Source organism: Myotis yumanensis, unplaced genomic scaffold, assembly GCF_028538775.1.
Source record: "Myotis yumanensis isolate MYYU_CA2020_CCGP unplaced genomic scaffold, mMyoYum1.0.hap1 SCAF_16, whole genome shotgun sequence".
Taxonomy (NCBI): domain Eukaryota; kingdom Metazoa; phylum Chordata; class Mammalia; order Chiroptera; family Vespertilionidae; genus Myotis; species Myotis yumanensis.
In genome coordinates, this window is record NW_027223767.1 from 7721074 (window position 1) to 7792892 (window position 71819).

Here is a 71819-nt window from a genome sequence, read left to right on the forward strand (position 1 = left end):
CAGGAAGAGGAATACAGAGAGGACTTTAGGGGGTAATTTACCTGGGTTTTACAGGTACCAGCTCCCTGTAAATCCTCTAAGGTAAGACTCGAGACTGGTGGCCCCATATGCAGAGACCATTGGGCAAGCTTTCAACTGAGTAGTTGCGAATTTTGGAAGCATTTGATCCAAAAGAGATATTTACCCCGATCCCTACGTAATAAGGTGGTTCAGGGTTTAGACATAACCAACAGTCCTTAGTCATATTGGGTGAAGTTTTGTTAAGGAAGTGGAACATAGCCTCTAGAGTACCCAATAAACCCCTATGAGATGTATCCCGCAGTGGTTCAAGTTCCCCGGACGATCCGGCTGGTGTTGGGGCTGGCTCTAGTGTCTCCGTGTTGTTCCAGTCAGGCATTCCCTGAACAGATGGAGGCGGGTTTGGAGCTTGTGTAGGCCTGGGGCCACGGGGGCTCAGGTTGGAATATTGGGCCCAGGGGGCCCACAGGGTTTCGGATCAGGGCAAGGGTGCAACGTTGAATAGTGAAAAGTTCGCCCGGATCCCGGCCTGACACATATAGTTGGATCCCCCATGTTTTTCCCCCTTCCCAATAGTCCGCCCTCCAGTCTAAAGGTTGTAGCATTACTGAATTGCAGTCCTCAACCGAGCAGTTGGCCGTGGGTGCCCCAGGCCTCACTGTCCTGGTAAACCAGAGTAGTGAGTCAGTGGTCTTCCATGGGGCTAAGGTTTCACAGCCCCAAGAGGCACAGTAAAAGTCACCTTCACCCCCACACCCCAGGGGCCCTTCTCGGGGGCAGGCACAGTGCTGGGTTCGCCATAGTTCTTGTTCAAGGTTAAGGCTTCCACACACATATGTCTGTGTAGATACATACCCAGCATTTCCCCCTAATATCCTAGATCCCTTTATGGTGAGGGAGCAGTTCCATTCTTTCCCAAATATTTTGCAAAGATCAGTATGTAGCTTTGGGGGCCCTGAGGTGGTGGCCTTCCCAATGATTTTACCGTCCAGCTTGCGGGTGACCTCCCAGGAGTAAACTGGGGCTTGGTGGGGATTCCCGCTTGACAAAACAAGGAGGCATAAAAGGAGGATGCCTAGACAGGGTGCTTTTTCAGTCTGACCTTGAGTGGGTCTGCTGTGTGCTCTACAGTACATTGTCCCAATGGGTCTTCAGCCTTCTTGATTTGTGTGTAGTGAATCCAGCACTTCTTTCCTCCAACTTTGACAGCAGTAGGGGTGCTTAGGATGACCTGGAAAGGTCCTTCCCACCAAGGCTCAAGAGTACCTGGATCGTGTTGCTTCACCCAGACCAAATCACCAGGGGCACCCACAGGTGGGCTGTTCGGGTTGGGAGCGCAGGCTTCCTGATGAGCTGCCCGGGCAATTTGGTGTACAGCCGCTGAGCTGGTCTGAAGTACCTGTAAAAACTTGAGGAGATTTCAGTTAGATAGCGCAGCCAGCTCTTCCTCCTGCAGCCGAGTGAGGAGAGGTGGTGGTCTGCCGAACATGATTTCAAAAGGAGTCAGCCCTTTTACATATGGGGTGCATCAGGCCCTGAGCAGAGCAAAGGGGAAGAGACTTACCCAGTTTTCGCCAGTCTCTAATTTTAGTTTTGCCAATGTTTCCTTAAGAGTCCGATTCATCCTTTCTACCTGTCCAGAACTTTGAGGTCTATAAATGCAATGTAACTTCCAGGTGACCTTAAGGGCCTCAACTAGGGATTGAGTTACTTTGGCAAATAACGCCGAGCCATTGTTGGACCCCATATATAGTGGTAGGCCAAACCGGGGGAGAATTTCAGAGAGGAGTTTCTTAACTACTACCTGTGCTGTCCACCCTGAGAAGGTGTCTATGAACACTAGGAGGTACTGGTAACCTCCTTGTCCACAGGGTAGGTCAGTGAAGTCCACTTCCCAGTGTTCACCAGGACTCAATCCCCAGAACTGGCTTCCCTGTGGTACCATCACCGGTGGGCTTGAGTTTACCTGGGCACAAATTTGGCACCCTCTGGCTATATCCCGGGTTATTCGATGTAGCCTTGGTATGTAATATTCCCTTTCCAGGAGTTCAGCTAGTTTGGTTCCTCCCAGGTGAGTACTTTGGTTTGTCTTGGAGATGATGATTCGGCCCAAAGCCTCTGGAACTAAAGGCCTTCCATCTGGTAATAGTAGCCATCCCTGGGAAGTCCCTTTTGAGTGTAATTTTGTGACTGTTTCCTTTTCTTCTGAGGTGTAAACAGGGTTTGGCTGTAGATTCCGGGGTGGTACTGCTACCAGTACTTCAAGCGGCCCTACTGGTCTTTTTGCAGTCTCTTTGGCTGTTTTGTCTGCAAACTGGTTTCCCTGGGCCACAGGGGAGTCGTCCTTTTGATACCCTTTGCAATGGATTACTGCCACCTCCTTGGGCCCTCATATGGCAGAGAGGAGGTTTAATATTTCTTGAGCATTTTTAATGTCCTTGCCTCCTGAGGTTAATAACCCTCTTTCTTGGTATAGAGCCCCATGGACATGTACAGTGGCAAAGGCATATCTGCTATCTGTATAAATGTTTACTCTCTTGTCCTTCCCCCACCACAGGGCCTGTGTGAGGGCTATCAATTCAGCCTTCTGAGCAGAAGTGCCATGTCCTAAAGCTTGTGCCCAGATGACTCTATTACTTGTAACCACAGCTGCCCCGGCGTACCGGACACCATTCTCAATGAAGCTCATTCCATCTGTAAATAGTGTCTCCTCAGGGTTGACAAGGGGTTGATCAGTAATATCAGCCCGTAGAGACGTGAGAGCCATCAGGGTGTGGATGAGGGGCTCTGCCCCTTCATCTGGTAAGAGAGTGGCTAGGTTTAGGGCAGCAGTCTTTAGAGAGCTCACCCTAGGAGAGTCTAATAAGAGTACTTGGTATTGAGTAATGCGGGCATTCGATAGCCAGCATTCTGGGGGACTGTGCAACAGAGTCTCTACTGAGTGCGGTGCCACCACCTGTAGATCTTGCCCAAAAGTTAATTTAGAAGCCTCTTTAACCAGTATTGCCATTGCTTCTATTGTCTTTAGGCAGCTTGGCCACCCTGCAGCCACTGGGTCTAGTCTTTTTGACAAGTAGGCAACCAGCCTCTTCCAGGGTCCCAGAGTTTGCGTTAGGACTCCTTTCGCCATGCCTCGGGATTCAACCACATAGAGCTGGAACGGTTTGGTGAAGTCAGGGAGGGCTAAGGCCAGGGCACTTATTAGGGCCTGTTTTAGTTGCTGATAGGCCCTATCTTCTACTTTTGTCCAGTTTAGGTCAGGGTTCTTGCCCCCTGTGGCCATGTACAGAGGCTTTGCAATTTCAGTAAAACCTAGAATCCAAAGCCTACAATACCCTACCACCCCAAGGAATTCTCATACCCGTCACTTCGTCTTGAGGGTTGGGATGGAGAGTATTGCCTGGATTCTACTGTGGGAGAGGGTCCTCTTACCTTCCTCTATGTGATATCCGAGGTAGGTTACCCTGGTGGCACAGAGTTGGGCCTTCTTAGCAGAGACGCGGTATCCAAGGCAGTCCAATGTCAGCAGCAGATCTTGTGTAGCCTGATGGCAGTCTTCTTCTTTCTCAGTGGCCAGTAGGAGGTTGTCAAAACACTGGAGCAGGGTGACACCTGATGGCTGTGGTGATATTCTTTAAGGACTTGGTTAAGGGCCTCATTGAATATAGTGTGGGAGTTCTTGAATCCCTGAGGGAGTCTGGTCCAAGTCAATTGTCCTGACTCTCTCTCCTCTGGGTCTGTCCACTCAAAAGCAAAAATTGGTTGACTCTGGGGTACCAGGGGAAGGGAGAAGAAAGCATTCTTCAAGTCTAGGACAGTATAATACCAGTGGTCCGGCCAAAGTAAGCTTAGGAGAGTATAAGGGTTAGGGATGGTAGGATGGATAGTTTCTACTCTTTTGTTTACCTCCCTAAAATCTTGAACGGGCCTAAAGTCTTCCATTCCTGGGTTCTGGACAGGTAGTAAAGGGGTGTTCCATGCTAACTGGCAAGGTATTAGGATTCCTGCCTTTCTCAGTCTCTTTATGTGTTTGGCTATGCCCAATTTTGCCTTCTGGCTCATCGGGTATTGCCTGACCCGAATCGGAGTGGCAGTGCTGGTGAGCTGGATCACTATGGGAGGCCGGTGTCTCACCAGCCCAGGTGGATTCCCCTCAGCCCAAACTCCGGGTATCTCTTTTTGGAGCTCTCAGAGTTAGGGGTCTTCTGAGGGGGTCTTTGAAATCCCTTCATGTAGCCTGTATTCCTCCTGTAAAGGGCAGGTGAGGAGTAAAACTCTTCCCTCCAGCTCTGTGTGCGGTTGGAGGAGTACCCGAGATCCTACCCCTCCTTCAAAGGAAATAGAGGCTCAGAGTTTGTTGAGTAAGTCTCTTCCCAGAAGCGGGTAGGGGCATTCGGGCATTACAAGAAAAGAGTGGGTAACTGTGCCTGCCCCTAGGTTGGTGATTCATCCCTGAGTCCAGGGGTAGGATTTTACTCTTCCTGTCGCCCCTTGGACGGGGGTTCTGGACTTCGAGACAAGGCCAGCTGGGTGTTGTAGTACTGAAAACGTGGCTCCGGTTTCTACCAGGAAATACACTGGTTTGCCCCCAATGTTAAATGTTACCCTGGGCTCCTGGGGGCCTACAGAGCCCCGACACCCTCAGTCCACCACCTCGACCAGCGCTGGGTTTTCCTTCATCTCCGGTCTTTCGGGGCATTCCCTTTTCCAGTGTCCTTCCTTTTTACAGTAAGCCCATTGGTTCTTCCCCAGCCTGGCCCTTTGGCCTTGTCTCTTTTTCCCGTCTTTCTTCCTGGTGCCTTGCCTTGATCCCTTTCCCCTCGTTCATAGCCAGTAAGATCTTTGCCATTTTGGTATTTAGGTTTGCAGTTTGGTCTTCTCGATTATTGAAAACCTTCTGGGCAACCTCGAACAGTTCTGAGAGTGACTTCCCCTCAAAGTCTTCTATCTTTTGTAACTTTTTTCTAATGTCTGGGGCTGACTGGGACATGAACACAATATTAATGGCCCGCCGATTTTCTGGGGCATCCGGGTCAGTTGGGGTATACACCCAGTATGCCTCACAAAGCCTCTAAAAAAAGGTGGCTGGGCTTTCACTCAGTCCCTGCACAGTCTCCATTACCTTGGAGAGATTAGTGGGCTTCCAAGCAGCAGCTTGGATGGCCCTGAGGGGAGTCTGGTGATACCTGTCAAGAGCCTCCTTCCCTTGGCCCAAATTGTGGTCCCACTGTGGCCTTCCAGCCGGAAAAACCGCCTCTATCCTTCCAGGATCAGTGGCAGGCTGTCCGTCCGGCCCAAGGACCACCTTTCGTCCTTCATTTTTTACTCTCTCCCTCTCCTCTGAGGTGAAGAGAGTCTGAAGTAATTGCTGACAGTCATCCCAGGTTGGCTGGTGAGTGAAGAAAACCGACTCAAGGAGGGAGACCAAACTCTGGGGGTTTTGAGAAAAGGACGGATTCTGATTCTTCCAGTTATACAGATCACTAGTGCAAAAGGGGACATAAATCATAAAAGGTCGACCGTCCAGCCCTAAGTCCAGGGGGGCTGCCTGATGTAATGGCAACAAGGGGGCTGGCCCACTTGGGGAAGCCTCCTCAGTCCCTCTCTGGGGGTCCCCTGGACGTCCATAAGAGGCCCCAGTCCTAGTGTGGGGCGGACTAAAAGGGCTTCTGGCAGACAGAGTTTGTGCAGGTGGCCATGGCAGAGGTTGTGGCGGTGGTGGGGAACTCGACTCCGCAGCCTGTCCCACTCCAGGGAGTGGGTCCTGAGGGATCGGGGCATAAAGGGGAGAAGCCCCCGGGAGACCTGTTCTGGCTTTCACCTCTGGACTTAGACCTGGGCCAGGAATAGTACCTGGGGGAGGCTGGTGAGATGACTCCACAGGAGCCGTGGGCCCGCTTCCCAAGGGTGTCCCAGGTGGGGGGACATAAGGTGGAGGCTGTCATCCTGAGACCTCATCCTCAAGGTCATTGAGCAAGACCTTAGGGTCTGTCTTTTTTCCGCCTTTTGGGGGCTCTGTCAGCCAAAGAGACTGTCTCTGTCCCAATTTTTCTTCAGGGCATTGGCATTTCTTTAACCACCAGGGTTTCTCAGCGAGGATGTCTACCCATATCTGGATGTAGGGAATTTGGTCAGGGTGGCCAGGACGACTGTAAACAATGTGATGAACCCGATTTGCTGTCCCTAGATCAAAGGACCTGGTGGATGGCCACCCAACCCCAAACGTGGGCCACTCTTGTTCACAAAATTTCTGTAAATCAAAATAATTAACGGGGGTGGTGTGGTCCTCTCTGCGTCTCTTGAAGTCCTGAAAATTCTCAAGAAAATATTGTAAGGGGGTCGACAAAGACGATTGACCCTGACCCATTTTGACAAAGACAAAGACAACAAAGACAAAACAAACCAGACAAATGCAACCTAAGGTTGCCCAGACCAGGACCCCCGGACGCCATCACATCTGGGCGGTCCGACTCTGAGGTTTCGCTGCTTCCAGTCCTCTTTTGAGTCCTAAAGGGAACGTTCCACAGACAGATACCAGATTCTTACCTCCCCACTGGAGGTCCAGGTGGCTCGTCGTTTTTGGATTACAGTTTTGGGAGAAAAACACTCCACCTCCCTGGGACCCAGGACGGAGACTGGAGTGTCCTCTCCTGGGGAGTACGGGGTGTCCACCGGCAACTCGGCCAGAGTGGATCTCGCTGGGGCCTCCAAATGTAATGGGGCAACCCGCAGAGATGACCACCAGAGACTCAGATCAAAATTTAGGAGCCTTTATTAAGCTGGACAGCAACTACAGTTACAGCACCCTGATGAAGCAGAGGCTGAACTGCAGTGCCGACTACAGGAGTTACAGCATTTTCATTTGCAAAAACCACAAAGTTAGTTACAAAGCCTTGTTTAAGCAATTTGTTCCCGATACAGTACAGCATCAGTAAAGTGACTACCTTCCTATCTATGTGTTCTAGGATAGCGTGCCCCGCCTGGCCGAAGCGCCAGATATGCAGCCCAGCACCTCCAGCCCTTCTGAGAAAGGAGGCCTGTGTGCTGGGAAGGGGCCACGAGACCACATCCCAAGCCTTGGCCTGGTGTTAGCACTGACAACTCTGTCTGGAGCATAGTTTACAGTCTCTCTGGAATGGGAGTAGTAAGCCAGAATAGCAGGGTTAAAATTTCACACAGCAGTTTTTATATAAGATGGATACTCCATGTCTGTACACGATTCCACCAGCAAAACCTTTTCCAGAGCCCCTGAGCAAACCTGGGTGCACCTAGAACCCCACCTTTGAGGACACAACTGGGTTTATCTCAGGCTCTGCATTCTGACCGCCTGTGATACTGGGCAAGGCATGGACCTCTCGGGTCACTGGTTCCCTCCTCAGTGACTTCCCATGGTCTTCACCTTCCTCGTGTGGTGTGAATGTGTTCCCTCCCCTTAAATGTGGGTGTTTGTAGTGACTCCATAGAAGACGGCAAAGGGATCCAACACAATCTCCATGGTTTGGTTCTAAAAGTCAGTGGCTGGTCCAGACAGAGTGGTTGAGCATCATCCTGTGCACTGAAGGATTGCTGTTCAGTTCCTGGTCAGGGTACATATCTAGGTTGTAGGTTTGATCCCTAGTCGGGGTGCATACAGGAGGCAACCAATTGATACTTCTCTCTCACACTTTTGGTTCTCTCTCTCTCTCTCGTCAATATTTTAGAAAAAAAATTAATTTAACAATTTTAAAGCAAATCCATTTTATTTTTTTTATCTTCATTGTTGAAAGTGTTACATATGTCCCCTTTTTACTCCATTGACCACTTCTAGCCGATCCCTACCCGCCACCCCAGGCCTTCACCACCCTATTGTCTGTGTCCCTGGGTTATGCATATATGCATACAAGTTCTTTGGTTGATTTCTTCCCAACCTGAAAAGTTTTTTAAAAAGTTGGTGCCAAAAAAAAACCAACAAACCCAAGATGGCGGCATAGGTAAACACCGGAGATTGCTGCCTCGCACAACCACTTCAAAAATACAACTAAAAGATGAAACGGACATCATCCAGAACAGGAAGGCTGGCTGAGTGGAAATTCTACAACTAGAAGGAAAGAGAAAAGCATACCGAGACTCAGAGGCGGTGCGGTGTGGAAGTAAAATAAAAAGGTGCAGAGATGCATGCGGAGAGGGCTGGCCGCTGAGGACATGATTGTCTTTTTCAATCAGGAGGGATTCTCAAGCTCTGAGCTCCAGTTCTGGGAGAGTCTCTGGGGACCCAGACTCATACCGGGAGAAACTGGACTGTCTGGCATCAGTCGGAACTCGAGGGCAGCTTTCTCTGGGAGGCGCTCGCAGTGATTGCCCAGGCCTCTGAGGGCAGGACTGAGAGCAGCCATACTGCTCGCTCCGCCCACCCTGTTGATCCCCTGGGACCCTGCCCAGCCCAAGCCATGCACAGAGGCTTTTGCATATGAAAGGCCCGGCCCTTTGTAATCTAAAAATTAGTTAACAAACTGCAGCTGCCCCAAAGCCCCAGGGCAACTTGCATTGCTTTACAGCTGGCTTCTGCTGGATAGCCTCAGGCAGAGGCTAGATTAGCACCTCCTTAGATCCAAGAGCCAGTGTACCCAGTAGTCAGAGTGGGACCATCCAATTACAACTCCTCAGATCCATAAGGGACACACTCAGGGGGCAGACTCAGTGAGCACCAAAGCCCCACTGAAGCAAGTCTTGCCCCAGAAGGGTGTCTTCAGCACAGAAGTTCTCCCACCATAGACACAGCTGATTCTCACAGTCAATTGGCCTGGAGGTCAATTCCTCCCAGTGTTACCTACAACAATCAAGGCTTAACTACAACAAGACTGTACACAAAGCCCACAATGGGGTGCACCAAGAGTGACTACCTCAGGTAATTGGGGAGGCTGAGCCACTGGGCCTTAAAGGACACTTAGCACAGAAAGCCTCTCTATCAACACAGCGAAGCATAAAAAATGCAGAGACAAAGAAACAGGACACACATGACAGAAATGGAGGAAAGCAAACTACTGGATATACAGTTCAAAACCACATTTTAAGGTTTTTCAAGAATTTTCTAGAAACCGCCAATAAACTTAATGAGACCGTCAAGAAATCTAGTGAGACCCTCGATGTTGTGATAAAGAACCAACTAGAAATTAAGCATACACTGACTGAAATAAAGAATATTATACAGACTCCCAACAGCAGACCAGAGGATCGCAAGAATCAAGTCAAAGATTTGAAATACGAAAAAGCAAAAAACACCCAGTTGGAAAAGCAAAATGAAAAAAGAATCCAAAAATACGAAGATAGTGTAAGGAGCCTCTGGGACAGCTTCAAGTGTACCAACATCAGAATTATAGGGGTGCCAGAAGAAGAGAGAGAGCAAGATATTGAAAACCTATTTGAAGAAATAATGACAGAAAACTTCCCCTACCTGGTGAAAGAAATAGACTTATAAGTCCAGGAAGCTCAGAGAACCCCAAACAAAAGGAATCCAAAGAGGACCACACCAAGACACATCATAATTAAAATGCCAAGAGCAAAAGACAAAGAGAGAATCTTAAAAGCAGCAAGAGAAAGAAACTCAGTTACCTACAAGGGAATACCCATACGACTGTCAGCTGATTTCTCAACAGAAACTTTGCAGGCCAGAAGGGAGTGGCAAGAAATATTCAAAGCGATGAATGCCAAGAACCTACAACCAAGATTACTTTACCCATCAAAGCTATCATTCAGAATTGAAGGTCAGATAAAGAGCTTCACAGATAAGGAAAAGCTAAAGGGGTTCATCACCACTAAACCAGTATTATATGAAATGCTGAAAGGTATCTTTTAAGAAGAGGAAGAAGAAGAAAAAGGTAAAGATACAAATTATGAACAACAAATACATATCCATCAACAAGTGAATCTAAAAATCAAGTGAATAAATAATCTGATGATCAGAATAAACTGGTGATTATAATAGAATCAGGGGCATAAAAAGGGAGTGGACTGACTATTCTTGGGGGAGGGGGAAGCGGGGGGGGGGGAAGGGTTGTGGGGGATGCGGGAAGAGACTGGACAAAAATCCTGCAACTATGAATGAAGACAGTGGTGTGGGGTGAGGGCGGAGGGTGGGAGGGGAACAAGGTGGAGGGGAGCTATGGCGGGGAGGGGGGGAAGAGGAACAACTGTAATAATCTGAACAATAAAGATTTAATTAAAAAAAATAAAAATAAAAAGTTGGTGCCTACCCTCTTGCTCACTCTGATCTGTTCTCTCTCTCTCTCTCTCTCTCTCTCTCTCTCTCTCTCCACTGAGAGGAATAAGCCTCTGTGCTGTGAGTGGCTATCTGGAGAGACCCACATGGCCTAGTCCTGAATGAGACCAACAGATAGAAAGTCAAGCCTTCCATCCAAACTGAATCCCAAAGACCCCCAAGTGAGCTCAGACCCTCAGAGACAGAGATCCTGCCTCAGGTGAGACCACAGTAGTCCCAGCTGAGCCATGCAGGATTCCTCGTCACAGACATGTGTGAGCTAATAAGTGTGTTTTGGTTAAGTCTCTAGTGTGGGGTAACTCTCAGCATTAGATCACTAGCACAGTCGTCCCAAACCAGGCCATGAGCCTGCCCGCCTATCTCCCTTGTTTTCTCCTCCCAGTTCCCTCCAGCCCCCGCCCCTCATTTCTAACACCCTCTGCCTCCAGTTTGGAGGATGGCTGTGAAACTTAAGAAAGGACCCTGCAAAGGAGAGCCAAACTGAAAAGTGTAATTTGAAATAAGAAACAGCTTCTGTTGAGAACACAGTTTTGAGCTTCCAAGGTAAGGAGACGCTCCACGAAAGGTAGGGGGCTGCCCCTCCAGGCCCATTGCTAGTGCATGGACCTCTAAGGTAGACCTGCCCCCTGATTTCCAGACCTCCATTTAATTTCACAAGCCTTCATCGGCTGCCATGTGAAATCAAGATGAAGAGGGTAGACAAGTACTTATTGATCTTTCTGGTTTAGAAATCACATCCTAAAGACAGCCTGTGCAATGTCCCCATGATGGGATCACGTTCTCAGTGCTTATGATCCTCAGGGGTCAGTGGTAGGTCTCATCAGACTCCATTCAGATTTCCTTTCTCTCCATGTCAACCAACAGAGCTGATCTCCTTGAGAGCAACGACCCTTGGTGTGGTCCACAGTGAATGCCCATTTGTCCTGAGTCATGTAGCTTGTGCCATGGCGGGGTCCTGTACAAGGCTGCTAGTCCATCCTCACCAGTGTGGTTCAGAGCAGTGAGGAGGGTTGATGTAAAAGGAGAAGCCAGGCTGTCTCCACAACCTTGTTCAGCCTTGGGGCGTGAGAAAGAATGGCTGCTGGGCTCTGGTGAGACAGAAGAGCCTCAGGAAATAGCCCAGCTGAACCAGGGCCTAGGGTCTGAGGGCAGAGAGAGGCTCTGACCCCAGAGATTTGAAGGCGGTGCCGGTGGAGGAGATGAGTGCGGACCCCGGGCCATGGGACCTTCTCTGTACCCTCTTCAGTACTGTGGGCCAACAGAGGAGATGCTCAGAAAACTGTTCAGTGAGCATGGAGCAGGGTGGAGTTTCTTTCCAGGTACAGGTGGCAGTCAGGGTTCGGGAACTGCTTGCTGCTGGTTAAACACTACAGCATTCTGCAACGTGGACGCCAGGGGGCGCTTAAGGCCATGCTTTGTCCATGTGCTGGTGGGAGATGAAGTCAAACAAAATGTGGGTTCCCAGGGGCAGCCATGACATCAATGGTCCCTGCCCCAATGATCATCAGTCAATTTCCCCCAAAGTCCCATTGTCCTGGGCCTCAAGAAGGTCACGTCACATTCTTAGAGCAGATGGCTCCTGAGAGACTAATTATTCCCAACCTATGACTCATAGTAACACGAGGCAGGCCCAGAAGAAACAGACTTGCTCAAGGCTCTGAAGGATTGTAGAGTGAAATTTTATAAAACCTAAATTAAATTTATGTTTGAGTATTTCATTACATTTTCTTTAATTAGACTGTATGTTACTGAATAGTGTGAAAAAATACATAAAGTTATAAACATATATATGGTGAACACAAATATTTTTAAACTTCATATAAAGTAGGGAAGGGAGCCCTCTCTGTTGTGGCAGCTGACAAATGCTGTGGCACAGGAACTAAGACCACAGGTTGCAAAGGATCTGAGGTGAGTTGCTCACAAGCTGCAGGTGGGTCCACATCTGGGAGCTCAGTGACAGCTGTGCCTGGAGTCTGCTCTGGCTCGGGAGAGGGCACCAGAGTTGGTGTTTCCTCTTCAGGTGTTTCTGAATCTTGCTCTGGAGCTGCTTCTGTAGATCCAGGAAGAGAACATGTTACCACCATGACTGCCTTTTGTGTGCCTTCCAAGGAAGAAACCTCCCATCTCCATCATTGATGTCCCAGTTCAAGGCCCCACCCCAGGACAAACTCCAGACTGCAGGCCACTGGGCACTGACCTGAGCAGCTCTGTGCTCCTGCCTAAGCCCAGCCTGTGTGAGCTCTTCTCTTTGTGTGCAGCCACATGCCCTCCCCCCCCAAACCACACCACCCAAATCCGCATGCACAGCTGACTCCCTCCTTTTTTTCTAGCAGAAGGCCTCACACCTCTGCCCTCTTGCAGAAATCTCACAAGGCATGGGATCCAGGCTGTTGCCAGCTTCTCCAAGTCACAATCCCCATACTCCCCTTAAGGCTCTGATCCAAAGCCCATTCATTTATTTGCTGGTCCAGAGATCCACTTTCTGCTTCACAATACGTGTAGATCAGAGATACTTTGAGGAAGAAGTCATATCGTCTGTGCTGTGGATGCTACCTGCCTGTGCAGCATCGTGTGACTGAATCACTCCTGACTAGAAGGAAGCACTGGAGTGCAGTCCTGAGGTCAGGGCCTTTGCTGAATGAATGAGCCCAAACAAGCCCCATCTCAGATAGCTGGGTGAGCCTGGGGTCCCCCTGCTCACCCCTGGAATATCTAATCTGGCTTCACCCAGGACAGGGACCCCTAATGGAATCTCCAACATCTTTATCAAAAGAGAAAATAGCTTAGCCTAAGGCCTGAGGAGAATCACAACTAAGGCAGAAGTTTCTTTAAAAGAAGAGAAAATGGCCAATTGGAACAACCACAGCTCCTCCAGCACACCTCTCCAGAGTCCAAGCTCCCAGCGGGCCTTTTCCCAGGAGGAACCCCCCTCCTGCCACCCCAAGTCCCTACAATAACCCTATGAAGCTGGGCCTAGGCTCTCCCCATGTTCAGAGAAACAAACACTCAGGGAGATGCAGTGATCTGGAGACTCACAGCAAGCAGGTGGCTGAGTGACCATGTGCTGTGGAGGGGCAGGGGCTCACCTGTTACATGGTTGGTCCCACACACGTTGGTTAGTCCCAAAAGTTCGGTATTAACACAGAAGGTTGGGTGCGGACCAAGGTGGGGACGCTGCCCAGGAAGCTGGGCACCAAGTATTTGACCAGTTTTTCCAATAACTGTTGCTGGGAGATCTGCACCTTACATGTCCATTTTTATTTTTAAATTTTTTTCGGCCTGTGAGGGTCAAGCTTATTTGGAAGCCTGAGTGAGTGATGTTGGGGACAACATGGAGGCCCAGGGGTGAGCTGACAGGCCTCCATGTTAGGCTTAGGAGGCCCCCAATGGGAGGTCAGCTCTGTGTCCTGGCACAGGGTGGAGCCAGCTCCCTGGGAAGCAGAGGCCTGGCTTCAGGAAGGGCAGGTGGAGTAGGTGAGGACAGTTCTCCCTGGGTGGGTCAGGGTCCAGAAAAACAGACTTGCTCAAAGCTTTGAGGGTTTTTAGGGTTAAATTTTATAGAATCTAAATTAAGTTTATGTTTACGAGTATTTCAGTATATTTTCTCCCCGGTACACTGTATGTTATTAAATATCATAAAAATATAGTAAAATTATAAACATATGTAACATGAACAGAAAACTTTTAACACTGCATCTAAACGGGGTAGGGGGGTGCCCTCTCTGCCATGGCTGCTGACACGCGCTCTGGCCCGGGATCTGGCACCACAGGCCGCGCAGAAGCTGGGGTAAGTTGCTCAAATGCTGCAGGTGGTTCTTCTGCCTCTTGAAGTTCAGTGAAAGCTGGGTCTGGATCCGGCTCTGGCTCTGGAGAGGCCACTAGGGTGGCGGTGCCTCTTGAGGGTTTTCCTGCTGTTGCTCTGGAGCTGGTTCTGTAGATGCAAGAAGAGGACATGTTACCACCCTCACTGCCTTTTTTGTGTGCCTTCCAAAGGCACACTCACCCACACCACCCCCGGAGGCCTCCTCCTCCTCTTGTCTCGGCCTCAGTGGGCTCAGGTGCTCCCGCTGTGAATGGAGGCACTGGGCCTGGTTTGGCAGGTAGGAGACTGCAAGTTGAGCTCTATGGCAGCCAACAGCATCATCAGGCTGGGAAATTCTGGAGGTGCTGGTCCAGCCAGATGCTCAGCATGCAGGAAATGGCCCTGGGGAGAGAGATAGGGGAGCAGCAGAATGTGAGGCCTGCCTTTCCCTTCCACACGGCCCTCCCATTGCACCACTCAGAGAGCCTGGGGTCCTGTGCCTGCTCCTCCTGCCCATCCAGAAGCCAGGCCTCCTCCTCGTCCACCTTCAGTCTGGCAGTCCTGGCAGAGATGAGCCTGGTCACCCAGGAATGGTTGGCAGAAAGCCCTCCCACCTGACAGCTCTGGATCAATGAGTTAACCACCTGTGCCCTTCTTCAGGGGAACCTGACATGCTCTCTCAGTGTCCCTGTTCCCTCCCATTAGAACTGAGAGGGCTGGTGTCCACCCTGTTCATGTCACTCATTGGCACAGAGTAGGTGCTTCAGGAATCCTGACCAATGAGCAATCAAAGGAACCCCAGGGTCTTCCTATCACCTCAAACTTTGGCTCCTTCACCTACATGCTGCCTATTTCACTAGCTGTCCTGTGTGGTTCTTTGCCTCCCACTGAAACTCAACTCCCACAGGGCGGGGTACACCAAGCTGCCACTGAGGAGGTTCTACCGGATTAGGAAGCAAGGTCCTGGGATAGGGGTGCAGATTGGGCTGGGATTAGGAGCGGGAGGCTATGAATTGTCTGAGGGGCTCTCTGTCCACTGACCTCCCCACTCGCCCACACCACCCATATCCACTTGCACAGCTCTCTGACTCGTGTCCTTTTTTCTAAGAGAAGCCCTCAGATCTCTGCCCTCTTGCAGAATCCCACCATGAGTGGGATCCAGGGTTTTGCCAGCACCTTGAATTCACAGTCCCCATACTCCCCTCATGGATCTGATCAGAAACTGACTCACGTTTTCTGCTGAACAGAGGTCTACTATCCTCTTCACAATACGCAAAGATGCAGTCATAGGTAGTGGAGGCCAGGAGGACGTCACATCAGGTGTCCTGTGGACACTATGAGCCTGTGCAGCCTAGTGTGACTGAATTGCTCCTGACCAGAAGGAAGCTCTGGAGTGCAGGCTTGGTGTCTGCTCTGAGCACTGGCTTATGGTCAGTGCCTAGAAACATTTCTGTACCTGGCAGGGCTTCTAATATATGTGCTGATTGAATGAGCCCAAACCAGCCCCATCTCAGATTGCTGGGTGACCCTGGGCCCCACTGCTCACCCCTGACATCTCTAATCTGGATTCACCTGGGACAGAGACCCCTAATAGTATCTCCAATCTTTTTGTAATATTAGAAAAGAGCTAAACCCAAGGCCCCAAAGAGAGTCACAAATTTGGCAGTGGCTTCTTCAACAGGGAGAGAAAATGACCATTTGGTTCAATCATAGCCCCTCCAGCAAACGTCTCCACTGTCTAGGCTCCCAGAGAACACTTACCAGGGAGGACCCCAGCAAGTTCCTACAATAACCTTATGAGCCTGCTCCTGGGTTCACTAAGGTTTCTGAGGAACAAACACTCAGAGAGTTGGAGTCACCTGAAGGCAAGCAGCCAACAGGTGGCCTGGTGACCATGTGCTCTGGAGGGGGAGGGGCTCACCTGGTAAATAATTGGTCCCACAGCTGTTGGGTGGTAGCAAATGTTCTGTAGTAACAGACAGGAACGAAGGTGGGTTCCCTCCTCAGGTAATCGACCACTTTGTCTAGCCAGTGTGCCAGGGCGATGTGCACCATACAGGTCTTTTTTCTTTCTGCCTGTGAGGCTGACGTTCACTGGTAACCCTGAATAGGTGGTTCTGGACCAGTTGGCTGGTTGCAGCTGTTTCCCAGGGCTGGGCTGACTGGCTTCCATGTTCTGCTCAGAATGCTGCAATCAGAGGCTAGCCCTTGACCCCTGGCTGCTGAGGTTTAGTCTGGGCACGGTTTTGAGATGTCGCCCATGGAAGCAGAGTCCTGGCTTACAGGAAGGGCAGGTCTTCAAGGCCAGAACCCTTCTCACTGAGAATGTTGGGCATCCTGAAGCCAAAACACATCTTCCATGATGCTCCAGCTCAACACTGCCCTCCTTACCCTCAACTGCCAGAGCGTTCTGGTTAATGAACAGAGCATTGCGGAGCTCCCAGTGAGGGGAAACCCCCTTAGGTTCCAGGGTGTAAGGACATTTGAACTCAAAATTGTTTCTCTTTGGGTTTCCAGGGTCTGTGTCTGTAGTAAGCAGACAGCAGCTGGGTCCTACTGGGCTTGGTCAAGAAAGAGTGAAGGGAAGGGGGAGGGGCAGGGCTAGAAGGTGGAATTGTTGTATCCAAAGATGCAGATCGGGAAGTGCTTGACATGGGAGGACCACTGGGCTGCCAACTGGAAAAACGCCACATCATTCCAATGCACGCCATCGATGACCACTGGCAGCATACTCTGCTGGTGCTTGGCCTTGCAAACCAGGCAATTAATGCCCTGGATGAACTGGCTTTTGGATTCCACGTCCTCGTCCTTGGTTTTCTTGGGCACCTTCTTTTTCTTCTCCTTGGTGACCACTTTGATGGCCATGGCAGTTGTTGCTGTGCCCTCACCACTGCGGGGCAGTCTGCTGACCTGGACAGACTGGAAGAAGCACTTGAGTGTGCTTTTGGTGGTAGGCAGGTCTTTCTTCTCCGCAATTCTTTTCATGTCTATTGGCTGGGCTGCTGTCCAGTAATCCACCTGAAGCTCCATCATCTCTGCATGGACACTCTGGCTGGTGGAGGATAGGCCCCCACTCATTGACAGGGGGAGAGTGTGTTGGGTGAGGCCTTCCCGGTAGGGGACAGAAGCTCACTGGAGCATGAGGGGACCACATCATCTGAGTCTTCTAACATGGCTGCAGATGGTTCCACTCTTCCCACCTTCACTGCCCCCACAAAGGGGATGAGCTTCTGTGAGGACTTCTCATTGGGGCGCTGCTGCTTAGGCATGAGCATGGCCTCTGCGATGGGCAGCAGGTAGACACAGTTGGCCCCTGCAATGTACTCAGAGATTCTCGACACAACGTCCTGTGCGTCCTGCAAGGTGTTCTGGGACTCCAGGTTGTTGAACATGCCCCACCAGTACAGGTCCTGGAAGAAGTGGTTGTAGTGGCAATCCATGGAGCCCAGGTAGCTGGCCAAGGGGTGGGAACCCAGCGGGATGACCAGGAAGCGCATGTAGTCTAGCCACTGGGGTGGCTGCTGGGACAGCTACTCCACGAAGACCCGCAGCACAGCGCTGAAGTAGGGCTGTGCCCCTGCCACCGCCATCTTCACAGGGGTCAGGGCCTGGGAATTTCAGTTGCAGTATCTCTGCATCTCCACCTCCCAGGTGGAAAACAAGTTCATGGGCAACTGTGTGTTGAGTGCGTCGGGGATGTGTCCAGGCCTGAGGGCACTGACAAAACTGCAGTTGCAGGCCCCATAGAGGTCTTATTTCTACCCTGTTTTGGGAGAGGGGGCACATTCCATCAGAGGCAGCTCCCTCCAGACTGGGTGGGTTGTGGACAGACAAATACTCACCCAATGCCTGTGAAGGCTGCCAAATGCTCACCCTCTCCCCAATACCATCTTCATGTCTATACACGAGCCCATCAGCACAGTCTTTTCCAGAGCCCCTAGGAAATCTGGGTGCAGCCAGGACCCCACCTTTGAGGAAACACAGCTGGGTTTATCTCAGGCTCTGCATTCTGACCACATCTGATCCTGGGCAAGGCCTGGACCTCTCGGGTCACCAGATATCTCCTCGGTTTCTCCCCATGTTCTTCACCTTCCTCGCGTGGTGTGAATGTGTGCTCTCCCCTTAAGTGTGGGTGTCAGGCATGGTGGGATACAGGGGCTCAAATATATATTATGTAGCAAATACGTATCCAAAAGTCTATGTTCCAAGCACTGACTGGCCTTAGCATATGAGCAAAACCCCTGCCCTTGTGAAGACTCAGATGCATAAAGAATGTGCATTGTCACCCCATCTCTCTGGTTCGAAACCATCAGGAAAGATTAGTCCCCGAAAAAGTCCTTAAAACCCTGATCAGACAGCCAGGGGTCAAGCTTCCACCCCTGAACCAAGAACTGTGACCGGGGAATGGGATGTGGTGGTTGGCTCAGACCTTGGTCTCATGACCTGAAGGGGGAATGGATGGTGGGGAGCAAAGAGCAAATGTCTTCTCGCTTCCCCAGGCCAGGGTCTCCTTGCTGGAGGCTCACTCTTCTCTTGGAATGTAACCAGGCTCCCTGATAAGCTGAGTGGGCTGAGTCATGTTCTTCTTTCTCCCTGTTTTCCTCCCGAAGGTAAAACAATAATAAAAATGTACAGACACACACAGTCTACCAATTACACATTAATTTCACAGGGATGTTGGTGTGTCTTCAGTCCAAGCCCTCAACAATCCCTGTGAAGGGGCAGGTGCTATGGCCTGAATGTTTGTGTTGCCCCAAAATTCATACATTGAAACCCTAATCCTCAAAGTAGTGGTATTTGGAGATGGGACCCTCAGGACATAACTAGGGTTAGATGAGGTCATGAGGGTGGGGCCCAATGATGGGATTCGTTCCCTTTAGAGAAAGAGACAACAGAGTACTTGCTCCCCGCCTCCCCCACCCCACACGCATGCAAAGAGGCATGTGAGGACTCAGTGAGGAGGGGGGGGCCTGTACGCCAGGAAGAATGTCCCCACTGGGGCTTGTCACACTTGGCACCGATCTTGGACTTCCTGCCTCCAGAACCATGAGAAAATGAATGCCTGTTGTTTAAACCACCCAGTCCATGGCATTTGGTTATGACAGGCTGACTCCACTCAGTAGGGCAGGCTTTACCCCTTGTGTCCCAAACCAACCCCACCAGGACCATCTGGAAGGGAAACAGGAGGCACTTTGAGGGAAGGTCTCCTGCACTACGTGCCCTGGAGGAGGAAGGCTGATGGAAGGGGGGAGGCAAGGGCACGGGATAGGGTCGCCCATCCCACATCTCCCCGACACATACTGCCTTGGATCCTGGGTGCAGAAACCGGACCCTCGGACTCAAGAAGAAGTTCTTGCCTCTTCCCAGGCTCAGCGTGAGAATGAGACCAGGTGACAGCTTGGGAGAAAAGGAGCTGACCCGGGAGCCAGGACTCGTGGTCTTAGTCTCCGCTCTGCCCTCTACTTATTGGGGTCACTGCAGGAACCTCGCCTTCTCTGGGCCTCAATCTCCACATCTGTGAAATGAGGGCATTAACAAGGCGGGGAGATTAAAAATGGCTGCGGAGGACTTGGATGCTGCACAGACATGCTCCCAGGAACAAGCTGGAATGGGCAGGGCAGCCCTGAGAACAGTGTGGGGCTTATGCGACTCTCAGACACGGAGCAGGCCCGTGAGGACAAAGCGCGGAGCTGCCATTCCTTAACCACCACCGCAGGACCATGTGTCCCGTCTATCCAGGCCAAGGAAAGGGTGTCCCCTTCCAGCAACCATCTCCAGAGTCCCAGGCTGGCCTCCTCCGGCCCTGGGTAAGTGCCCCTGTGCCCCTCCCTCACTGGCCTCCCCCTCCATATTTCACAGGCCCCGAAAGGCAGGCAGCAGGTGCATGGAGAGAGCAGAGGCGCCCAGTTCCAGGCTGGACTCTTCCCAAGTCTGTTTGCTCAGATAAAAAAGGGACCGCCCTCTTAAGGGTTACATGATGGGGCCATGACATCTGAGGGGCCCAAGGGAGACATTCCCATCATGGTGCCTGCCTGCCCTTCAGCCTTTCTCATTTGTGCAGGTTTCTGTGTAGGAGGCAGGCAGGGGAATCTGGGCACCTTCAAAAGTGGGTCCTGCTCCTCAAGTCAGAGATTGCACCAAATTCTTCCCTCCGCTGCAGGGACCAGGGGGAGAGAGTCCCTGAGAGGGAAACCTCTGCGTGGAGCTGTCCTCCTCACATCAGCGGTGACGGCCCCAGAGGAATGCTCCCGGTGGCTACCTCTGCTGGATGTGAGCTTGATGGGCTGCCTGTGGCTGCCCCTTTGCGGATTTCATCGTGTAATGGTGCTTGACAGTCCTAATTTTCTTCTAAAAGGACACAAACTGTAGCAGAGGAAACAATAACATACATCAGTGACACGCGGCAATTGTCCTGTTACTGAGGACAGAATGCATTTCAGGGCCCGGCTCAAGCGCCTCACTCATGAAGGATTTTTAAAGTCCGGAATCTGGGGAGGAGGTTTGCAAAGAGCTTTTCAACTCAACAGTCATGTTTTCAGGGCTGTTATTAATGGGCAAGGCCATGTGCTGAGCAGTAGGCAGCCCCACCTAGAGAAGCCCGGGCCCTCCCCCTTTTCAGCCCCACAGTAATGAAAGCTGAGTCCTAGAATGACCCTGTCAATTAGGTAACATGAAAAGGAAGCTCAGAGAGGGTAGGAAATTTGGCTCAAGTTACACAGCCCCACATGGAAGACTAGAGCTCAGGTCTTGGCTGTCTGCTGACCCCAGGGAGGTGAGATCCAGCCGATCCCTGCCGTCTCTCAGGGAGGAGGGACAGTGTTAACACAGCTGAGCTTGGCGTTCTCTGTCCTTCCTGACACCCGTTACGCCAGTTGAGCACATTCCCTGGTTTGGTAGCAGGAATGTCCCCGGATTCAGCGAGGCAGGAGGGCAGCTGGTAACATCTCGCATCCTCTCTCCATGGACAAGGCGGAGAAGTGGGGACAAGGTCGTGCTGCAGTTGGTAAGATTCCCACAATCTGCTTCTTACCCGACCCCTCACCGGGAGAACTCCATGCACGGGATGCGGCCACAGGGTGTCGATTAAAGGGGACTTGGGGTCAACATGCAGGAAGGTCTCTATTTATCCACATGGGCTTTCTCTGCTCTTGGTTTTAACCTCATTACCCCTCCTTCCTTCCTTCAGTCTTATATGCACATCAAGCACCTGCTGTGTCCAGACTTACGCCAGGCGGTGGGATATCATGGAGAGCAGAGCACACATGGTCCCTGACTTGATGGTGTTGATAGCTGGTGGGGAAGACAGGCAACTCAGGAAGCAATCGCCATGCAGTGTGGCGAGTGCCATGACTAGAAGGTCAGGTCTCATAGGAGCGCTGGGCTCGGATCCCAGCCTGGGGGGCGGGAGTGGCACCCACACTGAGAGGTTAAGTATCGAGGTAAAGGGTGTGAGACAGGAGCAGATGCATCCAAAGAGAATAATATGCACGGAAGTCCACATTTCAGACAGAACAGCGGATCCTGCAAATAGACCAGTGTGGCTAGAACACGGACATGAGGCTGCCACTGTCACGAATAAGTGAGCACACCATGTCTCCCAGCCAGGAAATCGAAACCAGAAGATCCCCCAGTCTAGGTCTCGGCCAGAACAGATGAAGTCCCTGGCCTTCCCTAGGGTTGGCTGATTCCCTGACGCCAGTTTCATCCCTGGCTTCTGAGGCCAATGCCTGAAAGTGTGTCCCACCTTTGAGGGTCTTAGAGCCAGGAGTGCATGGCTGCTTCCCTCCATGAATGGACTCGGCCAAGCAGCAACCTGGGCATGTCTGCTCTGTGCTCTCTTCTTGAAATTCCTGTTGTGTTATTGCCTCCTGACTTCCTTGGACTTCTTTACAGGGTAGTTTTTTTTCTTTTTCTTTTTTTTTTTCTAAATGCTTTTGTCTCTGACTTCCTTTCACATTAAGGACTGCCTGGAATTGCTGGGTGAGGCAGAGAAACAGAGTCAAGGCTAAGCTTCCAGAAGGAACATCTGAATCCTCATCACAGAGCTGGCCTGACGGGAAACCTGCGGCTGAGTGACAGGCTGTGGAGGAGCCGGCACCAGTGGGAGATGTTTAGGTCAGGAAACAGCCCCCTGGGCTTGAGGGCACTGTGGTCAATGCACCAGCACAGCCCTGCAGCCCTGTGGCTGTGGGTTGGAATCTGGTCCCCACCACTCGTGTCACCTTGTGTAAGTCACTTAGCCTTTCTCATCCTCAGTTTCCTCTTCTGTGAAATGGGAATACTTAAAACCCACTTCATCGGGCTGTTGTGTTGTATAAAGAACCAGGAGCAAAACATGCCCTCAGCACATGTGGCTTTGCTTCCTGTCCCTGGGCCCATAGGCACCGACAAGGGCTGGGGTCCAAGGGCGGGTCACTGCCCCTGAGAAGGGGCAGCCAACAAGGACAAGGGGGGTTCAGCTTGTGGAGGGAAGCGGGGCCCAATATTAACTAAAAGAGGTGAAGCTGGGAAGAGCCCAGCTGGGAGATAGGGATACATATGGCATGTGCAGGGAGGAGTAGGAAGGGCTGGGGCTCCAATGAAGGCTGAGGTCTGGATAGCATAACTCAGCCCGAGCGTCAGGGTCTGATAAGATGATGGCAGGACCAATACTGAGCCCAGAGGGGGAGGCTGGACACCTCCTGCCTCACGTCAGGCTTGATCCTGGCACCTGGGCACCAGACGAGCCTACTGCTGGGTCTGATGGCCCCACTGCAGGGAGGGGGGTCTCCCAGGGTGGCTGACCCAGATGACATGCTGCTGGGGGCTGGGAGGGGAGAGGCACCATGTCCTACCTCCTGGTATCTGCTTCCCATGAAGGATGGGGACACAACTGTTGCCAGACGTGCACACCTACCTTACCACCTAGTCCTCCTCCCCAAGGAGCTCCTTCTGAGCCCTCCCAACTCCAAGAGATGCTCTGGCCGCGGCCAGTGACAGAAGTCAGGTTGCCTTTTGGTTCCAGTGCAGGTGAGCATCCCCACTCCCTCTCGGGGCAGCCACACTCTGGTGGGTCCTCTGGTCACAGAGGCTGGTCTCCCCTGCCACTCAGGGCTGGCAGGTGTGATGGAGGAGATGTCACCAAGTAGAAGCACCAGCCAGCCTGCATCTTCCCCCAAGCCCTGGCTCACCCCATTGGCCAGAGGCTCCTTTCAGAGAAACTCACCAGCATGGCCATGGGGTGGCTGCAAACTCTGAGCCTGTCTGCTCTCCTCAACTCCAGGTTCCTTCCCGGCAAGGGCAGCCTTGCCTCTGGGCCTGGGACTCAGGGACATCACAGCCATAGTTCCTGCATAGACACTGAACAGGCCTATGAGCTTACAAAGCACGTCAATGTTTCCAATCCCATCAAACCCTTACAGCCCTGTAAGGAGGCAGAGCACAAGCGGCAGCTGCAGCCCAGAGAGGCAGGCGGCTTGCACAGGGTCCCATGGCCAGGCCAGGAGGGAGAGGAAAACCCAGGTCTCCTGTCCTCCAGGAGCAGGCCTTCTCCTCTCGGCCTCAGCGGCCCTTTCACAGCCTGAGCGCCCTGTCGGGCAGATGGGCACACTGAGCTGTGCGGGGCCTTCAGGAGGTTTCATCCAGGGGCGTCCCCCAGTCCTAGGTCACCTCACACGCAGATTAGTCATGAGTTCTCTTGAAAAAAAAAATCACGCTCGGGTTCTGGCAACGTCAGCTGCAGATTAATGAGCGTTAGCTATTTCTCCTTCCTCATCACAAGGAGGCAGACACCAAGAATCAGGACACTGTCACTTTCGGTTCTCCCTCGAAGCAGGCACAGAAAGAGCACTGTGCTCAGGGCCAAGCCTTCAAGTTCTCGTTCACCTGCCTCAGTCTTGTGGCTTTGTGGGAAGTAGCTCAGCTACCTGGCCTCTGTTAGTCGTCTTTAAAATGGAAATGATGCCATCACCACCACCATTCCCATCTGTGGGAGCCATGCCAGAGTCACTGGATACTCAAGGTCAATTAGAGAGTGAAGGCCTTGCTGTTAGCACACCGATGGCCAAGGCCACTCTGAATATAGGAATCTTAACCAGTATGTCCAAGACTAAGATACCATACACAGGTGCAAGGACAGCAATCTCACGGTACACTGTACACATTTGCCTTTCAGTAGCCAAAATATGATGTCACTATTGGCAAGAGGTCTCTTTTGTCTAAGTGCTAAAATCCACGTGACTGACCAGCAAGAGTGGTGCAGAAAAGGGGGAAAGGCTGGAGAGGCTGGAGAGAGGCTACTGAGGATGCTGAGGTTAGGAGCTCAGGGGCCGCTGCTATGTGAGGCAGTAGGTCTACAGGCAGCGTGCGGCTGCTCAGATAATGACTGTGGGTACAGAGGCTACTGCTACTTCGTGGGAAAGATGTATTTGTTCATCAACTGGTGTACATCTGCCTATTGAGACTTTGTTGTGAAGAACTGTTTTGTCTGATGGCCATATGGCCACTGGCTCATGCAATAAAGACTCCTGCTTATACACTCACAACTTCTCATGGCTTCTCTGTCTACCACCAGGCATCCAAGAAGGTCCAGTCCCTGGCAGAGGGGCTCAGCCCTAATAGTTAGCATAGTAGGGCAGGATCAAGACCTGTGCTCCTATACTTGGACTAGCAGGAAGGATGGAGCAGTGAGTGCTCTTACACCTGCTGCTGTGAGGAGGATTTAGGAGTCCTGCTTTGACACTTGGCATAGCCGTTAGCAGAATTCAGAAGAGTATACGGACACAGAACAGCTATGCTCTGACACCACCTCAACATGCCCCAAGCTCCCTGCTTCACACCTGGGGGTGTTAGATCCTCAGCTTCCCTCTCAGCCCCTCCCGGAAAAGAAAGGGCCCACTTGATAAAGAAGATATCTTTGTGGACTCGATATAGAAGACAAAAACAAGAGGAGGTGCTGGCTGAATTGCAGGTGTGCTGGGATTGGTGCCAAGAGGCAGGCAGAGCTGGGTGGGAGCTCTAGCCCGTGGGGTACAAGGGACTAAAAGTGTTGCACATAAGGCAGGGGTATTGATTCAAACTCACTGGGCCTGGCAGGTGGTTGAGAAAGGAGTTAAAAACAAACTGTGATGCACCCCGGCCCAGGGTTGGGTTCGCATGAAGCTCTGTGACTTGCAAGGTGGAGGTAGGGAGGTGCAGCCTTGCAGCCAGGCCCTGGGACACCAGCCAGGCTCTTGCGTGCATCCTCTTCCATCCCCTCAGAGAACTGGAGCCTTAACTACCCATCGAGACCAGGTCGTTTGATGGGGGCCTTGGTGGCTGTTGGAGATGACTATCAGGGTGAATGGGTGGAGGGGAAATGGGTGGGATTCCCATTCAAGATAATCCTACAAAGCCAAGTTCCAAAGGACGTGAGGAAGTGTAACACTAAGAAAGCCAATTCTCAGGAGGCTAATTCACCCAGGCCATAGTAGGGTAATAGAGCAACTACCAAAAAACTGTTCTGGTCATATAGGGTCCACATGGATAAAGGAGAAATAACATGAATCATAACAATAAGGAAATGTGAAACCAGAAATTAAACAAGGGTGGGTATTGTACTTCAGCAACAAGATGTAAAATCAAAGGAAATGAGTGTCATGCAAGAAACAAAGGTGAACTCAGAAATTGGTTAAAACACATGGACAGCCCTAACTGGTTTGGCTCAGTGGATAGAGCATCGGCCTGTGAACTGAAGGGTCCCCGGTTCGATTCTGGTCAAGGGCATGTACAATGGCAGCTGATCGATGTTCCTCATCATTGTTTCTAACTATCTCTCTCCCTTCTTCTCTGTAAACAAATCAATAAAATATATTTTAAAAACATGGACCAATTTGTTTGTTAAATAATTCTATTAATTACTGTATAATTACTAAATAATCATAATTTCTAGACCATAAGACATCAGGGTTCTGTGAGTAAAGTATACTATCTGATAGAGAATAGAAATAGTGAATAACCTTTGACTTTCTTACAAAAATTAATAGGAAAATAGAAATGCCAAAAATATAAAGGTCATTGCTAAAAGAACAGTAATACTTTATAGTTTCCAAGTCAACGGGAGTAGGAAGGAATAAAAAACAAACAAGCCATCTAACAACAGTTTAAAAGTAGGAAAACAGAAGTAAAGAAAAACATAAATAAGTTGGTAGACACAGGACAGCAGTAATCACACAAAAAGGTTAGCAGTTAAACTCATCCTTTAAAGAACAGACTACCTGTTTAGATTTTTTTAAATCCAACTACATGTTGCTTACAAATAACAGAGAAAATATGAAATAAAGAGAAAATAAAAAACAAGGCCAGGAAAATATTAAAGGGAAGAAATATTAATATGAGACAAAATTTGAGGCAAAAAATAATAAGAGAAATAAAGAAGTACAATACATCGTGATTTAAAAAAACACTCCACTAAAGAGATATAACAACCATGAACTTCTATCATCTAAATATCCTGTCTCAAAATATATAGAGTAAAACCTGGAAGAGTCGCTAGGAAATATTGATAAATACCCAAATGCAGAAGAAGAGCTTAGTGCACTCACCAGAAACAAATAGATCAGGCAATAAGACTATAGATCATTTGAACCACATAATTAAAAGATTGATCTAACAGAGAAATATGTAACCCTGCTCCAAAAAGCATGGAATGTAAATTTAAAAAAAATTTTTATTGATTTCAGAGAGGAAGGGAGAGGGAGAGAGAGATAGAAACATTAATGTTAAGAGAGACTAATCGATCAGCTGCTTCCTTCATGTCCCCCACAGGGGTTTGAGCCCACAACTGGGGCATGTGCCCTGACTGAGAATTGAACTGTGACCTCCTGGTTCATAGGTCAACACTTATCCACTGAGCCACACCAGCTGTTCTGGAATATAAATTTTTTCAAGCACATAAAGCACATTATAAAAATTGACTTTGAAAATACCCTATATAATGAAGAGGTAATATGCAAATTGACCATCACACTCTTGCACAAGATGGCTGCCCCTATGTGGTCAAAGATGGCTGCCACAAGAGGGCTGGCAGGGGAGGGCATTTGGGGGAGATCAGGACAGCAGGGTAGGGTATTTGGGGGTGACCAGGCCTGCAGAGGAGGGCAGTTGGGGGCAATCAGGCCAGCATGGGAGCAGTTAGGCATTGATCAGGCTGGCAGGGGAGTGGTTAGGGGGTGATCAGGCTGGCAGGCAGGCTGGTGAGCATTTGGGAGCCAGGAGTCCTAGATTATGAGAGGTATGTCTGCCTGCTAGTTTAAACTGGCAGTCAGACATCCTCCAAGGCGTCTCAGATTGGAGAAGGTGCAGGCTGGGCTGAGGGACAACCCCCCTCCCCCCCCCCCAGTGCACAAATTTTGTGCACCGGGCCTCTAGTAAATAACAAAAATAAAAATAAAGTTTAAAAAATTGACTTTGCACCAGGTCGAAAAGGTAGTATTGACAAATTGGAAATAATCCATTTCACAGACAATAGGGTGATTAAGGCCTGGGGTGAGGTGGGAACCAGGTAGAGGGGGAAAATGAAGGAAAAAAGAAAGACATCTGTAATACTCTCAATAATAAAGGTTTAAAATATATATATCCGTAGATGATCATATTAAGAAACAAACTTCCGCCCTAGTTGGTCTGGCTCAGTGGAGTGTCAGCATACAGACTGAAGGGTCCTGGGTTCAATTCTGCCCAAGGGCACATGCCCTGGTTGTGGGCTCCATCCCCAGTAGGGGGTGTGCAGGAAGCAGCTTCCTCTCTGAAATCAATAAAAATATATTGGGGGGGGGGGGTGAAGAAAGACACTTCCAAGTTTATTTTTCAAAAATTTAATAAGATACAGAAGTTGGAATGTATTGGTTCCTTTGTTGCCACTCATTAAAATAACCATGAGATTTTTACTATCTTCCCAGCTCATTATTTTTATTTGGAGACTCCCGGCTGGTGAACTGTGGACACACACAAAGAAAAAGGGACTCTGTAGGGAGGGTGGAGATAGAAAGCAGCATGGCTGGGGATGAAAGCTCTAAGGGATGGGGCTGTGGGTTGGGTGGAAGAGATGCTGAAACAACCACAAGCAGGGGGTGCTCATATGGCCACACTGTTTTCTACTCTGCTGGGTCGCAGGTACTCGTAGGGCATATCCAGCTTTGCATTCGAGACCTCAATTTCCTTATCCAGGGCAGCCAGCTCCTCCCTGAACTTCTTCAGCACAGCTTTGGGCTCAGGGCCTGAAAAATACTCCTCCTCATGCTGGCCCAGAGCCACCTGAGATGGAGAGAGAAAAGCAGCTGAAAGCCTTATGAACCCCAGTTTGGAGGGCCACACCTCCCCACAGCTGCCCCCTTCCTCAGGGACCAGGCCGCCCGGCTCTCACACTAACGGGCTGCCGTCTGCCCAGTTGCCAGGTCATGGACATCTGGAGAGAAGCCTGATGAAAGTTGGGCAGTGTTGCCATCACCATCTCCAGTGTCACATCCTTGGTGGTTGGTGGGGGCAGCCTCATTGTGCAGGGTGCGTTAGGGACCCAATCATACCAATCCAGCTAAGGAGGGGCAGATATCTAGAATCAAAGTCTGCTAAGCATAAAAACCCCTTAGCCACCTGCACACAGTCCCCTCCACCCCCTCTCCAGTTGCAAATGCCCACTGCTCCCCTATAGCAAGTACCTGGCCCAGGTGGACGGAGGAGTGCTGGCCAGTGCAGGTGAAGATGCACATGGTGACAAAGTGGCAAAGCTGGCCCCAGGACTCTAAGGACATGGGGAATCCTGCAAGAGACAAGGAGAGTTAGAAGCTGGGAGCTCAGGAACAGAAACAGAGCTCAGAGAGGCTGAGCAGGGAGAATATGAGAGGGAAGAAAGGGTGTCAAGGACTCTGAGGAACTATTGTGGGAACTGACATGAGCATGAGTTGTGGTGGAACAAACGAGATCTCCTGGGAGGGCCCTACTCAGTGAGGTACTGGTATGACCCACACTGGCTCACATGAGTCAGTTATGTTAAATGTTTAGGTATGTAGCAAGCTGGTTGACATCACAACAGTAGCTATGGTGAGACACCAAGGAAATGGGCAATGCTACAAATCAAGGCTTTTATTTTTTGCTTTTTTTTTTTTTTATTTTCCCCAGAGAGCCAGTTGTTAAGCATTTATGAGCAACAACTGGTCCCACTGCATCTGGGACCTAGAGGGATTCTTCTTGCATAAGAATCTGAAAAGGCCATGGGCATTTTAATAGGGGTTGGACATGCTTCTGGAGAGTTTCATAGAAGCAGGGAGGGTTCTGGGGATGTTCCCAGGAGGAATTTTCCACACTGGAGGTCTCAGGGCAGGGGCTCAACTCACCTTGGTCCTGGGCCCCTAGCAGGCCAATCTCAGTGATCTCTTGACACCAAGTCTGCAGTTCAAGGTCCTCTTTCACCGCCTTGTCTGTCTTATAGTGAAGACTCACAATTCCCTCCACATAGCTGTTAGCCAAGGGGTTGGGCCAAGAGAGCTGAAACTGACAGGAAGCCTCCAGGCCCTCTGCTCCTTGCCCACATGGCCAGGTCAGGGCACCCAGCCCTCCAACACAGATCACTTGTTCTCTCAAGCCACTCCCTGACCGCCCACCCTCCCCCCAAGCCCTGCCTTCCCCTTGCCTCACCGATACATGATTTCCCAGAGCCGCAGAGCATCCTGAGCATAGTAAGAAGACTTGACTCCCAGAAGCCCCCGGTCAGTCAGGTCATCAGGGGGACAGAATGATCTATAGGTTAAAGAGGTTCTAGCACGCTTAAGCAGCTCCACGTGGCCTCCCCCACCAGTACTCACCACCTGAGAAGAAAGAATGGACAGGGTCAGGCAACTCCACCTGCCAGAGGCCAGAGCCAGAGGGAGCATGAGCTCCAGGAGCCCCCTTCTCTCTTTCATACCTGGTCAAAAATGCCGTTTTCGGAGACCAACCCATTCCTGGCCCGCACATTAATTTCCAGGGTGTATCGCAGGTGGGGGATTATCAGCTGGAGGAAGAGAGCAGGAAAGAACAAGTCAGGAGAGACCTGCGGCAAGTCCCTGCAGGAAATTGGAGCTGAAGAACAGGAAAGGTGCCAGGTCTTCAGGAAAAGCAGAGACATGAAGTTCAGTGGTCCCTCTACATCAAGAGTGTTCAGTCAAATTGTAATTCATTCCACAAAACATTGGCTTACTAGGTGTACTGGTTAATAATGTGGATTTTTTTTCAGTAGATGGAGTTACACATATGTTGATGTATAGGCGATTTGATATTTATGCTATTTTGTTGTATTGAAAACAAGATTCAAAACTTCATATGTCAAATTTTCTGAAGGTGTTAACATCATAGATATTTTTTTGCTCTGCTTTGATTCTCTGCATTGTACGTATCACAGCTGATCTGTCATAATACAGTCTTTCTTGGCTGGTAGCCCGAAATGGAAATGAAAATCCTCAATGATCAGAACCTCTGTCTTGCTTAGCACAATCATCTAGAATGGTTCTTGCTCCATTGGAGGCGCCCAAGAACAGTTAATGGGTGAATACTCAGTTCAAATTGTCTGTTAAAAAAAAAAACACAAAAAATAAAACAAAACAAAAAAAACAACAACAAAAAAACACAGGCCACTGTTGTGGACCTGAGCCTGTCTAACTGGCCTGTGTGTTACTATTTTAGGACAGGTCAAAACTGGCTGGAAAAGTCTTCTATGTATTTGCTTGGTCTTCCCTTTTGCAATGGAATCCTCAGTCGTTTGTGTGCACTGTCTATATACTGTATGTTCATCTATCTGTGCTTTATACATAAAAAGAGTAAGGCCCCTCACGTCCCACCTCCCCACCCCCCCCCCTTGACAATGAATCATTTCCACTTCCTTGGGAGGTGATGTCACCAGTTGAAAATGCAGAGCAAGCCACCTCACCCTTGTTCCCTTGTCTCTCATTGGTTGGCTTTTCCCCACACCCTTAGACTCCACAGAGAGGGTGCCTCCAGTGGCAGGACTGTGCCATGGGGCAGAGAGGCAGGCAGGAGAGAAGGGGATAAGGTATTACCTTGAAGATAGGGTGTATCGATGGAAGGCATCTCATGGTGGCCATAGCGATAACCTCAGCCATCAAATGTCCCCTCAGAAGATGAGAGAGAAGCTCGTGAAGCTGGAAGTCAGAGCTACGGACCCAGCATTTAGCCAGGAGCCAGGCCATCGGGGGGTCCGTGGGCAGGAAAAGTGGTGGTGGTGGGGATCCCATGCGTGGCAATTGGAGCTGGAGCGAGGATAGAGTGTGGGGGAAAGAGGATGAGTGGCCAGGTGCCCAGCAGATTCCCCCTCCTTTGCATACTTAACCGCCCCCTTCTTCCCAAATTTGCTTAGCTTTCTCCATCTCACTGCTGCTCCTCCCAGCAGCCAATATTCCTTCTCCTGACTTTCCTACCCACTCAGTGCATTAACATTGTACAAGCTGTTCTGCCTGACCTTCTGCAGAAGCTCCTCTTCTACCAACTTCCTGGCCTCCACTTGCGCTTTCACTCCCTTCAGTGTGGACAAGATTCAAACCCTCTGCTTCCTTTATCCCACACTTTTTCAGAAAGTTCATCTTCTCTCTAATCTTTCAACACCACCCCTATTCAGCTGATTAAGTCTCCAGTTCTCAGCTAGTCACTAGCTAGATGTATCAATTTGAGTGTCTCCCCGTCTATAATAATAAAAGCATAATATGCTAATTAGACCAGACATCCTTCCGGATGACCTTCCAGACAAAGCAGGGGCTGCAAGAGAAGCCCGGGTCCTGGGTGCCAGAGGGGAGCTGCTGCTGGCAGCTGGGAGCCGGCAGCCGGGGGAAGAAAAGCCTACTCTTGCACAATTTCGTGCATCTGGCCTCTAGTTATCTCATAACTGGCCAGACAAAAGCCCACCTGAGCATCTTTTCCTCTTTATTTGTCCTATTTCTGCAGGTGCCTTGCCTAACTCTTCTTTTCTCTTTCCTTGTATCCAGGCCAGTTTAATTTTCCTCTGCATGCCCATGTAGCTTTCCTCTGCACCCCCACAGCTATTCCCCACAACAAAGTCCATTACCCTCATCTTGGGCAATTGCTGTAACATGTCACCCTAATCTCCGGATCTAGCCTCTCCTTTCTCTGATCCATCTGAAACAAGATGACCCATAGAATGTGCCTATAGCATGTTTCACAACAGCCTACATCAGCTTCCTGTGTTCATACTTCTTGATTTGGCATCCACCATCCGATACATTCTGGGTCCTCTCACCTCACATTACCTCCCAGCACACCAGCCCAATTGTCCACTGACAATCTAACTTCTCACACTCTGCACACCCCATCTCTGCCCAACCCATCTTCCCCTGGGAAGAGGTCCTGCTCCTTCGCCAAGGCTCATGCCCACCCCACCTCCCATGACCCCTCCCACACTATCTCCATCCTCAGGTACTTCCTCAGTACTGGAGCATATTTAGACTTTCCCAGTCTCTCTCTCCAGCTAGACCACGCCTTTCTGCCTTTGCCAATTCCCTCCTTTACTGCCACCTCCAGTGCTTTAGCACAAGTGAATCCTCAGTGAATTTGGGTGAAAGGCTGAGCTGAGAGGGCCAACCATGGGGAAGCAGAAATCCTCTCACCTGGATGACCATGGGCAAGAGTTTCCCATCAGGCTGCAGTTTCAACATGACCAGAGGGGCAGCCAGGTATTGCTGGCTACATAGGATGACGTTAGCCTTGATCCCATCCAGCAGGGAGAAGTCGGCTTCAAACAGCGTGCCTCCCTGGATGGGGGCAGAGGGTGAGGGCTATCAGTGTAAGGCATCTTCTTCCCACCCTGATTCCCCAAAGGAAGAAGAACAAGAAGGAAACTAACTTATCTCCATCACCTACTTTGTAACAGGCAATGAATCACATGCTATTGCTTTACAGAAGTCTTACAAGCGCTTGAATTAATTCCAGGTTTATATTTAAAAAAAGGAAACATAATAAAAGAAGATAGGAGGTAACTTGCCTGAAGTCACACAGTTTATAAACAGCATAGCCAGGGTTCAAACCCAAGTCTGTCTCACCCTATAATCCATGAATTTTCTCTGCCCAACCCATCAATTAATCCATGTTGATTCCTGATTAATAAGCCCACCCCTGATCTGATTCTCTTGCTACACACTCCCCCAAATCCTTAGCACCGAGGCCCAGTTATTTCTTCAGTTTGATTGCATCTATCACCCATCACACACTCTTCCTCCACAATATGCTTTTCTCAGTCGAGGAGGAAGGCCATGTGGTTGCATACCTCCAGGATCACTCAAGATTCCCCCCGTAGAATCCCCTCTTGCTTCTGGGGGCAAATTGGGCTCATAGTGGGGCCCAGAGCAGCATAAACACTAACCACACTCCCATTTCACTGTGTGGCCTCCTTTGGGCCATTATGTCCATACCTGCAGCTCCTGCTCCAGCTGGGCCTGCACCTCCTCCATCCCTGAAGGGAACACCAGGCGGGCAGGAAGGCGACTGGAGCGCCTTAGCAGCATGGGGTTGGCGCCATTGAGAAACTGGTACCCAAAGAAGGCATCTTCCTTCCAGGAGTCCCGCACCTTCACTGAGGGTGGCAGTTGTGGTGCAGGTTGTGAGTTCAGATCTCCTGGTTCTTCTAACCCCCACCAAACCATTCCTTCTTCCCCCCAGCTCACCAGAGGGACCCAGACCTCAGGTCTCTCAGCCTGGTTCCCTCGATTGGGTGGTAAGGGTCTTGGGAGAAGTACTGGGATAGGGATACTGACCAGCCAGCTCGCTGTGGTCACACCAGACGATCCTTTTGAAGTCATCCAGATCATTCCAGCAAGCAAGGAAGTTTAGAGAGTCTTTCATAACTAAGCTGGCCATCCTTCAGGTAAATATCGGCAAAGCGTTTGAAAGTTAGTCTCAAAATCACACATTGTAACTATAAGGACCCCCCTCGGGCTAATCCAGCCCTGACCCTGTTCAGTCCATAAGAGCCCCTGGACCAGGATACCTCCCTCTCCTCTAGCCCGCACTGCTCTCACCCCTTGAACTGTGAAATCTCAAAGTCAAATCTCTTGTCCTCCAGAAACCTCTCATCTGGCGGGAGGTCACCTAAATTGGCCGCAGCCACATTCAGGATCAGCCCATCCTTCCAGTTACCCCATCTGTGATGCAGAAATGAAATCAGGCATTGATGCCTGGAAGGGCCAGGACTCACTGCCAGGTCAGGAGGGGTCAGGGCGGGGTAAGGCTAACCGGTACAGCTTCCTTCTCTCTTCCAGCTCCTCCTCCCTGTGTTTCTTGAACAGGCCTTGAGGGTCCTCTACCAACGTGCAGCCTAGAGGAGGAAGGAGGGCAGGGACAAGGGCATAGAGGATGAGGCTTCTCCTGAGAGCCTCTGCCCCCCTCCCCAGTCCCTGCCAGGGGTGCCTCTCTGCCCACCCTTTCGGGGGAGGGGTGACCCTTCAGCATCATGCCCCTCCAGGTTCTGCCCTCACATCCTGTTCCCTCTTCTCTTTTCCCCCAGCCCCAGCCTCTCTTGGGCCCCAGAGGCCTCCTCACACCCCACCCTGCGCTCACCTGTGCCCTCGGGGAGGCTCAGGACGCCACTGCCCTCCACCCAGTGGTAGCAGGGGAACCTGAACTCGTCCCCACCGGCCCCAGGGCCCTGCACGGAGATCCAGTTGCAGAACCAGGCGTCATCCTGCAGGAAGTGCTTTTTGCGAATTTTCACGAACAGCAGCGGCCCCAGGGACTCCTTCACGTCTGCCTGGAACTCCATCACCTGCAGGTGACACAAGCGGCTCAGCATCCATGGCGATCGCCGGGAGCGGGGACTGAACTGAGCCCAGCTCCCCGCCCAGGCCCTTCTGCTGGGCCTCTGGGAAAGCGGCGTCAAAGGAGCCAAAAAGAGAAAGGGGGCTCGCCGACCAGGTGTTCCCATGTCCCCATTATGGGCCTTGGAGTTCTTCAGCCCAGGGTGAGGCGGAGGAGGGAAGATGCACTCCTTCCTGCCCTCTTTCCTCCTCTTTCCTGCCCTCTTTCCTCCTCTTTCCTCCTCTTTCCTCCTCATAGTCACTGATACTACCGAGCGCTGAGCTGGGCGCTGGGCGCTGGGCGCTGAGCTGGGCGCTGGGCATCGCCGCGGGCCAGCGCCCCTTTGCTGCGGAAGATACACTGTTGACCAGGCACTTTCGGCAGAGAGACCCCAGCGCCCCCTCCGCTCTGTGTGAGCGGAGACCTCTAGGTGTGGAGGGTTTAACCAGGGAAAGTGAGAGAGAGGAGGAGGTTGGGGAAATGCGTGCCAGGGAGAGGAAGCCAGAGCGCGGAGGCTGAGCAAGGGCGAGGCGGCGTGGATCTGAGCACGGATCGCGTGGGAGATGAGCGTGACTAGACGGTGAACAGTCTCGAAGGGCAAGCCAAGAATTCGGTCCTGAGAACCGGCAGAAGCCTTTCAAATGTTTGTGGGGAGGGGCGTGTGAAGGGCGGGGTGTATTTGGAAGACGTGATCTGGCTGCAGAAGGGCTTGGAAGGGCAGGAGAGGAAGCGGCCAGGGGTGAGGGTACGGGGCGGAAGGGGGGCGGGGGAAGAGGCTGAAGGTGGTCTAGGTTCACGCGGACACTGGTGGTCGGGGGCGGGTCGGGCATTGGACCCGGAAGCCGGAATGTCCAGGAGGCAGAATTGCCAGCGCTGGATTCTTGGTTGGAGGCGAACAGAACAGAACTCTCGCAGGACCCCTGGGGTGGGGGTGCGTGTTGGGGGGGGGGGGCGGCAAGCGGAGAGGTGAGGGGCTGGGAAAGAGAGGACCTAGCTTGGGCAGGTTCCTTTGAGGCGTCTGCAGGACAGACATCCGGATCTGGGGGTCCTGGAAAGAGCTGGGTGGGCTAGGGAAATGTGGGGATGGGAAATGGGGAAGAAAAAGTAACAGGAGCGGGGGACTAACCAGGTAAAAGTGATGAGAGAGGGGAAGGGATCAGGAAATTCAGCTCTTAGTTTATCTCCCTCCATAGACCCCATTCCCCGCCTCGAACGAAGGGGCTTGAAATAGGGCCTCAGAATGGAGGAAACTTCCCTGGCCAGGTATCTCAGTGGTTAGAGCGTATCCTGACACCCCAAAATCCCAGGCTCATCCCTGGTCAGGACACAGACAAGACTCAACCACGCATGAGTAAGTGGAACAAAATCAATCTTCCTCTCTCTCTCTCTCTTCCTCTCTTTCTCCCTCCCTCCTTCCCCTCAAAATAAAATAGAGGAAACCAGAGACAGGCAGTGCTTCAAGATCTCTGCAAAGAGAGAGAGCTCTGTGCAGGAGGGCCTGCAGGAGCATCCTCCCCATCCCAAGGAAGCCAGATGGCACGGACATTTATTGAGCGCCTGCTGTGTGCCACGCTCTGCCCAGTGCATCTCTTCCCAGGAATGTGACATCCCGGGGGCTGAGGCCAGCTCCTGCAGCTCACCTTGCCCCGCACTGGCCACAGGCGCTCTTGGAGTGCCGCTTCTCGGTGCTGGCCCACCAGCCACAGCTGCACAGGGTTGTAGGAGCCTGCAAAGAACGAGGATCCCGTGGACACGCGGATGCGGTAGACACCCATCTTCCACAAAGACGTTTTGTGCCTTCTGAGGGGGAAGAGGAGTGGAGGTGCCTAATAAATGGACTCAAGACCCCGCCCCCCTAAATCTTGGCTGGGAAATTGCATAGGAACTACAGGATGTGGATGGATGGCAGGCCTCCAACCAACCTGGCCTGGCCACACCCTCTGGGCAGCCCAGAAGTTGGCCCCAGCTCAGGAAGGCGGGGGCAGACCCTTATCTTTGTGGGAGGAGGATGGAATGAGGAAGCACAGAGGATTTGGGCCCAAAACATGCAGGAAGAAATTGACACCTAGTCCACCAAGCAGGTGGAATATGGCTGGGAAGTCACCTCCATCAAAACACACACACACACACACACACACACACACACACACTGCAGACCTGACAGGTTGGTTCACCCCGCTAATGGTCATGCTTAAAGTTGTAGGGGTGGATGAGGAAGCAAGGAGGCCTGGTCTGCAGTTGAGGAAGGTACATTCAGGCCACCAAATTAATATAACCAAGTTGGAACACTTGCGCCTATTCCCTGTGCAAGGCTTTGGGGCTCATTCCTTTCTAGCTTATAAGTCCTGGCCTCTCTATTGCCTGCAGGATGAAAATTCAAACTTTTTTTCATTTACATTTATTATTGAAAGTATCACAGATGTTCCTTTTTCCCCCATTGACCCCCTCCACCCTGCTCCTGCCCCCTCCCCAGGCCTTCCCTGCACTATTGTATGTCCATGGGTTATGCATATATGCTTGTAAGTTCTTTGCTCTCAAGAAAGTCACAAACAGTTCTGATAGGGGAAGATGTCCAATTTGAGGGGCCCCCACTGGCTGCATTGTGACTTTTTGAGAAGCAAAGACTAAATAATAAATAGGGTTACTTGAAATAGGTAAATGTATTTGTTAATAACCCAAAAATCAATTAATTAGTCGCAGTTAACCAAAAAATTACTTCAAAATTACTCAAACAATAAGGAAAAGTTATTATTGCAGAAAAGAAGAAGCCCAAAGGATATATTGGCTCTAGGGTTGTTTGCTCTGTGGCTCAACAGCATCATCAAGAAGCCAAGGTTTGCCCAGTTGTTATAGCTCAGTGGTTGAGCGTCAACCCATGAACCAAGAGGCCCCTTGTTCAAATCCTGGTCAGGCACAATTCCCAGTAGGGACCATGCAGGATGCAGCTAATCTCTCTATCCATCTTCCTTCCCCTCGTTCTAAAATAAATTAATAAACAAATATAAAAATTAAGTTTTAAAAGAAGGAAGCCAGGATTTGTTTGTTTCAATGTCTTTCCATCGTTCATGAGTTAGCTCCTCAATAAATTACCTCCTTAGCAAAATGCCTGCTACCACCTCAATAACCCCATAAATACATAGCAACATCCATTTGGAAAAGAAGAGCCATTTCCTCCTGTGCTTCTCTTTTTAAGAGCAGGGGAAGCTTTCCCAGAAACAATCCAGCAGCTGCCCCTTACCTATCTTTGGCCAAAACTGGACACCAAACCCAGATCCTTCAAATAGGCAAAGGAAATGAAATCACCATGAGCATCCTCACCTTGGCAGGATTTATCCCTGAATTACATGAGGAAAGATGGAGACACAAACACATTTGGGGCCCCACCAATAAGCAAGAAAAGGATAAGAGACTGGGAGTTAGACACCAAGAGTGCCTGTTACAATTAGTTTGTAAAAAGCCTAACTTCACCATAACATTACAAAGAAAAGTTACTGTAAACTGTCACCCCAAAAGTATAAGAGTGATTATATTAGGATTTATTAAGTTTCTTTAAATTTAATGTGAGGCTTTCATTGCATCTTTAAATATGGCAAATAAGTGTGACAGGTCATTCAGCATCTTGGTGTTTCTATAGTTCGACAACTTAGTTCTTATTCATTCATCAGCCTGCTGAACTGTTCCTTTTTCAGAAACATAGATGCCATCCCAAGACTTTCTGATATCCTTGTTTTAAGTGTTGTGTCTTGATGAATCAAAGCAGCTGGCTTTGATACAAGTTCAATGTGATTTCCTTCGGGAATCAGCTCATCTTTCTGGGCTTGAGATACTGAACAAGGAGCGCCTGACCTCATACGAACTCTGCGGGTGTAATTTTTGCCAAAGAAATTTCTAATTTCAACAGGAGAAACATTCTCCTGAATAACCATGTCCGCTGATGGGGAAGTGAGTGTTCACAGACCTCAACTTGTAAGGGAAGCCCAGTGTGACACCCTTGATTATGTTCTGTACATAGCTACAGATCATGTGGCTAGTTCCTTTCTACTTCTCCACAAAGTGCATCCCTTCAGAGTTATGTCCACATTTTCTGGGGTATCCACACAATGATTGCTGACAATGGTCTACATCCTCACCGTACATGTCTCAAGGAGAGGATTTTTTAAAGTTTTTAAAGTTATATTGGAAAGTGAATATTACTAATTATGAGTATATGTGTTTCTTCTAAGTACATATATGTTTATAATGAACTGATATGTGCTCATTTTCACTGATCAATGGAAAAGAATGAAAACAGAAAATTGTGTGTGAGCTAATAGTCCCAGAAAAAAATAGGAAGTGTTCCAATTTTACCAAGTGGCTACATGCACATGGTAACCAGGTAGAAAGGAAGTTCAACTAGTTAACCAGCATTGCTCATACTCCATGATCAAGGAGACAGAGGGTGCTGAGATGCTGGGTGAGCCAAATGTCCTGAAGATGGGCACAAATGTGCAAATACAATCCTCTCTCCCAGGAGACGAATCTACTAGATGGCCCCTTAACCATATGATATTACTAGCACATGCATAATTTTAAAGTAATGCTAACAAGGTAAGTCACTATATCATAATGACAGAACAAGGGGTTCCATAACTCTGCCCAAGTGAAACCAAAGGCATACATCATTATAGATGCAGAAAGTACCAATTTAGTGGGAGACACAAATGATAAAAGACTTGTTAGGGTAACAGGATAAGTTTTACTGGAACAAAGATATCTCCTTGGGAGATACAACAAGCTTGAGAGCCCGAAGCATGGATCAACCTGCTGAGAAGAATTCTGTAGCCAGGTGTATATGAGGTTCTGAGGCAATATTCTTTGGAGATGCAGGGAGTCCAACAAATTTTCAGTAACACCAAGAAAACATCAAAAGACATATTTGAGCAACCTTAAAAAAGTATCTCCTTCCCAGAGAAAAACAATAGCAAGTAGAAACCAATGAAGTAATGAATTAAGTTTATGGTGTTGGTGTCTTAAAAATAAATTTAAGTGTAATGACAGTACATATGTGTTTATAATGTTTATATATGTATTTGGTTTGGTTTTGTGTAGTGTTTATAGCGTATTTTAATAATCATCATATTAAATTTGTAATTGCAGTTGATATTGTTTAAGGAAATTGATCACGTTTGCAATCACTGTTTAAATATTAATATTTATTTATTAAAGTTCTATTCATAGAAATATGTTTAGTAAATTGAACATTTAAAAAATACAAGTAGACCTCCCTTGCTCTCCAGCAAAGCCTACCTAAGTCCTCCTACTCGATGAAGATCAAACCATCATGGCTGGCACTAGCCTGGGCCCTCCATGCCCATGCATCCTGTGCACTCTACTCTCTGCCTGTGACCACATGGAGGCGACCAAGGACTTGATGACCCCTGCCACCTCAGGGCCTGTGCTTGGCCTCCAGAAGTACAAGCAGCAGAGATCCTGTCCCGGGTGACCCCAACTCCCTCCCCACAGTCCCTGGGAACCTGGAGCCAGGCTGGTGCTGCACCACCCAGAACCAGTGAGCGTGAATGAGAAATCCCCAAGTGCACATCTAGAGCACCTATCCTGTTCGTTCTCAATCATCAACCAAAGTTAGCAATTCTTTAAGGCCTGAAAGTGACATAAACAATATTTCATGCTGCAGAGATGATTTCCTGTGGCTTCTGCCTACCATCCATAAAATACTTATCTTTTCAAGTGAGGCGATTGAGACCCAGAATTTAAATGTCTTGCTGAAGGACATTTAGTTGGCCAGGTAGAGGCAAAATCTAGATCCAGCAGGTTCCTCTCTAGGCTCCACCCTGTGTGGTCTTCTGATTAAAGGCAGCATGAGACCCAGTCTTCTTTTTTCTTCTTCTTTTTTTTTTTTAGGAAGTGAGAGGGGGAGAGAGAGAGAGAAACATCAGTGATTGGCTCATTCCTGCACACACACACCCTCCTCAACAGGTATCGAGCCCACAACCCCAGCATGTACCCTGACAAGGAATTGAACTATGACCTCTTGGTTTATAGGTCAAACCTCAATCACTGAGACATGCCAGCTGGGCGAGACTTGGTCTTAATGGACACCAGACCTCTGGAGGAGCCAAGTGCTCTGGGGTTACCTGTTTCTACCTGTTGGAAAGTTTGTTCTTGTTTTAATTGGTAGTTGAATTGCTATAAACTGGGGGGAAAGGCACCTTTCTCAGAATCTGTGACTCACCTTGACTAACAATATTTAACATAATATTTTATTGTTCACATACTTGTGGCTTTAAGCTGAAAAAGAAAAGTCAATAATGGGTAAATCAAGTAGGGCAGTGGTCAGCAAAGTCATTGGTCAACAGAGCCAAATATCAACAGTACAAAATTGAAATTTCTTTTGAGAGCCAAATTTTTTAACTTAAAATATATAGGTAGGTGCATTGTTATTAACCTACCTATACAGTTTAAGTACTGTTGATATTTGGTGCCTCCACCGTGCTGCGTCTCCCTTCCGACACCCCCCACTTCTTCTAACACCACTTCTTCAAAATAGACTCACCCAAGCTGAAAACCGACATCTGCGCAGGGGCCATGAAGTTTCAAATGCACTGTACATGTGCACTCCCACGTGACATTTTGTGGAAGAGCCACACTCAAGGGACCAAAGAGTCGCATTGGCTCGAGCGCTGCGGTTTGCCGACCACTGAAGCTGGGCAACTAAGTGAGGCAGTTTTACTATTGTTGTTATTAGCTAGTTAATGTTCATAAAGGAAAGAAAGAAAAGGGAAGTCAGACATGGTAAGCTGACCACCTGGCAACCTTCAGAAAGCTATATTGTTCCTCCAAGGAGATTAATACCCCTCCATTCCCGATCGGGTAGTCCATTGTTAGCAGGAGAGGAAAAGGGGGAGACAGGCACACATGCAGTAGAAGGTTGGTGGTACAGGGGAGGTGCTTACCTGTCAGTCTAGCCTGGGGAACAATGTATTGTCTAGGCTGCAAACCCCATCAAAAATCTGGAAAAGTTAATTAGTTAGTTTGAAGAAGCTACTGGTTAAAATCCCCAAAGAGTTCCCTTATTCTTATTCTCTCTTGTTCTGTGACTCCTGCTGGCCTGTGCAGACTTCACATGCAGAATGCTTGACTGGACTGGACTGGACTTTAATATGGAGCAGAAACTGTGGGCAATGGCCTTTATTCTGGCCCTGCTGAAGACATGGCTGGCCTTCTCCCAGGGTGTGACGAAGGGAAATGGGACATTGGAAGTCCAGGGCTTTATTTCCACCCAAACAAATAATCCTTATCCTCCAAGCCAGTCTCAGGAAATTCTTTTCCTCGTGACATCTCAAGAACTCCACTTCCACGATAACAGTTTCTCTGAGCCTAATAAAGCAGAAGGCTGCTGAGCTACATGAGAAGAGTCCACATGATTCTGTATGATGCTTTCTCAGTGGCAGCTGGACACAGATACAGGAACAAAGAGTAGTTTGTTCAAGTTTACTCCCCAGTTCCATGATCCATGAATCAACATTCAGGAAAAGAGGCAGAGAAAACTAAGAAAGGGGAAAGCTTCAGAGGCCTCAGGGTTATGTCTGAGCCCAGAGCCACAGAACCATTGCCAAAGCCAGGATGGCCTATTTGCGTGTGTGTGTGTGTGGGGGGGGGGGGGCGTCCTTCATCTCTCAGCAGTTCAGTTTCTTCATTGGCCAAACAGTGACCAGGCCAAATAGGGTCTAGCATGGAGCCACCTTGCCTTCCTCCAATTCTAGATACACCTCTTTCCAGTTGAGGTAGAGCTAGCATTTTTGTGGCAAATTATTGAATGTCTTACCATCTCAAGGCCTTAAGTTTCTTCATTTGTAAAATGCAAGAGTCTAATAGCCCCTACTTAATAGAGCTATTGTAGGAGTCAATATGTTAATATTCATAAAGCAGCTTAGAACATATCTGTCACATAGTAAGCACCTTTAGGAGTTCTTGCTATAATCATTAGTATCATGTAGTATGTGCCTAATGAATATGTATATTAATAAACATAGTCTGTCTTTATAACCAAAAATATATACAAGTGTTTTTGTGGTGTTCTCTCCATGGACAAAATATACCGAAACTTTAAAAGTTTTATCAACAATAAACATAGAAAAGTACCTAAAAGTGTGTACACCAAAGGAACAGTAGAGGTTGTTGGCAGGGAGTGAGAGAAGGTAGGGAGAATGCTTTCATTTTTTACCTACTTTGGAATTTTTGGAATTTTTTACAGAAGCATGAGTTATATCTATAATATCAAATTTTTAATATATTTTTTGAAAATAATATCTTTATTACACCCTTAGCTGGGCTAGTCCAAGACTGCTTCAACCACCTCTTGGTGTCTCAGCTGAGAATCCCTGCCTCAGCTCCCCCTGGAATCCCACTGCAGGCACTTGCTGCTGCTGAGATTACCTCAGGTACAGCTGACACCTGTGGGTGCTCAGGAGTCTGTCTTTCTCCATTTTCCTTGGACTTCCACACCTGCTGTGTGTTGTTCCATAGTCCGTCTCAAGTGTAAGCGTCCCTGGCCTGCTCCATTGCACTGCGGGCAGCTCCTCAGAACATCAGGCATCTCTGGTGGCTCCTCTGCTCAAATTTTAATCTTTAACAAAATCCAAGGTTATAGATGCTATCATAAAAGCATTAACTTTAAGGGAAGCCCCAAACTAAAGTTCAAGGGTATTTTTGTAAATGAAATTCAGAAAGATTAAAATGTAATGAATAAAACTCATCATTTGTAGAAATGCCACAAAATCAGTAATTTTCTTATGGACCAAAGGTGTGGTTGAAGAGTTGGGAAGACACCTAAAGTCATTCATAGTAACTAGCAGGTAGTTTCAGTGAGATTAGCTTATGATTCAGTTGAAATCTTAAGAGGTAAAACCCATGCCATTCCCCTCCTTGTTTGAATAAGAATATCTATAGCAATTACCCTATGACTGTTCCACCATTTTATATTGGGTGGAAGGTGCAGATGGCATTTTCTTCAGTTCATGAGTCTTCAGAAGGAGAGGAATTTCACTCAAATCAATACTTAGGGAACAGCTGTACTTAAGGAAATGCACTTGAGAAACATCATTCATACCTGGACCTAATTTATTTTTATTTTTTTTAAACATCACATTTATTTTTTTTTCCTTTTTTATTTATTTACTAAAGGCCTGTTGCATGAAGAGATTTGTGCAATAGGCCTTCACTTCTCCTGGCTGCCAACACATGTTTTCCTCTGGCACCTGGGACCCAGACCTTCTCTCCGGCCAGAGCCACCTTCAGTTTTCTTTCTGCTGCTTGGAGCCTATGTATGCAAATTAAACGCCATCTTTTGTTGGCATTTAATTTGCATATTGTGCTGATTAGCTCATGGGAGGTGTAGCAAGGGTACGGTCAATTACCATATTTGTCTATTATTAGATAGGACTTATTTATTTTACTCCTCACCCAAGGATATTTTTCCCATTTATAATTTTTTTTTCTTTTTAGAGAGAGTGGAAGAGAGAGGGAAAGAGAGAGAAACATCAATGTTAGAGAAACACTTCAATTGGTTGCCTCCCGCATGATCCCTGACCAGGACTTGGGACAAGAAGGAGCCTGCAACTGAAGTACATGCCCTCGACTGAAATCAAACCCAGAACCCTTCAGTCAGCAGGCCAATGCTCTATCCACTAAGCCAAACCAGCTAGGGCCTACCTGAACCTAATTTAGATGGTAAAATTCTGGACTTCAGGATGATGCTACAATAGGATTAAAGTTTGGAGTACCTTGAGGGGTGGTGGTGATCATGTCCTGCATAGTATCTTCCAAAATCTCCCAAATTGTATTGTGGTTTATCTATGAACCAATAGAATATCTCTCTCTCTCTCTCTCTCTCTCTCTCTCTCTCTCTCTCTCCTTTTCTGGGGAAGTCAGCTGCCATGTCATAATTACACTCAAGAAACTCTGTGTAAAGGTCCATAAAACAAGGAATTGAGCTCTCCTGCCAACAGCCAGAGAGGAACTGAGACCTCTAGCCAACAACCATATGATTTTATCACCTAGGAAACAGGTCCTCCAGCCCCAGTCAAACCTTCAGATGATGCAGCCCCAGCTGACATCTTGACTAACACTTCATAAAAGACCTGAGCTAGAACTACCTAACTCTCAGAAATTGTGTGAGATAATAAATATTTGTTGTTCTAGACCACTGAGATTAGAGGTAACAGTAGTGCAGCAATACATAAGAAATAACAAATATGGTTTCCATACTTATTTTCTGAATCCTTGAACTCAGAAGCTTCTGTAAAACTAAAAAGTATTCATGATGAACTGACCTCTTACAAAATTAGTCCTCATGTGTTCCTGCCAACCTTGATCATCTAACTTCAAGTTTTGAAAAAGAAGACCTCACAAAGTCCATGGAAGTGCTGTTAGAAAATGAATCAATCAGCGAAGCAATTGACAATGTTGATATTGGAAGATAAACCATCTACCTGAGATAATTCAGACAGGGGCTAAGCAAGGTTTCAGGGCAGACTGTCAATAGGTGACATATTGGCTACAGTCAAAGGAGCAAGCTTAGGCAATCAGCAAAGCTTTTCTATCAGGTGATGTCCACATGCCATTTTTCTGCCCTCCTCTATCTCCATGTGGCTCCTGTGCACTGACAACAGATGGTGTCTTCTATTTAAGGGCAGAGAGAGCCCTGGATATTGATCCTACTTAACTCCGTGGCTCCTCCCAATCCTCACTCATCATTCTTTTCCCATAGCCTTCATCTATGCATAGGAGGCATTCCTAGTCCCTTTATGTCCAGGGTTTGAAACTCAAAAATCCAAAACTGAGGCTCAAGTGCAGTAGGCACAAATGAAATCATGGAAGTATCAGCACCATAAAAACCCATATGTTAATTTTGTATTTTATAAGTATTAATAGAAGCCCGTTGCAGGAGGATTCCTGCAAGAGTAGGGCTTCCTCGGGCCAATCATGCCGCCAAGCCCCACTGCCCAGGGCTGCAGATGGGGGTCCCACACGCCCAGGGCCGCACACGGGGGTTGCAGTTGAGGGTGGGGCTTAGGTGGTGCATATGCGTTGCCAAACCCCGCCACCCAGGGCCACACATGGGCGGAGCTTAGGCGGCACATGGGGGCCCAGATGGGGGCTCGCGCTGGCCCGACCTGCCTGCAGTATGCAAATTAGCCACCATCTTTGTTGGTAGTTAATTTGCATATGGTGCTGACTAGCCAATGGGAGGCATAACAAAGGTATGGTCAATTACCATGTTGTCTATTATTAGATAGGATTCCATCAAAGTGGGGCTCAGCAATGTAAATTAATGGATTATAGTGTTTCTAACAGTCATGGGGGAAAGAAGAGGCAAAGAAATTGCTGAATGCTCTGTGTTTCATGATGTGGTTCTTCCAATAAACCTTCTGGCCCTTCTATAAAAATTATAAAATGTTTGATGTTATTTTGAGTGAAGTAACTGAATTTTGCATCTAAGTTTACTCAAAGGCCATCAGAGACATCATACTGAGAGTTGGGATGACAGGTAAGAGGCAAGGCTACTATTCTGAAAAAATTGGGGGGAAACTTTTGGATTTCTCTAGGCCATGGACATTTGGGGAGGGGAGTAAGGAAATTTCCCCTAGAAGAAAAGGACAAGGATGTTCTTATTGACCATTATGTTACATTTGAGGTCCTATCCAGGATAGTTTGAACTAAGGTGGTGTAGCCAACTGCATGTTGATCCTGAGCAAGAAGTGCACACTCCCCACTGCTACCCAGTTTTGGATAATTTATGTCAGGGTATTGATGCTAATCCCACAAAAACCTCTATGGTCCTAGGACAGTGTTGGCGAACCTGACACGTGTGTCAGAAGTGACACGCAAACTCATTTTTTTGGTTGATTTTTCTTTGTTAAATGGCATTTAAATATATAAAATAAATATCAAAAATATAAATCTTTGTTTTACTATGGTTGCAAATATCAAAAAATTTCTATATGTGACACAGCACCAAAGTTAGGGTTTTTCCAAATGCTGACGCGCCGAGCTCAAAAGGTTTGCTATCACCGTCCTAGGAAATCCACTGCAAAGACAATAGGAAGCTGTGTGACTACATTGAAACCAGATGTATAGCCTTTGGGAATGGATACACTGTCTGGAGTTGGATAGTTGCAGTGGTAAGCTATATCTACATCATTATGTGAACTTAGAGTTACCCAGCCTAACAAATTCTCTGGTGAAATAACTGGTGGCAGAAGACCTCACTGTCTGGTGTTCACCAGCCTTTAGACACACCATTCCTTAAGAGAGTAGAGCTTTTCAGGAAGCATATTTGATGTGGTTGAACTTGATCTGTCTATACTCTGTTCCTTTTGCTGAAATAGGATTCCATTATCCCGTTGAAAGACATTAGGTTCCTTATATTTTTCTGGTGATTACAAATAAAGCTACTATAAAGATTTGTACACAGGTTGCAGTGTGAACATAAGTATTCATTTCTCTTTGGTAAATATCTAGGAGTAGGATTGCTGAATCATATGGAAAGTGTATGTTTAACTTTATAAGAAACTGCCAGCAGTTTTCTATAGTGGTTGTACCATTTTGCATTCCCACCAGAGTGGAAATAAACAAAGATCAGCCAAATGATGACAAACAGGGCTGTTTACTCAGAGTTTGCTACAAAGCAAGGGAGTCAGCCACCATCACTTGCGTTTGGCAGAGACTCAAAGGCAGGCAGGGTAGTTGGAAAGCTTTGCAATGGAAAAAAGGGAGGGCATTAGGTATTTCCTGATTGGAAGCTATTAGCCTGGGAAAGCTGCAGGCAAGCTAACCATAAGCATGGTGTCCTATGTGTTTGGTTGGGGAAGCCCTTTGACTTACTCTGGTTGGGGAAGCCCTTTGACTTTCTCTGGTTGGTCCTAAATTGGAAACAGGGGCAAAAATTAGGGAAGCTGGCAATTACTGACCAAGTGTTAACTGTTGGGGGTCAACTGCTGCAGAGGTTGAGGTTTGGCTTTCTGGAATGGTTGCTGCAGAGGTGTGGTTTGGCTTCTCTGCTACTTGCTTCAGAGGTTGTAGTCAGGATTCTATAATTTCATATGATTCTGGCCATTGTCCTTTTGTAAATTCTGTCTCTCACTAGCAATGTCTGAGCATACCAGTTGCTCTTCATCCTCATCAGTATTTGGTATTGTCAGCTGGGGAGAGATTTGAAGGGTCTTTTTGGCCATTCTAATAGGTGTATAGTAGTATGTCATTGTGGTGTTAATTCACATTTTGCTAATGACTAATTATACTGAGCACCTTTTCATGTCTTTATTTGATTTTTGATTATTTTCTTGCATTTCTGCAAATTAGCTAGGACTTCTAATATGATACTGAATAAGAGCAGTGAGAGTGGACAACTTTCCCTTGTGCTTGCTGTGAGGGGAAAGCATACGGTAATTTATAGTTCCCTCCTACTCATAGTTTGCTGGTAGTTACCATAAGTGATGTTATCACATGCTTTTATGTTGTTATTGTTGTTAATTCTTGCCAGAGGAAATTTTTCCTTTGATTTTTAGGGAGAGTGGAAGAGAGGGAAAGAGAGAGAAACATCGATGTGAGAGACATTGAATGGTTGCCTCCTGTACCAATCAATGGGCCCAGGTCCCAACCAGGGCCCAGGTCCGCGGAGAAGCCCACAACCAAGGTATGTGCCTTTGACTAGAATTGAACCCCAGACCCTTTGGTCCTCAGACCAACGCTCTATCCACTGAGCCAAACCTTCTATGGCTGTCACATGTTTTTTTTCTTCACACATTAAGATGATCATATGATTTTTTTCTTAGCTGCTAAGATGCTAATTGCATTGATTAACTTTCAAGTGTATAACCATCCTTGCATTCACAAAATGAACTCCACTTGAATGTGCAGGCCCCTAGCCCAATTCACAACTATATCCACCTACTGCTTATTATTGATACTAGTAAGTTTCATAGCACTTGCCACAGCCACCAATAGATAACGAGCAGAACTCAAACAGGCCATCAAGCACTGGACCGTCCTCACCAGCACTGAATCTCTGCCGCTGCCTGCTGTACTCAGACATGTTATCTGGGAGGATGGAGTGCAAGAATTTTATGTAGTCATCACTATGTACTTGGTCATCTCCTCAGCCTGGGCTTGTGAGGGTGATAGATTTCCATTTTGCCTTAGAGACCATAGTTAAGTAGCAAATTGTGAGTCATGCAGATTCGATGAGGCTTCATTGGGTAGCCTTGTCCATAATAGTAATTTCCAGCATCCTATCACAGTAGCAGTAACAGACTTTCCTCCTGGTACACTGAGACTGTACTGTCTTGCTCGCCTTCCTTCCCTCCCATTCATCCATCTGGTATTGTGATTTTTTAAAATATATTTTTATTGCCCTAACCAGTTTGGCTCAGTGGATGGAGCATCAGCCTGCGGACTGAAGGGTCCCAGTTTCGATTTCAGTCAAGAGCATGTACCTTGGTTGTAGGCACATTCTCAGTGGGGGGTGTGCAGGAGGCAGCTGATCGATGTTTCTCTCTCATCGATGTTTCTAACTCTCTATGTCTCTCCCTTCCTCTCTGTAAAAAATCAATAAAAATGTATTTAAAAAATATATATATATATATTATTGATTTCAGAGAGAAAGGGAGAGGCAGAAAGACATAGAAACATCAATGATGAGAGAGAATCATTGATAGGCTGTCTCCTCCATGCCCCCTATTGAGGATCGAGCACACAACCTGCACATGTGCCCTTGACCAGAATCCAACCAGCACCCTTCAGTCCACAGACTGATGCTCTATCCACTGAGCCAAATGGGCTAGGATTGATATTGTGATTTTTAATAAGAAATATATATTTGGTCTTCCTCCCCATTTTAGACAGAGTTTCTAAAACCCTTGGGATTTCTTCAGCAGTTCTCAACCTGTGTGTTGCAAACAATGAAAATATATCCTGCATATCAGATATTTACATTATCATTCATAACAGTAGCAAAATTACAGTTATGAAGTAGCAACAAAAATAATTTTATGGTTGGGGGGTCACCACAACATGAGGAACTGTATTAAATGGTCAAGGCATTAGGAAGGTTGAGAACCACTGTAAAATGATAAGAGCAAGAAAGATGTCTTTTATTATGTTAATGAGGTAGTTTTTGGAAAGCCCCTATTTCATTTAAGAATGAAAGCTAGTTGCTAAAGGAACCCAACTTATGATAGGGTTGGAACTTTCAGCCCCACCCCCAGTCCTCTGGGGAGGGGAGAGGGCCCAAAAGTTGGCTCAGTCACCAATGGCTAACGATTTATCAATCCCACCTATGTATAACCAAGGTCTAGGTTTAGAGAGCTTCCAGGTTTGTGAACACAGGGAAATGGAGGAGAATGGTGCCTGGAGAGGCATGGAAACTCCACACCCTTTGCCCCTACCTTATCCTATGCATTTCTTCCATCTGGCTGTTTCTCAGTTATATCCTATCTAATAAAAGAGAAACATGGTAATTAGCCATACCTCCGCTACCCTTCCCATTGGCTAATCAGGGCGATATGCAAACTAACTGCCAGCCAAGATGGCGGCCAGCAACCAGGCAGCTGATGCGAACAGGGAGGCTTGCTTGCTTCAGTGACGGAGGAAGCCAAGCTTCCCTGCCTGATGTTGCTGGCCTCTGAGCTTGAAGTTTGAAACACTGTAACAAATATAGAAGCTAAAAAAAAACCCAGAAACCACTTTCAGTCAGCCAGGCTTCAGCCAGGAGGACCGCAACATTGTTTCAAATACAGAAGGTAAACAAACGCCAGAAACCTGCTTTCAGCAGCCGAGCCTCAGAGAGAAAGCCGGCTCTCAGCTCCAGTGACAGGCATAGAAGGTAAATAAATGCCAGAATAAAAAAAAAAAAAGGAGAGGTTTGCAGCTTCAGTCTCCCACCAGCCTGAAAACAGCCCTCAGCCCCTCACCCAGACTGGCCAGGCACCCCAGTGGGGACCCCCACCCTGAAGCAACAAGATGGCAGCTAATTTGCATACTGAAGGCAGGCAGCAGCAGGCAAGGCTGTCTGCAGTCTGGGACCCGGATCTGTGTCCCTGCCAGGCTCGGGGCAGTGCTTGAGGCTGTCCACTGTCCCGGGACCCAGATCCGTGACCCTGCTGGGCTGGGGGCAGTGCTTGAGGCTGTCTGTGGTCTCAGGACCCAGATCCGTGGCCCTACCGGGCGGGGGGCACCACAGGAGGCTATCTGCAGTCCAGGACCCAGATCTGTGACCCTGCCAGATGGGAGGCACAGCGGGAGGCTGTCTGTAGTCCGGGACTCGGATCCGTGACCCTGGCGGGCAGGGGGCAGTGCTTGAGGCTGTCCAAGGTCCCGGGACCCGGATCCGTGACCTGGTGGGCAGGGGGGCAGCACGGGAGGCTGTCTGCAGTCCAGGACCCGAATCTGTGACCCTGCCGGGTGGGGGGCAGCGCTTGAGGCTGTGCACAGTCCCGGGACTTGGATCCGTGACCCTTCACGGCAGGGAGGCAGCCATCAGCGCCCAGGAGTGACTGCGCAAGATCCACCTCCTGGCCCAGAAGGTGCAGGATTGCAGGGACAGCCACCGTGGTGGGTCAGACTGATGTCCTCCTGGCCACACCACAGGGGTTTGCGGATCTGCAAAGCCAGAGGCCTCCGGTGTGCACATCCCCCCCTGGCATGCGACCATCCCCCAGCACACTGTCATCCTCCCACGCCTGCAACAGTTACAAACCAAGGCATGCACAAGTTCCCCCCGCCTCTCCACAGCACTTCCATCAACCCAGCATGCCTAACACCCCACAGGATGTGCACACATCCCCTCTGATGCACTCACGTCCTTTGGAGAGTATCTGGGTGTTCTGGGTGCTGAGAGTGGGCGCCTGTGAGATGACAGTGAGAGGGCGGAGTGGTGATGCCCTGTTCCCACGGAGGCCAGTGCAGCTACGAGATCACCTCTGGGGGGTTAATGCAGGTGCTGAGGAAGGAGCAAGTGCAGACAGACACACCTGGTGGGTGCTGGCGGCCCTCTCTGAGGTGCCTTCGGTCAGCATTCAAGATCAAGAGCCCAGAGGCAGAGAGGAATTCCATCCTCTCAGTGAAACAGTGGGATATTCGGGGCGACTGTAGACGAGGAATGTGCACTTTGGGTGCCGGCACCCATGAGTGAAGGCTGCCCTGACTGAGCCTTGCTTGCTTGGGGCCTAGCGCACTCCTGCCAGGCAACGGGTGACAGGGCATGCTTTTCCAAATTAATGAGAGAAAACATTGATTCTCCTCCTTCCCACGAAGGTGGCAAGTGAAGTGGGGAGACATGTGGGGAATGAGCAAGGTTCCCTGTCTGGGGGTCATAAATATGCTGTTGGTTTTTTTCACCACTGACTAGAGATATACAGGGTGTCCCCCCAAAATGTATACACACTTTGAATACCTACTAATTCCAATGGTTTTAAGCATAAGAAAGGAACAACAATGGAGCTGTTATCTGTTAAAAGTGTGGGCACAAACAGGTAGTTGGACATTCCCTGAGGAGTCTCAGATTGGAGAGGGTGAAGGCCAGACTGAGGGGCCCCTTCTCCCCACCTACCCCAGTGCACAAATTTTGTGCACCGGGCTATTAGTCCTTTTATAATAAACCAACGATCTAGTAAGCCAAATATTTCTGTGAGGTCCGTGAGATGCTCTAGCAGAATATGTTTTTTGCATGCAATATATTCTCTCCTCTCTTTCTGGGACTTCTATAGCATGAAAGTTAGACCTTTTGATATTGTCCCACAGAACACCGAGGTTCTAGTTATTGCTTTTTATATTTTTTCTCTATGTTTATCAGATTGGAAAATGTCTGATTATTTGTTGCCTCTTTCCTGTCACCTCCATTCCACTGTTGAGCTATCCCAGTGAATTTTTATTTCAGATATTGTATTTTTCAGTTCTAAAACTTTCATAATTCTTTTTTTATAGTCTCTATTCAGCCAAGAACATCTATCTCTCCATTCAAGACCTTTACCAAGGAACAGTCTTGACATCTGCCTTAACCTCTTTGTCTGATAATGCCAATAGCTGAGTCATCTCAGGGCTGACTTTCAAGTTTTGGCTTCCCTCGCAGTCTGCATGCCATTAGTAACTTCACAGACTCCTCAGGTCGTTAGTTGCAGTTTTTACTTGTTCAGAATTTCCCATTGTAATCAGTGGGAAAGATAGGCTGTATTGGGCTTAGCAGAAGTCATTGTTGAATTTTAATAATATGCATGTACAATGGATGAATGTTGAAAACATCATGTTTAGTCAAAGAAACCAGACAATAAAGGCCACATATTGTGTGATTCCACTTACATGAAATGTCCAGAATAGAAAAATCCATAGAAAACAGAGAAAAAGACTCATGTTTCCAAGGTTTGAGGGAAGGGAAGGATGCAGAGTGAATGAGAGGAAACCCCATGGACGGGCACAGCTCATTTTACTGCACTTCACTTTATTGTGCTTCACAAATGCTGCCTTTTCCACAAATTGAAGGCAAGACCCTTCACCTTGGTCTGAAACCAAACCTACATTATCTCGGAGGTGTGTCTGTAGGGGGTTTCTTTTGTGGGTGCAAAATGTCCTGAAAATAAGTAGTGGTGATGGTTGCATAACTCTGCAAATATATTAAAAAAAAACTTTTAAAAGGGTGAATTTCATGGTATGTGAACTTTATCTCCAGTTGTTATTTTAAATATATATATATATATATATATATATATATATATATATATATAAACCTAGGATTTTTATTGTTTATTTTCAACAAACACTGTATTCTCCTTGAAAGTTAATTTTGAGAATTTCCTGTTGTGCAGTTAGCCCCTGACATTAGACATGTTCACTGAAGAGCAAGTTCACTGACAGTTCACAATGATTCCAGCTCACTTTGGATACAGTTTTTGTTTCCAGCCCAAGTTGGATGGAGTATTCATTTTTGAGCTATTCAAACATCAAAGACAATTTTAAAAAATTTAATCTCAATTTCTGAAGTATACTTTGATTCTTTTATTTTTTTAAATATATTTTATTGATTTTTTTTACAGAGAGGAAGGGAGAGGGATAGAGAGTTAGAAACATCGATGAGAGAGAAACATTGATCAGCTGCCTCCTGCACACTCCCCACTGGGGATGTGCCCGCAACCAAGGTACATGCCCTTGACCGGAATCGAACCTGGGACCCTTGAGTCCACAGGCTGATGCTCTATCCACTGAGCCAAACCACTTAGGGCTACTTTGATTCTTTTAAATGCAAACACAAGAGGAACATCTCAGATCCTACTCCCTGTGTAGGCAGTTTTTCTTTTCTTAGTTATCATTTTGTTTTCTGCTGTGAAGTTTTAAGTGCAATTCATCAGACACAAAATATTTTCAAACAACTGTAATCAATCTTAAACAATACACAGCAAAGCACCAAGCTTTAAATTGTTGCTTGAAGTTTAAGCACAGAAAATGTGGAGGTCCTGAACTGTGCAACAACAAAAATGTAAGAAAATAAGCATTTACATTGAAAAAGAAATCAAATTTTAAGAAGGAAAAGAATACATTTTTTAAAAGAATTCAAAGTATGAATCCATAGCTTTTCTTATTATAATATTTTTAACTTTTAATTTTTAAATTTTACTGGCATGATTATGTAGACAAAGCTTAAAGAAAAGAAAATGTTCCCTGTCTCATTGTTTTCTAGCCATCTACACTAATAAAAGAGAAACATGGTAATTAGCATACAACCGCTACCCTTTTCATTGGCTAATCAGTGAGTATATGCAAATTAGCTGCAAGCAAAGATGGCGGTAACAAAGATGGCAGCTAGTTTGCATACATAGGCGCAATGATGGGAGGCAAAAGGGCAGAGCTGCGGGCTGCCTTTGCCCGCCCCCCAGCCAGTGATCGCCATCAGAAAGCCCAGCAGGCCAGGTGACACCCCTGTCAGGGGTGCTGGTGATCACCATGGCAATGGGAGGAAGAGAGAGCCGGGGTGCAGGACCACAGGGGCCAGGGATGCCAACTAGCCTGCAGTCCCCTGATCTGAGATCTTGAAGGGAGGGGCGGGGCCACAAGCATGGCGGCACACAGGGCATCCGGTGAAGCCATGCCTGAGGCCCCCGGATATGTGATCAGGAAGGGAGGGGTGGGTTAGCAGGCATGGCAGCAGCCTGAGCACGGGTGCAGGCCCAGGGTGCAACCGTGCCTGCAGCCCTCTGATCTGCTATGTGAAGGGAGGGGCGGGGCCACAAGCATGACGCCACCCAGGGCATCGGGTACAGCCGTACCTGCAGCCCCAGATCTACAATGGAGAAGGGAGGGATGGAGCAGCAGGCATGGCAGCATCCAGGGCACCAGGTGCAGCCCCAGGGTGCAGCCATGCCTGCAGCCCTCTGATCTGCAATGGCAAAGGGAGGGGCGGCACCCAGGGCATTGGGTGCAGCCGTGCCTTTGGCCCTGGATATGTGATCATGAAGGGAAGGGCGGGGCCACAGGCAGGGGAGATCAGGGCTGGTGGGGCAACCGCAGAGGTCAGCCAGCACTCATGCCCCCAACCAGCTCTCCCTGGGAGTCCGGAGTGGAGGGCGCACTCCCTGGGAACCTGGAAATCAGTCTCCCAGGGCAACTGTGGAGAAACCAAGCCTGGCAAGCCATGGAGAGGGCAACCTACCTGGAGGCCACTCAACTTGTATAGTTGAAGTCGCCCTGGATGGAGGACTGGGGGTAGCAGGGATCAGAGTCGGCCAAGTCAGCCATGGAAACCTGATCCCCGCCAAATGACTAGAGCACATGGACTTCAATGGTCCTCGGTCACTTGCTGAGCAGCAGTCAGCCTGGACCAGGAATCAAACCCAAAACCTGACAGAATGGAACCCAAACCTTTGCTGTGGCAGAGGAGCTCCGACCCACAGCAGGGGCCAGGGCACACCAGAGGGATTTTGTGAGGGGCCCTGACAGGCAGCACCCTGAGTAGTGGGTTAGAACCTCCTCCTGATACAGCAAGGTTGCAGGTTGGATCCCTGGTCAGGGCACAGACAAGAAGCAACCAAAGAGAGCATAGTAAATGGAACAACACACTGATGTTTCTCTCACTCCCGTCCTCTCTCTAAAATAATCAATTAATAAAAATGAAAATAAAAAATAAACCCTCTGGCCCTAACCAGTTTGGCTCAGTGGATAGAGCATCAGCCTGTGGACTGAGGGGTCCGGGGTTCAATTCTGGTTAAGGGCATATACCTTTGTTGTGGGCACATCCCCAATAGGGGGTGTGCAGGAGGCAGTTGATCAATGTTTCTCTCTCATCGATGTTTCTCACTCTCTATCCCTCTACCTTCCTCTCTGTAAAAATCAATAAAATATATTTTTAAAAAAATAAAAATAAACCCTCTGGCTTGCAGAGTTGCTAAAACAGTTAGAAAGCAAAGCCTCATCCCTTCCCATTCATTCAACAAATACTTCATATGCTCCTTCAATAATCACACTTGGAATGGGTGTTTGTTTGTTTGTTTTGGTTAATCCTCACCTGAGGACATTTTTGCATTGATTTTTTTTTGTTTATTTATTTATTTTTTTTTACAGAGAGTGGGAGGGAGGGAGAAAGACAGAAACTAATATGAGAGACATCAAATGGTTGTCTCTTGCTGAATCCCTGACCAGGGCCCTGGATTAAGCCGGCAACCCAGGTACATATCTTCAATTGGAATCCAACCTGGTACCCTTCAGTCTGCCTGCAAAAGCACTATCCACTGAACGAAACCAGCACTTTTTTTTTCTTTTTAAGTCCTCCTCTAAGGATATGTTCTTTTCATTGATTCTAGAGAAAGAGGAAGGGAGAGGGAAAGAGAAAGAGAAACATTGATCAGTTGCCCAAGCAACCCACAACCTGTGTATGTGCCCTCACCTGGAATCGAACTCATGACCCTTTGATGCGTGGGAGGACACTCTAACTACTGATCCACACCATCCAGGGCCTGGAGCTACAATGAGTTTCCTCAGGGGGGTGCTGCTCATCCAGAAGCCAGGCTCATGGCTGGTGAGTGCAGCGGAAGTGCAGGAACCTCCGCAGCAGCACTGAGGAGCAGCGAGCCGAGTGGTATGGAGCAGCAAGCAGGTGGGCGGTAAGGAGCAAGGGGTCCCAGACTGTGAGAGGGCACAGGCCAGGCCTCTAGTGATTATTATAATTATTATTTTTTATTTGTGATTGCTAAAATTAATTTAAGGGTGTTAAAAATTATCTGCTTTGCCCTAGCTGCTTTGGCTCAGTGGATAGAGCATTGGACTGTGGACTAAGGGGTCCTGGGTTTGATTCCAGTCAGGGGCTTGTACCTTGTTTGTGGGCACATCCCAGTAGGGGGTGTGCAGGAGGCAGCTGATCGATGTTTCTCTCTCATCGATGTTTCTAACTCTCTATCCCTCTCCCTTCCTCTCTGTAAAAAAAATCAATAAAATATATTTTAAAAAGAAAAAGAAAAAAAATTAACCCATTTCTAAACAACCATGAAGATTTAGGAGATAATACCCAAAATGAGCCTTGGAGAAGAGTTCTGTACAACTCTTTAGGGGAAAAGAAGAGGAGTATTGGGCTGTCCATTGAGGTCCAGGGGTCATAGGTAAACACTGTGTCTGCCTTCTCACCTACCTCTCAGGTGAAAAATTTGTGTAGTAATCTTGTTGCAATAGAAACTATTTTTTAAGGAGAGAATGTAACAGGATAAAGAGGTGAAGATTTTCTTCTTTCGGCAGCTGTGTGAGTTCCTCAGAGGGAATTACTTAAGAGGGTACATTCAGACTCTTAGTCCACAGGTTTTTAAAGAAATCTTGAAAAGAACTGAGCATATCCAAACCTTGGAATCTGAGGGGTGGTCATGGAATTACAACCTAAAATGGGGAGTGCTCATGGAATTACAACCTAAAATACAAGTGGCCATGAGGTTTCAGCAGACTTCCAAGCTACATATAGACACAAAATAAACAAATGAATAAACAGATGAATTAATAAGTAATTACAGCACAGTTATTGACACCTTTCCTCTCTTTTTTTAAAAAAAGAAAATTTGACTTAGATGGTGTTGAATGGCTTCGAAATGAAGTAGAACTAGTCTTTATTTGAGCAGAGCCTGTCAAAGGCAATAGTGCTAGTGCATTTTTTTTTCTTAATCCTCACCCGAAGATATTTTTGCATTGATTTTAGAGAGAGTAGAAGAGAGTGGGAAAGACAGGGAGAAACATCAATGTGAGGGAAACACATTGATTGGTTGCCTCCTGCACACACCCTGACCAGGGCCCAGGCTGGGGAGGAGCCTGCAACCAAGGTACATGCCCTTGACTGGAATAGAACCCAGGACCCTTTGGTCCACAGCCTGATGCTCTATCCACTAGGCAAAACCAGCTAGGGCTCTAGTGCATTTTAATAACCAAAGTAATGTATTGCCTCTATCAGTAAAAGGGCAGGATAATTGATTTATTCAGTGAAACATTTAAATGCAGGGGAAATTAAATATTTTCCTGTATGATTATACAGAGGCAGAAAACTGAGGTTTCAGGAGATCTTAAGGTTTGAAGAGTCACAGACAATCAGATTTTAGAATCTGATAATACCTATTGGGCCACACACACCCAAAGTCACAAACACACATACATATATACACACAAACAGATGCTTAATATATTGCATACAATTTCAGCCTTGAACTCTAGGTTAAGCACCACGGCAGGACACAATAGTTTCAGGCTTCTTCAAGCCAAGTTCCTATCTTGTGGAGCAATTTGTGTGTTATATAATACTGTGGTTAGAAGATCAGCCAAGCCAACCTTTGTTAGTGGATCCCTTTAATATAGTCCAAAATAGCTATTGGAGTTTGCTCCTCATACCAATAGTCTCTTCCCCGCTTCTACTTCATTCTCTTTTTTCACTCTCTTTTTTTCCCCTCTTTTTTCCCAATTCTATTTTTGCACTCCTTTTTTGTTTGTTTTTTTCTTATTTTTCTTTTCTGTTCTCTCTTTTATCTTCTTCTCTTCTTTCTCCCTTATCCCCTAATTCTCTTAATTCGGGTGGTCACCTTTATTTGGGGTTATTAATATTGTGAATATACTTGTTTTCAGTGCCTGGTACGTTGTGCCTTGCTCTGTTGTATTTTGTGCCTTTAAATCAACTCAGCAGATCCAAGCAACAGCAGCCCCCTGATCACCGCAGTCTCCTGATCACCACAGCCTCCTGATCACCACACCCTCTGTCTGTGGAACAGCAGCTGTACGTGAAGCCTCCCCCCACCAGCCAGAAGAGCCAACACAGCTGTGAACAACACCCACCAGAGGAGCTGCTGCCAACTGGAAAGCAGCTGCTACCGCAACCGTCTGAGCAGCAACCACAACCCAAGGAGCCCCTGCCACCCAGGGAGCAGCCACTGAACATCTCAACATCTACATATGTCAGCGAGATCAAACATGGGTAGGCAAAGAAACCCCCAAAGGAAAGAAAAGGAGGACTCGCCAGAAAAGCAGCTAAGTGAGACAGAGATATGCAACATGATGGAAAAAGAATTCAGAATAAGGTTCCTAGAGTACATGCACCAGATGTTCAAGAAGCAAGAAGAAACAGATGAAAAACTCAACTACTTATGCAAGAAGCTAGAAGAAACAGATGAAAAAATCAACAACTTAAGTAAGTCCCAAGAAGAAATGAAGAGCGACATAGCTTCAATAAAAAACTCCATTGAAAGTATCAACAGTAGACTGGGAGAAGCGGAGGACCGAATTAGTGAATTAGAAGACAAGGAAGCAAAACACACTCAAACTGTACGGCAAATGGAGAAAAAAATTAAAAGACAAGAGGAGAGCCTAAGGGAGCTTTGGGACAACATGAAACGAAACAACATACGAATAATAGGGGTGCCAGAACAACAGAAAGATGAACATGGATTAGAAAACCTATTCGAAGAAATAATATCAGAAAACTTCCCTGAGGTGGGGAAGAAAAAAGTCACACAAGCCCAGAGAGTCCCAAACAAGGCGAACCCGAAAAGACCCACACCAAGACACATCATAATTACCATGGCAAATGTTCAGGATAAAGAGAGAATCTTACAGGCTGCAAGAGAGAGACGGAAAGTAACATACAAGGGATCTCCCATTAGATTATCAAATGATTTCTCAACAGAAACACATCAGGCCAGAAAAGAATGGACAGAAATCTACAAAGTGATGCAAAGCAAAGGACTGAATCCAAGAATACTCTATCCAGCAAGGCTATCATTCAAAATTGAAGGGGAAATAAGAAGCTTCACTGACAAAAAAGGGCTAAGGGAGTTTATCACCACCAAGCCAGCCATGCAAGAAATGCTAAAGGGACTGGTGTAAAAAGAAGAAATATCAAGCTCAGAAAGAAAACAGCCACACACACACAAAAAAAAAGAAATGGCTACAAACAAGTACCTTTCAATAATAACTTTAAATGTAAATGGACTAAATGCTCCAACCAAAAGACATCGAGTGGCTGAATGGATAAAAAAACATGACCCATACATCTGCTGTCTACAAGAGACCCACCTCATTAGAAGGGACTCACACAGACTGAAAGTGAAGGGATGGAAAAATATCTTTCACACAAATGGAAAGGAAAAGAAAGCTGGGGTAGCAATACTTATATCTGACAAAATACATCTCAAAGTGAAGGCCATAACCAGAGATAAGGAAGGCCACTTCATAATACTAAAGGGATCAATACAACAAGAAGATATAACCCTGGTAAACATATATGCACCCAATGCAGGAGCACCCACATACATAAGAAAACTTCTGGAAGATATCAGGGGAGAGATCGACAACAATACAATCATAGTAGGGGACTTCAATACACCACTGACATCACTGGATAAATCCTCTAGACAAAAACTCAGCAAAGAAACAGCAATCCTAAATGAATCACTAGATCAGATGGACTTAATTGACATCTTCAGAACACTTCACCCCACAGCTGCGGAATATACATTCCTCTCAGGTGCTCATGGGACATATTCAAAAATAGACCACATATTGGGTCACAAGCAAAGTCTCCACAAATTCAAGAAGATTGAAATCATAAAAAGCTTCTTCGCAGACCACGATGGCATAATGTTAGAAATAAACTACAATAAAAACAACCCAAAATACTCAAACACTTGGAAGCTGAATAGCATGTTATTAAATATTGATTGGGTTACCGATGACATCAAAGAAGAAATTAAAAACATCCTGGACACTAATGACAATGAAAACACAACAATCCAAAACCTCTGGGACACAATGAAAGCAGTCCTGAGAGGAAAGTTTATAGCTCTACAGGCCTATCTCAAAAAACAAGAAAAAATGGTAGTCAATCATCTAACTCTACAACTCAAAGAATTAGAAAGAGAGCAACAAGAAAACCCCAGAGTGAGCAGAAGGAAGGAGATAATAAAGATTAGAGCAGAAATCAATGAAATAGAGACCAAAAAAAAAAAATACAGAAAATCAATGAAACCAAGAGCTGGTTCTTTGAAAGGATAAACAAGATTGACAAACCCCTCGCCAGGCTCACCAAGAAGCAAAGAGAGAGGTCCCAAATAAACCAAATCAGAAATGATAGAGGCGAAATAACAACAGACCCCACAGAAATACAAATGATTGTTAAACAATACTACGGGCAACTCTACTCCAACAAACTAGACAACCTGGAGGAAGTGGACAAATTCCTAGAAAAATACAACATTCCAAAACTCAATCAGGAAGAATCTAAAAACCTCAATAGGCCAATAACTATGGAAGAAATTGAAGCAGTCATCAGAAAGCTTCCAGCAAACAAAAGCCCAGGGCCAGACGGCTTCACAGGGGAGTTCTACCAAACATTCAAGGAAGAACTAAAACCTACCCTCCTCAGACTACTACAAAAAATTCAAGAGGAAGGAACGCTTCCAAGCTCATTCTTTGAAGCCAGCATCACCCTAATACCAAAACCAGGTAAAGACATCACAATGAAAGAGAATTACAGGCCAATATCCCTCATGAACATAGATGCCAAAATCCTCAACAAAATCTTAGCAAATCGGATCCAGCAGTACATCAGAAGGATCATACACCATGACCAAGTAGGATTTATCCCAGAGATGCAAGGATGGTACAACATCCGTAAATCAATAAATGTGATACATCACATAAACAAATTGAAAGAAAAAAACCACATGGTCATATCAATTGATGCAGAAAAAGCATTCGACAAAATCCAACACCCATTTTTGATAAAAACTCTCAGAAAGGTGGGAATAGAAGGATCATACCTCAACATAATAAAAGCCATATATGACAGGCCCACAGCCAACATCATACTCAATGGACAAAAACTAACACCATTTCCCCTAAGAACAGGAACAAGACAGGGATGCCCACTCTCACCACTCCTGTTCAACATAGTACTGGAAGTATTAGCCATTGCAATTAGGCAAGAAGAAGAAATAAAAGGCATCCAAATTGGAAAAGAGGAAGTAAAACTGTCCTTATTTGCAGATGACATGATATTATACATACAAAACCCTAGAGACTCCATCAAAAAGCTACTAGACTTAATACATGAATTTGGCAATGTAGCAGGATACAAAATTAACCCCAAGAAATCTGAGGCATTTCTATACACCAATAGTGAACTTTCAGAAAGGGAGATCAGAAAAACAATCCCATTTACCATCGCACCAAAAAAATTAAGATACCTAGGAATAAACTTAAGTAAAGAGGTTAAAGACCTCTACTCAGAAAACTACAGGACGTTGAAAAAAGAGATAGAGGAAGACATAAACAGATGGAAGAACATACCATGTTCTTGGATTGGTAGAATCAACATCATTAAAATGTCCATACTACCCAAAGCAATCTATACATTCAACGCACTTCCCATTAAAATACCAATGGCCTTCTTCAAAGATCTAGAACGAACTCTCCAAAAATTCATCTGGAATAAAAAAAGACCCCGAATAGCTGCAACGATCCTGAGAAAGAACAAAGTAGGTGGGATCTCAATGCCAGATATCAAGCTGTATTACAAAGCCACTGTTCTCAAAACTGCCTGGTACTGGCACAAGAACAGACATATAGATCAGTGGAATAGAATAAAGAGTCCAGAAATTAGCCCGAACCAATATGCTCAATTAATTTTTGACAAAGGAGGCATGAACATACAATGGAGCCAAGATAGTCTCTTCAATAAATGGTGTTGGGAAAATTGGACAGACATATGCAAGAAAATGAAACTAGACCACCAACTTACACCATACACAAGAATAAACTCAAAATGGATAAAGGACTTAAATGTACGACAGGAAACCATAAAAATTCTAGAAGAATACAAAGGCAACAAAATCTCAGACATATGCCAAAACAATTTCTTCACTGATACAGCTCCTAGGGCAGTTGAAACTAAAGAGAAAATGAACAAATGGGACTACATCAAAATCAAAAGCTTCTGCACAGCAAAAGAAACCATCAACAAAACAACAAGAAAACCCACCTCGTGGGAAAACATATTTGCCAACGTCATATCTGATAAGGGCTTAATCTCCAAAATTTATAGGGAACTCATACAACTTAACAAAAAGAAGATAAACAATCCAATCAAAAAATGGGCAAACGATCTAAATAGACACCTTTCAAAAGAGGACATTCAGAAAGCCAAGAGACATATGAAAACATGCTCAAAGTCACTAATCATCCCAGAGATGCAAATCAAAACAACAATGAGGTACCATCTCACACCTGTCAGAATGGCCATCATCAACAAATCAACAAACGACAAGTGCTGGAGAGGATGTGGAGAAAAAGGAACACTTGTGCACTGCTGGTGGGAATGCAGACTGGTGCAGCCACTATGGAAGGCAGTATGGAGGTTCCTCAAAAAATTGGAAATGGAACTCCCGTTTGACCCTGTGATCCCACTCCTAGGAATATATCCCAAGAAACCAGAAACACCAATCAGAAAGGATATATGCACCCAGATGTTCATAGCAGCACAATTCACCATAGCTAAGATCTGGAAACAGCCTAAGTGCCCATCAGTAGATGAATGGATTAGAAAACTGTGGTACATCTACACGATGGAATACTATGCTGCTGTTAAAAAGAAGGAACTCTTACCATTTGCCACAGCATGGATGGAACTGGAGAGCATTATGCTAAGTGAAACAAGGCAGTCAATGAAGGAAAAATACCACATGATCTCATTCTTTCATGGATAATTAAGACCATTACAAACTTTTGAACAATAATAAATACAGTGGCAGAGCTGCCTCAAACCGATTGTCAGACTTCAGTGGTAAGGCCAGGGAGGGTTGGGGGACAGGAGGGAGGGGAGTAAGAGATCAACCGAAGGACTTGTATGCATCCATATAACCATAACTAATGGACATAAGACACTGGGGGGTAAGGGAGGGCAGGGGCTTGTTAAGGGTGGGGGGGGAAAAAGGACACATATGTAATACCCTTTGTAATGCTTTAAGCAATAAAAAAAATAATAAAAAAATATAGTCCAAAATAGGAACGTTTATGAACAAGAATATGAAGGTATTCCTTCTGCATTGTACTACTGTTCATATATAGTGTCACCCTGGGCTTTACTTCAATTTCCTAAGACACTATATCACAGAAATGTAAAACTTAATGAAAGAAGCAAAAATAACATAAAAATACAAAATAAGGAGAAAGAAGATAGAGAAATACTTAAACTGAAAATCAATGTTAACCAACTTAAATGTAATTAAATTTTAAAATACCAATTTTTACAATTAAAATATAAAATAATTAAAATAAAATAATTTTAATTATGTTTTTATTGATTTTAGAGAGAGAGAAGAAGGGAGAGAGAGAAAAAGTTCAATGAGAGAGAAGCATCCATTGGCTTACTCCTGCACGCCCCCTACTGGGAATTGAGCCCATAACCCAGGCATGTGCCCTGACCAGGAATGGAACCAGTGACCTCTCAGTCAGCTGAGCCACACCAGTCAGGGCAACACCTTCCTGCTCTTAATTTTTATGGTTAGAAAATACATTTATTGCTTGAAATTCGGGCTATTTTTAGTTCAAAATCTTTCTAAATCAAAAGAAAGTTAACTATTCAACTATAGGATGTTAAGTTGAGACTTAAAGCTGATACCTAATAATTGGGTCTCTTGATAAAAAAGAGGTACAGAGATTTTGAAAAGAAAATTATCTGAACCTGTATTTTATTATAGAAGACAACCTAATTTAAAAATCATCAGACATTTTTTTAATGTATTTTTATTTATTTCAGAGAGGAAGGGAGAGGAAGAGAGAGTTAGAAACATCAGTGAGAGAGAATCATTTATCGGCTGCCTCCTGCACACCCCACACTGGAGATGGAGCTCACAACCCCGGCATGTGCCCTGACTGGGAATTGAACTGTGACTTCTTGGTTCATAGGTCAACCTCAACCACTGAGCCATGCCAGCTGGGCAATCATCATACATTTAAAGGGAAACAATCAGGTGCCAATCAAAGGCGCATAGAGATTTTTTAATTACTGGGATAATTTCAACTTAATGACGTTAAACTTTTAGGACTATGTGAATATTGCTGGGTCAACTTTGAGACAAAATCAAATTCTTCATTCAGAATCCAAAAATGTAGGAAAACTCAAACTAGAGCAGAAACCTGGCTTCCACAGTCCGGTGTATGTAAAATGTGTCTGGTGGATTTAAAGAGTGCTCCTTGGGGGGATTGGAGTGACACTTTGTCATTTGATTACCCCTTGACCCTCCTGCAGCTTTTCGGTGGGTTTCTAGGGAAAGCTGATTATAAAGAGCTTTCAAGGCTCATTAGGCTCTACATCTTCCCAAGGCTCTTGATTCCTTTTCAGTCAATATCACATCAGATTTTCAAGAAAGCAGGGAAAAGCTGCGGCTCTATGGGCTGCAGACAACCATGACTCCAGCCTGGGTGTGACTAGACCAGTGATGGCGAACCTTTCGAGCTCGGCGTGTCAGCATTTTGAAAAACTGTAAGTTAACTCTGGTGCCATGTCACATATAGAAATTTTTTGATATTTGCAACCATAGTAAAACAAAGATTTATATTTTTGGTATTTATTTTATATATGTAAATGCCATTTAACAAAGAAAAATCAACCAAAAAAATGAGTTTGTGTGTCACCTCTGACACGCGTGTCATAAGTTTGCCATAGCTGAACTAGGCAGTCCATCGGCTGGGTAGGGCTGAGGAACTCCAGAATTTTTTTAAAATCCCAACTATTTTATGTGTAGAAAACTCTTGCATGATTCTAAATTAAAAGCCATAATAGGTGTACTGGGTAAATCAATAAGCATTGGTACCTTCATGTTTACAGAAATAGGCTGACTAAATATTAAATACCTCAAAGAAAGAATGCAACAAAGGTGGTATATTTATTTTATTTTGGTTTTGTCTTCCTAATTTTGTCTTTAAATGGAATGAATGTTTAAGTATAGAGGATTCAATAAGTTAAATTTATTTTCTTTCTGGCTCTATCTAGTAGATAATATGTGTGTGTGTGTGTGTGTGTGTGTGTGTGTGTTTGTGTGTGTGTGTAATATATATTCAGTTGTGTTTAGGCATAATCCAAACTCTTAGAAGCAATAATTATTTGAAATGTTGGCTCAAACTGTATGTTCTCAGAAGGAAGTTATTAGAATGTTGGTTATTTGGAAGTGATAATATAAGCTTACACTTGGCTATCATGTATTATGAAAACAAAGTTTCTGAGAAACGGGTTAGAGACTTGGAAAGGGACATACAGGTTTTTGGAAACTCCAAAACCTGAGAAAAGAATTGGCAACTATAAAATGTGCTAATGAAATGACAAGGGATATGGTGCCACTTGAGAAATGATAATCATGCACACAGTTCACAAGGAAGTAGATGTTTTCAGTTCCGTTCATTCACTTTGGACTTAATACAGGGTGTGGATTTAAAAGTGAAGGATTAAGTAAAAGGCTTGACCCATCTATGACCTCATGAATCTGTGACTGGACTTTTGGAACTACCTCGAGTTCTATATAAGGTAACCTGAACCAGAAAACTCTAAGAGAAAAGATTAAGAAAAGCAAAGGTAAATGTTATAAATGTTCTAACCAAAGACAGAGTATGTAATAGGGCAGCTTCTTGTTCTTGTTGTACTCAGCGATTACACTGACGATGGCATTGAGGTTCTTGCAGAATCGGGTCATGGCCTTCTTTACGGGTTTCTCAATGAAATGCTCCTCCGGGTACGTGTCCAGGAACAGCTGAGAGCCCGGACAGACAGATAGACAGACAGGTTATGCTGCAATGCAGTGATGCTAACTGACAGACTTTGTCCCACGCATGGACAGCATCCTTGGGAGTCATCCTCTGCCCACTGCCAAGAACGCTGAGACTGCGAATGCCACCTCCCACCAGCTTTCCCTGAGGAAGACTCCAGGGAGGGGACGGAGTTACAGAAAGCAGACATAACTGCCCTGCTCCGGCAGTTAGACAGTGAAGGCCTTGTGTTAGCATGCTGATGGCCAAGGCCACTCTGAATATGGGAATCTTAATCAGTATGTCCAAGACGAAGATGCCATACACAGGTGCAAGGACAGCAATCTCACGGTACACTGTACACATTTGCCTTTCAGTAGCCAAAATATGATGTTACTATTGGCAAGAGGCCTCTTTTGTCTAAGTGCTATAATCCATGTGACTGACCAGATAGAGTGGTGCAGAAAAGGGGGAAAGGCTGGAGAGGCTGGAGAGAGGCGACTGAGGCTGCTGAGGTTAGGAGCTCAGGGGCCGCTGCTATGTGAGGCAGTAGGTCTAGAGGCAGCGTGCGGCTGCTCAGATAATGACTGTGGGTACAGAGGCTACTGCTACTTTGTGGGAAAGATGTATTTGTTCATCAACTGGTATGCAGCTGCCTATTGATACTCTGTTGTGAAGAACTGTTCTGTCTGATGGCCATATGGCCACTGGCTCATACAATAAAGACTCCTGCTTATACACTCACCAATTATCTGAAAGATGGGGGAAATGTGTAGCTTGCAGTGGAAATTACTTTGAATAAAGCACTTTTGATGCTTCCCTTGAAATTCCAGTGTTTTCTTTGATTACAAAATCGGTCATTACTAACTAGTACACCTAGTAGGAGTAAGTACTCCAAGAATTAGGTCTTGCTTTGACACTTGGCGTAGCTTTTAGCAGAATTCAGAAGAATATACGAACTCAGAGCAGCTATGCTCTGACACCAACTCAGCATGCCCTAAGCTCCCTGCTTTGCATATGGGGGTGTTAGATCCTCAGCTTCCCCTCTCAGCCCCTCTCAGAAAAGAGAGGGCCCACTCAGGTCCTCTTCCTGGCCTTCCTGATCCCCAAACCTCCAGCTCCAGACCCCAGCTCAACCCCAGTTTGCCCAAAGCCAAAACAAGGAACTCCCTTCAACCGCATATGGCATCTGAGAGTTAAAATAATGCATTGTTTCATGAACGGGAACATACTTATTCCCTCCGCTTTGCACAGTGTTTCAGTGTGCCAAGCTCTTCGCCTCGAGCATCTCACAGAAATCACACGGGGGAGCGGGAAGGGTGATCTTCCCGGGGTCCTGCCAGGGGTAGCATGGGAGGGGCTGGAGCCAACGGCTCAGAAATCGTGGGTGACTGTTCTTTCCAAACGATCCTCTAGAAATTGAGGAAATATTCATTATGAAATAGCTAACATGAAAAGAGAACGGAAGAGACATCAAAAGAAACTAGTATGTTTGGTGAAAAAGGGGCAGGTATAGCCCAACAGAAAGCCTCACCTACAGGTTCTGCTGAGCTGAACCCAGAGTGAGCAGAAGTGTACAGAGCATATATATTGGAAAATCCCATGTAATCTTCAAAACAACCTTATCAGATAGGTGCTTCTATCAGTTAAGGATGTTTAAGTTTGAAAGTGATAATATTCTGTAAGAAACTGAAAATGGTTTAAACAGTACAGGAGCCTCCAGTCAAGATGGCACTTGAAGTTCATGCTTTAGGCTCTCCCTCTGGGCCATGGCACTCATAGAGAAAATATAAATTGTGAGAATGAATGAGACAGAGCCACTTTCAAAAGCAAGGCAAGCATCTTTCTGGACTTGACACAGAAGAAAAGAGGAGGTGCTGGCTGAATTGCAGGTGTGCTGGGATTGGTGCCAAGAGGCAGGCAGAGCTGGCCGGGAGCTCTAGCCCGTGGGGTACAAGGGACTAAAAGTGTTGCACATAAGGCAGGGGTATTGATTCAAACTCACTGGGCCTGGCAGGTGGTTGAGAAAGGAGTTAAAAACAAACTGTGATGCACCCCGGCCCAGGGTTGGGTTCGCATGAAGCTCTGTGACTTGCAAGGTGGAGGTAGGGAGGTGCAGCCTTGCAGCCAGGCCCTGGGACACCAGCCAGGCTCTTGCGTGCATCCTCTTCCATCCCCTCAGAGAACTGGAGCCTTAACTACCCATCGAGACCAGGTCGTTTGATGGGGGCCTTGGTGGCTGTTGGAGATGACTATCAGGGTGAATGGGTGGAGGGGAAATGGGTGGGATTCCCATTCAAGATAATCCTACAAAGCCAAGTTCCAAAGGACGTGAGGAAGTGTAACACTAAGAAAGCCAATTCTCAGGAGGCTAATTCACCCAGGCCATAGTAGGGTAATAGAGCAACTACCAAACAACTGTTCTGGTTATATAGGGTCCACATGGATAAAGGAGAAATAACATGAATCATAACAATAAGGAAATGTGAAACCAGAAATTAAACAAGGGTGGGTATTGTACTTCAGCAACAAGATGTAAAATCAAAGGAAATGAGTGTCATGCAAGAAACAAAGGTGAACTCAGAAATTGGTTAAAACACATGGACAGCCCTAACTGGTTTGGCTCAGTGGATAGAGCATCGGCCTGTGAACTGAAGGGTCCCTGGTTCGATTCTGGTCAAGGGCATGTACAATGGCAGCTGATCGATGTTCCTCATCATTGTTTCTAACTATCTCTCTCCCTTCTTCTCTGTAAACAAATCAATAAAATATATTTTAAAAACATGGACAAATTTGTTTGTTAAATAATTCTATTAATTACTGTATAATTACTAAATAATCATAATTTCTAGACCATAAGACATCAGGGTTCTGTGAGTAAAGTATACTATCTGATAGAGAATAGAAATAGTGAATAACCTTTGACTTTCTTACAAAAATTAATAGGAAAATAGAAATGCCAAAAATATAAAGGTCATTGCTAAAAGAACAGTAATACTTTATAGTTTCCAAGTCAACGGGAGTAGGAAGGAATAAAAAACAAACAAGCCATCTAACAACAGTTTAAAAGTAGGAAAACAGAAGTAAAGAAAAACATAAATAAGTTGGTAGACACAGGACAGCAGTAATCACACAAAAAGTTAGCAGTTAAACTCATCCTTTAAAGAACAGACTACCTGTTTAGATTTTTTTAAATCCAATTACATGTTGCTTACAAATAACAGAGAAAATATGAAATAAAGAGAAAATAAAAAACAAGGCCAGGAAAATATTAAAGGAAAGAAATATTAATATGAGACAAAATTTGAGGCAAAAAATATAAGAGAAATAAAAAAGTACAATACATTGTGATTTAAAAAAACACTCCACTAAAGAGATATAACAACCATGAACTTCTATCATCTAAATATCCTGTCTCAAAATATATAGAGTAAAACCTGGAAGAGTCGCTAGGAAATATTGATAAATACCCAAATGCAGAAGAAGAGCTTAGTGCACTCACCAGAAACAAATAGATCAGGCAATAAGACTATAGATCATTTGAACCACATAATTAAAAGATTGATCTAACAGAGAAATATGTAACCCTGCTCCCATAAAGCATGGAATGTAAACTTTTTAAATTTTTTTTATTGATTTCAGAGAGGAAGGGAGAGGGAGAGAGAGATAGAAACATTAATGATAAGAGAGACTAATTGATGACCTGCTTCCTTCCCATCCCCCATTGGGGATCGAGCCCACAACTGGGGCACCTGCCCTGACTGAGAATTGAACTGTGACCTCCTGGTTCATAGGTCAACACTTATCCACTGAGCCACAGGAGCTGGTCTGGAATGTAAATTTTTTCAGGCACATAAAGCACATTATAAAAACTGACTTGGAAAAATAAATAAATAAATAAATAAATAAATAAATAAATAAATAAATAAATAAAAATAAGGTAAATAAAATTGACTTTGCACCAGGTTGCAAAGGTAGTATTGACAAATTGGAAATAATCCATTTCACAGACAATAGGGTGATTAAGGCCTGGGGTGAGGCGGGAACCAGGTAGAGGAGAAAATGGAGGGAAAAAGAGGGACATCTGTAATACTCTCAACAATAAAGGTTTGAAATTATATATATATATAACCATATTAAGAAACAAACTTCGGCCCTAGCTGGGCGGGCTCACTGGAGTGTTGGCCTACAGACTGAAGGGTCCTGGGTTCAATTCCAGCCAAGGGCACATGCCTGGGTTGTGGGCACCATCTCCAGTAGGGGGTATGCAGGAGGCAGCTTCCTCTCTGAAATCAATAAAAATATATTTGGGAAAAAAAAGAAACTTCTAAGTTTATTTTTCCAAAATTTAATAAGATACAGAAGTTGGGATGTATTGGTTCCTTTGTTGTCACTCATTACAGGGGGATGAAAGCATGAGTGGGGGGGTGTTGAGGGTTCATTGGGGGGGAATGAGGACACACTTGTAATACCTTAACCGATAGGGAAATTAAAGATAAAGAAAAGAACCATGAGATTTTTACTATCTTCCCAGTTCATTACTTTTATTTGGAGCCTCCCGGCTGGTGAACTGCAAATGGGTTATAATTATGGACCCCTCAGATTGAAGCCCCAAGGCCAAATCCCTCCAGCTGGGAGCAGCTTCTTGGG

The 71819-nt window shown here is 46.7% G+C and overlaps 1 protein-coding gene across 1 annotated transcript; it reads right to left on the reverse strand.

Moving 5' to 3' along the window:
• Positions 1-27926: 27926 nt before the first annotated feature.
• On the reverse strand, positions 27927-36657 carry LOC138994127 (polyunsaturated fatty acid lipoxygenase ALOX15-like). The gene is made up of 14 exons (XM_070393800.1): positions 36518-36657; positions 34641-34845; positions 34317-34398; positions 34103-34225; positions 33839-33942; positions 33497-33657; positions 32696-32839; positions 31118-31327; positions 29989-30075; positions 29721-29890; positions 29420-29541; positions 28745-28845; positions 28453-28620; positions 27927-28343 (listed from the first exon to the last, which is right to left on the reverse strand). Exons 1-14 carry the CDS (start codon positions 36650-36652, stop codon positions 28164-28166), a joined length of 1992 nt encoding a protein of 663 aa, XP_070249901.1. The 5' UTR covers positions 36653-36657; the 3' UTR covers positions 27927-28163.
• Positions 36658-71819: the final 35162 nt, after the last annotated feature.

Excerpts from the sequence above, each read along its gene's own strand:
- LOC138994127 (XM_070393800.1), bottom strand. The coding sequence starts at position 36,652 with ATGGGTGTCTACCGCATCCGCGTGTCCACGGGATCCTCGTTCTTTGCA. Across the intron at positions 34,846-36,517 it reads TGTGGCCAGTGCGGGGCAAG|GTGATGGAGTTCCAGGCAGA; the intron begins GTGAGCTGCAGG and ends TGTCACCTGCAG. Across the intron at positions 33,658-33,838 it reads TGACCACAGCGAGCTGGCTG|TGAAGGTGCGGGACTCCTGG; the intron begins GTCAGTATCCCT and ends TGCCACCCTCAG.